We start from the raw sequence: 72,089 nt of genomic DNA, 5'->3' as shown, positions 1-72,089 counted from the left end.
TTACCATAAAATATGGATGGTGATTGCAATTAGTGAAGCCAGTAGAAGGACCACTCTATGAAAGGCTAAAAGTTCTCCTTTGGACATAACAAAATTGCACAAAAACGTTGTTTTTAAAAAGTGAAAGCTGCAGGGGAACTTCACCCCATAATTCTGAAAAAGGGGGGGGGGGGTTTGTAGCAATCATGCCACAGAGATGGACGCGATTCAACCATTTTGGCTGCAACCTCCATCTTGGCAAAGAATCATCCATCTTGTACAAACATATCTCCCCTCATTCTCCTTCCCCCCCTCTCTGAGAATCACAGTGACATTTGGTCGGTGTCTGTGTGTTGGAAGTGTCACAGGCTGGCCAGGGCACAGCAGGAAGCTCCGAGCTATAAACCATCTTTGAGCTGGGTGCCAGGCAGGCTGGGAAGCTGAGCAATCTGGCACCTCATAAAAAGATAACCCAAGCCTTCCCCTGAGATCAAAGACATTCAAGAGGAGTAAGAAGCTAGTTACCACGTTTAAAATCCATTTTCCCCCTATGTCTCATATCTTGGAATATGAGAGACTTATCTTCAGATTGCCTACGATCAGACAAATCATTTGATAGGTCACACTCCCTGACTGGAATACCTACGAAAGCAGAAAATTACATCTCTTGAACCCTTCAAGTATGTATTTCATATTTCATATGCAACCGTTCCTCAGATGCGTCTGCATATTAATCTACCCGCGGTTGGAATGTTGCTTGTGCCTAGGAAAAGTTATGAGCCAAAATATGAGCTAGGAGAGATTTTGGTTCTAGTTTGGGTCTCCGCCCAGACAATCCCTCCCCAAATGAGGCATTGGTCCTTGGCTTCAGAGACACCCCCTGCTGGGGGACTACAAAATAGGCTGTCAGGCCTAAGAGAAAAAGTTGAAGAATTTTCCCTTTTAACATCAAAACCACCGTGGGAGACCGTGCCCTTTCGCTCTGAAAATTGATCTGCTTAACCTAAGGCTGATTGGCAAGTACTTTAACCCTTTAACCTCCTTTCTGTTACCTCTTTGCTGTGCTATTGTTCTCAGTATATTTATATATATATTGGTTACATCTTTTTTCTATAAATATTTTTATTGCACCCTTTTGACCTTTTAGTAATAAATCTTTCTTTCTGAAAGTGTTGAACTGTTTCTATAGCTCGTTAATGAAACTTACGAATTCCTGCCTCTAAAAGAGCGCCACTGTGTTTGTATAACCCTCTGTATAACCTGTCTGCGGTGACAGTGCTATACAGATGATTATCTCAACCATCCTAGTATTATTGCTGATATTGCCGAGTTTCCTCTGTCTCTGTACAAAAAGGAGGTGGTGGCAGTCTAAAGAATTAATTGCGTAATTAACCTGACCCAGTAACAATCGCATTCAGGCTGCTGGTACATCGATTTGTGGTCCATTAGCTGGAAAATCGTTGTACAGGGTGCAGCTGGGCACCCTTTACAACCAAAAATTTGGTAGAACATAACATCTTCACAATGTAGATCATGCATGAAAGCTGAAAAACACAATTTACATTGATAAGTTCAAAGAGGATAGCTTTGCAGTGTGGATTATGTAGCACCTATTGCTTATTTCCTTCATTAGCTCACATATTGTAACACCAGACATGTAAATTGAAAACAGAGTATACCCAAAAGCCCGATAAAAAAGGCTGTAAAAACATTTGAACATGTAATCAACAACAAGAACGTGAAACGAAAACATGTTGAAAACTCACTTGTCTAGAATTTGCCAATGAGGTCTATGAAGTCCTCCAGTCTGTGCAGAAGTGAACTAGCAGAATCTCGTATTTTATGCAGTTCACCACAGCACTGGAATAAATCCATAGTCATGCGTGCAATTGTGGCACTGTCCACCACATGGCCTGTGAAAAAGTAAAGTTAATAATGAATACAACATTGATCAAAGAATTCCAATTATACAAGTAGATACATACTGACACTTACGTGCAAAGGACCCATGATGACTTTCTTGTGTGGGTGAAGCAGGCTTTTCTTCATCCCCTCCAACTGAGCTGACATCAATCATTTCAAGATCCACAATGCTTTCACGAGGGGGATTCTCCCATACATCTAATTCTGAATCTTCATTGTGAGACTGCTGGTCCTTGTCTTGTATTTCACCTTGTTTGATGGATTATTTTTCTGAAATGTGAAAAATTTTAAAAAATTAATTAATTTGTAAAATATATATTTAGAAATATACAATCTCCTTACATTTTTAATAACTCTTGCATTGCCAACCTACATTTACATCCTGTATCCTTTGGGGTGGATTTTTCAATGCTTTCCTTGTCTTGCACCGTTTTCATAGATGGTTTCTCCTCTATAAGATGCCTTGATAATCCTGCAGAGAAGTCAAAATGTTACCAAAACATGTTCCCATTTTATTTGCAAAGGTTGCATTTGTTTTGCCTTTTTCTACTTCAGCCAGTCAATGCATAAGGTACACTTCCCAAACTGGAAGGGAGTGGGGCTGAGATGCGCTATGTGTGTATACATAGGAACACAGAGCTGGCTCTGCAGCGAGCACATGCAAATCAGTTTGCTAGGGGGCACTAGGGGGAGTATCCAGCAGCGCCTGAGGGTTAAGTGGTGGAACAGGCCTGCTGTTTGCAAAATCTAGGAAAAAATAATTTTTTTTTTTATTGTTTACCATGTAACCTACAAGAACCAAATAGTAAATCCACTTAAATGAAAAATATTTATACTCACCTACACTACACGCATTCCTCCTCAAGTACAGTTGCTGTTCCCTGACATGTTGAATGCCCACTAAAATGTGCAGTTTGAAATACACAATATATGTTCTAAACAAGTACAAATATTATTTGCACATACCTGTGGATTGCTCCGCCATATAGAATCCTAGTGGTTGTTCATGTTCCTGGTCTTCATTTCCAGCCGCCATGGTCTTAACAGATTTAAACTTGCGTAGTTTTTTCTTTGCAAGCTGCTTCTTTATCTTTCCTTAAAAAAAGTTTATTTTTAGTATATGCACAAAAAAAAAAAAAAAATATAAAAATAAAAAAACGTACTTTTTTGGATGAGTTGGTGAATGCGGCCTAGTTGGTCCAGTTCCCTGTGTTTCATATCTGACCATCTTTTCCTGAGTTGATCTTTTGAACGTAGGATGCCATATTTATTCTTGAGAGCTTCTATCACTTCATCTAGAATCTTATCTTTTCTTGTATTTGGCTTTCTGTAGTTTTTAAGCTTGCCATCATAGTCATTTCTTTAAAGCAGAAACACAAACTCCACCATTTCTCCTCTGCTCATGGCTGTAGCCTTTATCTTTCTTGCAACCTTCTTGCTGTGCTCTTTCCTGGAATGCTGTGTCTCCTCTGTGTCCTCCATGCTGCTTGCTGGCGAGAATTCGTAGGCCCAATGTCGCAGGCAGTGGAGCGCGGTACATGTACAGTGCAGGCAGGGTGTGACAGGGGTGGAGCTCACGACGCTCGCTCACTAGCTTTCATACCAAGTGATCATTCAGTCACAATGAATATTTTGTTACAAAACTCCGGAAATGTTATATTCTAAAGATATTTCGGGTCACGAACGAAGGTAAGCCTTGACATGTTCTCTTTAGGCCTTAATTCAATATAATAATAGGTTATGCAATATCATACTGATAATGCATTATATGTTGGATTTCTTTGACAGGAGCCATGGCAGACAAATTTACATTGCATGACTTCTTGCCACTGTTCATTGACCAATACAAGCAGATGCCTTGTTTGTGGAAAGTCAAGTCCAAGGACTACTCTGACAAAAATAAAAAGCATGAGGCCTACAACAAGCTGGCTGAAATGTGGAAAGCTGTCTGTCCACAAGCAAATGTCAATTATGTCAAACACAAAATTGCTAATCTGAGGACTGTATTTAAAAAAGAACTGAACAAAATCAGTGCATCTGAACGGTCAGGGGATGCAGCAGATGACATCTATGTACCAAGACTTTGGTACTCTAACAGCTTGCTCTTTCTAACTGCTCATTGTGACTTCAGAACCTCATTATTAAGTTTCCCATCAACTTCAAATGAGTTGTCACCTGAATTGTAAGGAGATGACCAGGAGGAGCTGCCACTGACACAGGCGCAATCAATGACACAGGAGCTATCAGTGAAACCGGTAAAATATTTTATTTTTTAACACCTTTTATTTCTGAAATGATCCATTCCTACTATTATGCACTATTTGTCTACATGTATGCATGTCATCTGAAGGTACTTTAGAATTTTGGGTGATTTGTTGAACACTACCTTACTACTGTCCATCCCTAGGAAATTTCAGATGGTACCACAATGCCACCACCCAGAACACCTATGGCTAGACTAAGAAAAAGCAAAAATATGGCTGATGCTACAACATCCTTCCTAATGCAAGCTTCAGCAGCCCTACAGAGGAGAGCCGATGAACAGGATGCATTTGGAATCTTGACCGCAAACAAACTGCGAAACATGTCAGTTCAACAGAGACAAATGGCTGAGTGCCTGCTGCTCCAAGTAATGAATAAAGGAGCAAGAGGAGAAATTACCCCTAACACCTCCACCAGCACCACCACCTCCATCATCACTGCAGCATCCACCACAATGGCATTATCCTGCACCTGATTGTCAATCCTCGTCATGGTGCCAGGATTATCATTATACCAATCTGTAGTTTAATGTTTAATGTCCTGTTTTCTTTGTTTTATCAACATGACATAAAGCACTATGTTGTACACTTTATTCATCTTGGTTATTGGTTATTTTTGGAACATGGTGTATTGTGAATATTGTGAATAATAAAGTTATTGTTGAAAACATATAATTTTTAATTGTGACTTTTTTTTTTAGAACAACATGCAAACACACACATTATTTTTGATGAAGTGACATATGTAGTTTTTTGGGTGTTGGGTGAAGAAAACTGTTTAATGACATCAATGGCTACGAATATTCCATGTTGTTTACTTTCTTCAGGTTCTTCCGGGTCATAAGCAGCTTCCGATCATGAGTGGTCTTTCGTATCCAATTCTTTTTGTACGATAACTGTACATATTAAACGAAAATCGTTCGTTCTGTTCACAAACGACAAAAATTTTGACGTTTGCACCATCGTTAATTTTCATTCGTAAGATCGGAATCGTCTGTATAAAATTATGTACACTGTCAGAATATTGCACGATTGTTCTTCAAATGAATACGTTCATCCAATTTTCGTATAGCGTGTACAGGGCATAAGGGTCCTAGAACAAGCTATCAATGCAGACGGAAGTGCAAGTGAGAAAGACAGCATTAACCTAAACATAACGAATATGGAAGATCCCCTCACACACACTACAGACCAGGGGCGGACTGACTATTTGGGCATTCGGGCATTGTCTTAGGGCCCGGGGTCAGTAGAGGGCCCGTGAGAAGATCACTGTCCAGTGACAGTGTGGGAAGAGGAGGAGCCAGTCTCAGATCCCAATCCAGAAGTAGCTCACCTGTCACTTCATGTGGTGGCAGAGTGAGTTGGGTGACGGGTCCGGACATTGTGCTGGTGATGAATCCAGTGGGGAGCGGGAAAGTGAGATGCACATCATCCATGGGTGCAGGGTGTTTACCGCACACACCCTGCACACCTCCCCCATGGATGATATGTATCAGGAACAAAGTCGGAGGTGATCCTTGCAGTGGAGGGACAGTGACAGCACCAATCTCCCTGCATGGATTTCAATGAAGCAGCTGAAAGCCCCCCCCTCTCTCTCTCTCTCTCTCCCGTGCTCTCTCTCCCTCTCCCCCTTCTCTCTCCCTCTCTCCCTCCCCCCTTCCCTCCCCCCTCTCTCCCTCTGCCTCCCCCCTCTCTCTCCCCCTCCCCCCTCCCTCCCCCCTCTCGCTCTACCCCCCCCCTCTCCCTCTCTCTCCCTCCCTCCCTCCCTCCCCCTCTCTCTATCCTCTCTCTCTCCCTCTCCCTTTTCTTCCTTTCCTTCCTCCATCCCCTCTTTTCATTCTTTCCTCCCTCCCCTCCTATAATTTTCTTCCTTCCTCTCTTCCTTCCTTCCTGCCCCCTCCTTCATTCCTTCCTTCCTCCATCCTTTTCCTCCCTTTTCTTCCTTCCTTCCCTCCCTTTTTTCCTTCCTTCCTTCCTTCATCCATTCCCTCCCTACCTTTTCTTCCTTCCTCTCTTCCTTCCCTCCCCATCCTTCATTCCTTCCTCCATCCATTTCCTTCCTTCCTCCATCCCCTCCCTCCCTTCCTTTTCTTCCTTCCACCATCCCCTCCCTTCATTCTTTCCTTCCTTCCTTCCTTCCTTCCTTCCTTCCCTCCCTCCGTCTCTCCCTTCCTTCCTTTTGTTTTCCCTCCCCTCCCCTTCTTTCCTTCCTTCATCCATTTCATCCCACCTTTTTCTTCCTTTCTTCCTCCCTCCCCTCCTTCCTTCCCTCCCCTTCATTCATTCCTTCCTCCATCCATTTTCTCCCTTTCTTCCTCCATTCCCTCCTTCCTTTTTCTTCTTTACCTTCTTTACTTCCTCTATCCCCTCCTTTCATTTTTTCTTCCCTCCCTCCTCATCCTTCAATCATTCCTTCCTTCTTTCTCCCTTCCTTCCCCTTTCATTCCTTCCTTCCTCCATCCTCTCCCTTCATTCTTTACTCCCTCCCCTTTTTTAATTTCCTTTCTTCCTTCCTGCCTCCCTCCCCTCCTTTCATTTCCTTCCTTCCTCCCTCCCCTCCTTCCTTCCCTCATTTTCCTTCATTCTTTCCTCCATCCATTTTCCTTCCTTTCTCCATCCATTCTCTCCCTCCCTTTTCTTCCTTCCATTTCCTCCTTTCTCTATCCATTCCATTTTCTTCCTTCCTTCCTCCCTCCCCCCCCTCCTTCCTCCCTCCCTTCTTCCCTTCCTTCCTTCCTTCCTTCCTTCCTTCCTAAGGCTGACATCCTCCTGTCCCAATGCCAGACCCTTTTCTGGGGTTGTTTCAGTGGAGACCGAAGTCCCATCCACGGACATCAGCTCAAGCTGCCGTTGTGAGGTGCCAATTGCATCCTCTTCCTGTAGCTCCTGAGGTGCTGATTGTTGTGGGCAGAGGTCAACAACGCCATGCCCTGATGTCAGCTCTTCTGCTGGAGGTGCACCGGCTGGTTCCTCCTCAGCAGAAAAGTCATCAAATCCTCAGTCTCTGGAACTGCTGTCTGAGAATAGGGGTTCACCATCTTCTGTCCGTGGAACCTAGAAGATGTTACCAGTGCTGAGCAGAGGCTAGCAGAGCTCTGCCCTTTTGTCAGCACTTCAGGTTTGGGGACGGTAATCTCTGGAATTTCCACTGCTGATTCTTGTGAATGCTGCTGAACATGTTTTAGCAGTTTCCTGTATTCCCTTTCCAGATGCTGTTCTTTCATCAGCAGGTATTCCAGATCTGGTTCAAGCTCTGAGACCCCTGTGAGAATGAACATAGCCTCTCTGTCTTCTCGCAGGTCCTCAAGGGTAGATTCTCCTTCATCGCCAAACACAAAATGATCTGTAAGGCTCTCCCACAGCAATCCAGGGACACCAGTCATATCCCTCCGGAGAGCATTCTGTTGTCACCCCTAAATATTTCTGCGCTGCTTGCCATTGCAGAGCCCAATATCAGTTGTCCAGCTCTATCTCCTGCTGGACCAGCCTGTCCAACTCAGTCGCCCATTGCTCCTGGGGTTGCTCTCCCAGGAATGGCATCCATAACTTCCATTGGTCCCTGGCCCGTTCCCCTGGGGTTGGATAGCACTTGTTTAGTAACAAGAGACACACAGGTATTCAAACTTCACACCGGCAGACAGTCCCATCAGGAGGGAGGGCTGCTGGAGACAACCCCCCCCACTAAGCTAATACACATAAACACATATATCCCATAATAGTTTGCTCCCAAACCCGACAGCAATAGAACAATGGGATACAGCCACATAAGAAAGCCCACACAATATTAGGACAGATCACCCTGTACCCCTAACAGGCACAGGGTGACTTACACATAATAGGGATATGGGGAGCTGAGACAAAGTGAGCTAAGTTCCATGGGCCCCCCACCCAAAGTGACTCCCGTCACAAGCATTAAAAGTGATTAAAAAATTAAAGGGACAGTGTAAAAATAATAAAAAAAAATCAAAATAACTAAAAATCAAAATAACCTCGGGTTGAGGTCAGGACTCTGACTGGGCTACTCCAGAAGGTGTATTCTGTGCTGTTGCAGCCTTTGTTTTGTTGAATTACTTGTATGCTTTCGGTTATTGTCCTGTTGCTTCACCCATCCTCTGCAGAGCTTCAGTTGGTGGACAGATGGTCGTACGTTTTCCTGCAAAATGTCTTGATAAACTCTGGAATTCATTTTCCCATCAATGACAACTGTAAGGGACCGCCCGGCGGTACCACTAGCACTCCACTGGTCGGATGTTCCCAGCGCACGGAGTCTAAGCCCCAGGGTACTTGTTCACCAGGGCCCCTGATGGTGGGGATGGACTTGGAGTACCCTAGGACCAGGTCGTGACTACTGAGGACACCCGTCAGTGGTAGGGGTATTCGTCAGGGGCTCCCACGGGAGAGAGCCAGGTATGAGGAGGTCTGGAGACCCCGTAGAGAGGGACGGATGGATGGATGGATGGATGGCTGAGCAGGAGCAGGGTCATACAAGCCGGGTCGGTAACTATGGGGACGGTGCGGTACAGAGCAGCGGGCAGAGAATAGTCGGGTCACACGCCAGGTCAGCAACAGCAGGTCAGATCCAATAGGGGGAATTCAGGAGAGAGGTCAGGCAAGCAAGGGTCAAAACAGGAGAAAACAGCAAGGTCAGGGCACAATCCGGGTCAGCAACTTACTTCAGACAGGTTCACAGGTTCACAGGATACAAAAGACCAAAAGGCACTGAATGACAGCTCAGGGCCGTTTAAATATCCCGCCCTGCGCTGTCATTGGTGCCAGGCGCGCGCCCGCGGTCACTACTGCGCATGCGCGAACCTGATTGCCGCGGTCGGCCAAGTCCCGGCGCTCGCGTACAGGGAGGTGTACTGCGCCTGCGCCGGGACCAGCGGCGCGACGATCTCCGACATTGCCCCCCCCCCCCTACGGGCAACCTCCGGATGCCCACCCGATCTCTCCACCACGGGTGATCACGAAGAAACTCCCGGACTAGTCTAGGTGCGTGGACATTATGAGCCGGTTCCCAGGAATTGTCCTCAGGACCATAGCCCTTCCACTTAATTAGGAATTGGGTCTGGCCCCCCCTTCTTCGGCACTTAAGGATCGTTTCCACCTCATATTCCTCTTGTCCTTCGACCGTTATGGCCTCAGGGGGTCTGGATTCTCGTTCTGGGAAGGCATCTGGGATCACTGGTTTCAGCAGAGATACATGGAAAACTGGGTGAATTCTGAATGTGGCCGGAAGGATCAGCTCATATGCCACTTCGTTGACCATCCGCTTTACCTGAAAAGGCCCCACAAATTTAGGTCCCAATTTTTTCGAGGGACAAAGCATCTTTAAGTTGGTTGTGGCCAACCACACCTTCTGCCCAGGCCGCAACGCCAAATCCCCTCTTCGTTTCTTGTTAAACTCCTTCTTATTGTCCTCTTGGGCCCGAGCGATGGCTTCCTGGAGTAATTTGTTATTGACGGAGAAGAAGGTCAACGCATCCTGCGTGGCTGGAACTGGGCATTCAGAGACCAAGTCAGGGAGAAAGACAGGGTGAAACCCATAATTCGAAAAGAATGGGGACTGCCCCGTTGCCGAATGGCTTGCGTTGTTATAAGCGAACTCCGCCAGGGGTAAAAGAGACAGCCAATCATCCTGCAGGAAAGACGTGTAGCAACGCAAGTATTGCTCCAGGGTCTGGTTCGTCCTCTCGGTCTGACCGTTGGTCTGAGGGTGGAACGCGGAGGAGAGGGACAACTTGATGTCCAGGGCCTTGCACAGAGCCCTCCAAAACTTAGATGTAAACTGGACCCCTCGATCAGAGACGATGTCCTCGGGTACTCCATGAAGTCTAACGATCTCCCGGATAAATATTCACGCCGTCTCAGTTGCTGACGGGGTCTTCCTTAGTGGAACGAAGTGAGCCATCTTGGATAGGCGATCAATAACCACCAGAATTGCTGTGTGGTCTTGTGACGGTGGGAGCTCGACTATGAAGTCCATCGCGATCTTCTGCCAAGGCCGTTCGGGAATCGGCAAAGGTCGCAACAGCCCCCAGGCTTTTCTCCTTGACGGTTTGCTCTTCTGGCAGATGGTACAGGATCTCACGTAGCGCTTGCAATCCTTAGCCATGTCTGGCCACCAAAACGAGCGCCGGAGAAGCTCCAGAGTCTTGACTGGGCCAAAGTGACCCGCCAGCGGGTGATCGTGGCAATGCCCCAAAACCAGGGTCCGGACTTCCTCAGGTACCACGATAGAATCCTCCTTCCACAGGAGTCCCCCTTTGTTCTGGAGGGATACCCCAACTGGGGTTGGTGTGGCCGTAGATGCTTCTATTAACTTGGAGCGAAGGTCCGTCTGGAGCGCCAAGAAGTTCCCTGAGGACAAGATAGTGTCGGGTACCAGTTCTTCTTCGGAGTCCTCAAACATACGAGATAGCGCGTCAGGCTTCGTATTTTTAGATCCGGGCCTGTAAGTAATATGAAAATTGAATCTGGAAAAGAACAGGGCCCATCTTGCCTGCCGTGGGCGTAGACGCTTGGCAGTCCTCAGATATTCCAGATTCTTGTGGTCTGTGAAAATCAATATAGGGTGTGAGGCACCTTCCAGCAGGTATCTCCATTCTTCTAGCGCTGCTTTGATAGCCAGCAGCTCTCGATCCCCGATATCGTAATTCTTCTCTGCTGGGGTGAGTTTCCTCGAGAAGAATGCTACGGGATGGAGTAACTCTTTGGTGCCTTTCCGCTGAGACAGGATGGATCCTACCGCATTCTCCGATGCATCTACCTCCAAGATGTAGGGCAGGGCCGCGTCCGGGTGGCCCAGGATGGGTGCCGAGGTAAACAGCTTTTTCAGAGCTTCGAAAGCTTTTTGAGCCTCTGGTGTCCATTTGAACCGGGTTCCAAGTTTGGTTAGTTGGGTAATGGGGGAGACCAGACCCGAGAAGTTTTTGATGAACTTCCGATAAAAGTTCGCGAACCCTATAAACCGTTGGACACCTTTTTTGTCCGTGGGTTCGGGCCAATCTAAAATTGCAGAGACCTTCTGGGGGTCCATCGCGACCCCCGCAGTGGAGATAATCAGGCCTAGAAACGTGATGCTAGTTTGCTCAAAGCAACATTTCTCCGCCTTAGCATATAACCCATGCTGCCGCAATCGCCCCAAAACTTTTGCCACATGTATCCTATGATCCTCTAGAGAGGGTGAAAAAATTAGTATGTCGTCCAAGTAGACGATAACGAAGACATCCAAAAAATCCCTGAAGATGTCTTCACAAAGTGTTGGAAGGTGGCTGGTGCATTGCACAGCCCAAATGGCATGACCAAGTATTCAAAGTGGCCAAACCGGGTACGGAAAGCAGTTTTCCACTCGTCCCCCTCTCTTATGCGTACCAGGTTATAGGCCCCCCTTAAATCAAGCTTTGTGAAAATAGCCGCAGCCTTTAGGCTCTGAAACAGTTCTGGTACCAATGGCAATGGGTAACGATTTTTTATTGTGACCCTGTTCAGCTCCCGGTAGTCAATACAAGGTCTCAGGGTTTTGTCTTTTTTCTCCACAAAGAAGATTCCCGCTCCTGCTGGAGAAGTGGAGGGGCGGATGAATCCCTTCTGGAGGCTGTCCTCGATATATTCCTTCAGGGCCCCCAATTCAAGCTCAGATAGGGGGAAAATACGCCCAAAAGGGATTTCAGAGCCTGGTAACAGGTCGATTGGACAGTCATACGGGCGGTGGGGGGGCAGAGTGTCGGCTCCCCGCTTACTGAACACATCCAGGAACCCATGATAGGCTGCGGGAATAACCTGTTTCAAGTCGGAGTCTCCTTCGGAGCAAAGGAGAACTCGGGGCCCCGCGGGGCCCGAAGTGCGACAATGTTCCCGACAGTATGGGGAAGGGAACGAGATTGACCCGGTCTCCCAGTCAATCTGGGGGTTATGGGCCCGTAACCATGGGAGCCCCAGAATGACTGGGAAAAGAGGTGATGCAATAGCGTCCAGGCGGAGGAACTCCTGGTGCTGGTTGGCAATGATAGTGGCAATGGGGGGAGTTTCCTGATTAACTACCCCCGATTTTATCTGGGAACCATCAGCCAAAAAGATGTTGAAGCCCTTCTGTCTGTGTTGGAGAGGGATACCCTGTTGGTGAGCAAACTCTAGATCCAGGAAACAGCTGCATGCCCCCGAATCAACTATGGCTGTCACCTCCACGATCTTTCCTGGAAGCTGAAAGGAGAGGGGCACTACTAAGTATTGCGAAGGACAGGTATTGCTAATAGACAAGGAAGAAAAACGGGTGCACTTACTCATTTTTTGAGGGCAGGATCGCACCATATGACCAGCTTCACCGCAGTAAAGGCAGAGGTTCTGGGCTCGTCTGCGCTGGCGTTCCTCCGGTGATAATTTAGGCCGTGCCAGACCTAGCTGCATAGGTTCCGGAACATCTCCTGGTGGTGGGTTCTGGATGCTTTGTCGGGTTGGTGGGCTGGGGCCTAGGAATGGACCCCAGGTATTTCCGCGACCCTGGCCGGACCTCTCAAGCCTGCGTTCCCGCAGTCTTCGGTCAATCTTAATTGTCAGGGCAATAAGGTCTTCTAGAGACTCGGGAACCTCCACCCGGGCTAGCTCATCTTTCAAGGGATCGGAGAGTCCCATACGGAACTGGTGCAATAGAGCGAACTCATTCCAGCGTGTGTCCCCCATCCACCACCTGAAATCAGAGGCGTATTCCTCTGCCGCCCGCCGGCCCTGTCGGAGCGCATATAAGGTCGCTTCGGCAGAGGCTGCCCGCTGTGGGTCATCATACAAGATGGCCATTGCTTCAAAGAAACTATTGACCGATCCCAGGTGAGGATCATTGTTTCCCCTTAGCCGGTGGGCCCAATCCTGGGGTTCACCCTGTAGTAGTGAAATAATGAATCCTACCTTCACGTTTTCGGTCAGGAAGGTACGGGGTTGTAGCTCAAAGAACAAGAGACAGGAGTCGCGGAATGACCGGAAGCGTGTGCGGTCCCCGTGAAAATGCTCCGGTAGGGGTACTCGGGGTTCTACCATAGGGAGCGGGGCGGAAGCCCCTGAGACTGGCTCCTGAGCTACCAGGGCCGGGGGTGCAGAAACCGGGGCCTGTGGGGCAGGATCAGAAATAGAGCCAGTCTGGATGCGATTCTCCAGCTGCATGCATCTGTCCTGCAGGACCGTTACGGCCTGCGTCAAATTAGCTAGGTGCCTGCAAATTTCCTCTAACAGGGAGGGCCCTCCTCTAGGCTCAGTCATGGCCTTTTGGTACTGTAAGGGACCGCCCGGCGGTACCACTAGCACTCCACTGGTCGGATGTTCCCAGCGCACGGAGTCTAAGCCCCAGGGTACTTGTTCACCAGGGCCCCTGATGGTGGGGATGGACTTGGAGTACCCTAGGACCAGGTCGTGACTACTGAGGACACCCGTCAGTGGTAGGGGTATTCGCCAGGGGCTCCCACGGGAGAGAGCCAGGTATGAGGAGGTCTGGAGACCCCGTAGAGAGGGACGGATGGATGGATGGATGGATGGCTGAGCAGGAGCAGGGTCATACAAGCCGGGTCGGTAACTATGGGGACGGTGCGGTACAGAGCAGCGGGCAGAGAATAGTCGGGTCACACGCCAGGTCAGCAACAGCAGGTCAGATCCAATAGGGGGCATTCAGGAGAGAGGTCAGGCAAGCAAGGGTCAAAACAGGAGAAAACAGCAAGGTCAGGGCACAATCCGGGTCAGCAACTTACTTCAGACAGGTTCACAGGTTCACAGGATACAAAAGACCAAAAGGCACTGAATGACAGCTCAGGGCCGTTTAAATATCCCGCCCTGCGCTGTCATTGGTGCCAGGCGCGCGCCCGCGGTCACTACTGCGCATGCGCGAACCTGATTGCCGCGGTCGGCCAAGTCCCGGCGCTCGCGTACAGGGAGGTGTACTGCGCCTGCGCCGGGACCAGCGGCGCGACGATCTCCGACAACAACAATCCATCCAGGCCCTGAGGTAGCAAAGCAGCCCCAAACCATGATGCTCCCTCCGCCATGTTTTACAGTGGGGATGAGGTTTTGATGTTGGTGTGCTGTGCCTTTTTTTCTCCACACATAGTGTTGTGTGTTCTTCCCAAACAACTCAATCTTGGTTTCATCTGTCCACAGTATATTTTGCCAGTAGTGCTGTGGAACATCCAGGTGCTCTTTTGCAAACTTCAAACGTGCTGCAATATTCTTTTTGGACAGCAATGGCTTCCTCCGTGGTGTCCTCCCATGTACTCCATTCTTGTTTAATGTTTTCCTTATTGTAGATGTGTCAACAAAAATGTTAGCATGTGCCAGAGATTTCTGAAGGTCTTTAGCTGACACTCTGGGATTCTTCTTTACCTCATGCAGCATTCTGCGCTGTGCTCTTGCAGTCATTTTTACAGGACGACCATGCCTAGGGAGAGTAGCAACAGTGCTAAACTTTCTCCATTTGTAGACAGTCTGTCTTACTGTGGACACATGAACATCAAGGCTTTTGGAGATACTTTTGTAACCCTTTCCAGCTTCATGCAAGTCAACAATTCTTGATCGTAGGTCTTCTGAGAGCTCTTTTGTGCGAGGCATGGTTCACATCAGACAGTGCTTCTTGAAACCAGTAAACCCAAAACAGGTGTGTGTTTTTTAAGGGCAGGACAGCTGTCAGCAACACATCCAATATCATCACACTGATTGGAGTCAAGGTTGGCTCACTCCTGGCTCCAATTAGCTCTGGGAGAAGTCATTAAGCTAGGGCCTCAAATACTTTTTCCTCCCTGCACTGTGAATGTTTACATGTTATCTGCAATTAAACCATGGCAACATCTAATGTTTGTGTAGTATTATGTTCAGCAGACTGTGTTCATCTATTGTTGTGACTTAGATGACGTTCAGAGCACATTTTATGCTCAATTCATGCAAAACTTCACGCAATCCCAAGGTGTTCACATACTTTTTCTTGCAACTGTATTGTGTTTTTGTGCATTAAAATTCTAAAAAGTGCATTTTTCCCAAAATGGTTGTATTTGAAAAATACTGTGTGACCTAAAAAATTTCAACACCCACCGCTTGATTCTCTAGGGCCTCTGCTTTAAAAAAAATATATAATGTATTGGGGTTCAAAGTAATTTTCTAGCAAAAAAAGTTTTTTCATGTGAACAAAAAGTGTCAGAAAAGGCTTGATCTTCAAAAGTGGATTATGTGTGGCATAAGCTTAGTGAGGAAGTGATATGAGAAAATATACACTTTAAAGCCTGAATGTGATCATTGGATTTTGGGGTCCTGTATGTGGATAGGCTGCCAAAAAAGTTACATAGTTAGTCTGGCTGAAAAAAGACAAAAGTCCATCCAGTTCAACCACAGAAAAAAAAATAAAGTTATAATCCTACACCCACAGTTGATCCAGAGGAAGTTTACTTTTTGGAAAGTAGACACTCCAAGGTATTTGCTAAGAGGCATGGTGAGTATTTTGTAGCTATACAGTAATTTCTTGCCACATGTTTTTGGAAAATGAAGAAAGAAAACAAAAAAATAATTATTTTTTCTTTTCTTTTTCAAAACCCTGTAACAAAAATAATACCTGTAAAATACTCAACATGCCTCTTATCAAATTCCTTGGAGTGTCTACTTTCTAAAAAGGGGTCATTTGAGGGGGGGGAGTGTTTGTACTATCATGTCATTTTGGAGCCTCCGAAACTGTGATAGGTAGTGGGGAAATTATATGAGGAAATATGCCCTTGTAAAGCCTGGAGGTGGTCATTGGATTTTGGGCGTTTGTATGTAGCTAGGCTGCCAAAAAGTCTCTCACATGTGGTATCCCCATACTCTGGAGAAGTAGAAGAATGTGTTTTGGTGTGTTATTCCACATATACCTATGGCATGCATGAGCAATATATCATTAAAGTGACAACTTTGTGTAAAACAAAATTAAAATTGCCATATTCAAAAAATGTGAGGCAAAAAATAAAATGTTCCATGGAGTCAACATGGAGTCTCTCTGCAAAATACTTGGGGTGTCTATTTTCCAAAAAGGGGTCATTTGGCGGGAGGGTTGTACTGCCCTGGCATTGTAGCACCTCAAGAAATGTGATAGGCAGTCAGAAAGTAAAAGCTACGTAAATTTCATATATATATACGTATATACCATAGTTTGTAGATGCTATAACTTTCACATAAACCAATTAATATATATGTATTGTGATTTTTTTTACCAAATACATTTAGCAGAATACATTTTAGCCTAAATGTATGACTAACTGAGTTTATTGGATATATTTTATATTTATATTATATTTTTTGTGTATAGCGCAAAAAATAAAACCCGGAGAGGTGATCAAATACCATCAAAAGAAAGCTCTATTTGTGCGAAAAAAGGACATAAATTTAGTTTGGCTACAGCACTGCACAACTGAGCAGTTACCACTTGAAATAGTGCAGTGCCGAACAGAAAAAAATTACCTGATCTGGAAGGAGGGTAAATCCTCAGGAGGGCAAGTGGTTAAACTTATTCTTGAGAATAGAACTCTGTTCAATATAGTCTTGTTTAAGAGTGCATGTGCATTTTAATATGCAAAATTACCTGTAGGGAACGCTTTTTGTCCACTGGGGATGATGATTACTGTTCACATGTAGATAGGAATTCCCAGCTGTGGGTTTGAAATGAGTTTTTGAGCAAATAATGCCCTCAGTATTGGACCTCAATTCCAGGTCTAGAAAGACTATATAATTCCCATCTATTTCATGGGTAAAGGAAATTCCATATGGATTTTCACAACAATCCGATTGAGATGTCTGGGTTTGGCGGTTGCCAGGAGAACAGTACTTGCATGACTACATTGTGCCAAGAGTAAAGTGTGGTGGAGGGAGGATTATGGTGTGGGGTTGTTTTTCAGGGATTGGGCTTGGCCCCTTAGTTTCAGTGAAGGGAACACTTAAGGCACCAGCATACGAAGGCATTTTGGACAATTTCATGCTCCCAACTTTGTGGTAACAGTTTGGGGATGGACCCTTCCTGTTCCAATATGACTGCTCACCAGTGCACAAAGCAAGGTCCATAAAGACATGGATGAGTGACTTTGGGGTGGAGGAACTTGATTGGCTTGACAGCAACCCAATAGAACACCTTTGGGATGAATTAGAGCAGAGACTGCGAGCCAGGCCTTCTCATCCAACATCAGTGCCTGACCTCACAAATGAGCTTCTGGAAGAATGGCCAAACATTCCCATAGACACACTCCTAAACCTTGTGGACAGCCTTCCTAGAAGAGTTGAAGCTGTTATAGCTGCAAAGGATGGGCCAACTCAATATTTAACTCTACGGACTAAAACTAGGATTCCATTATAATTCATGTGCGTGTAAAGGCAGGCGTCCCAATACTATTGGCAATATAGTTTATGTGTTGCAACATACCAATCCTCAGATGAGGTGGCTGTATTAGTTTCTTTTTTTTAGACTTGTTTCACCTGGCAATTCTGCAGATAAAATGTTTCCTGTCCATTTGTGGTTAAAATAGTTTCTCCACAGTATCTCTGGTGGTGGTTGTCACACAGGCTGGACTTCAAACATCCACCTTTGTTCAGTTCCAGTACATAGGGGATTGATGAGACTAGTAGTTTACACAAGAAATATAAAGATGTTTGTGCTGTCCTTTCAGATAACAGAAAGTTACACACCACGAGATCAACAGGTATCTGCTGTACTTGCTGAATATGTTCTTAGAAAAACAGAGACGTGGCTTGGCCCTCTCTCTCCGCATTGGCTGACCAGCTGTGATTGACAGCAGCGGTAGCCAATGGTTCCTGCTCACTTTTTCAGCCAATGAGGAGGCAGAGATTTGGGACAGCCAAGGTTGTTGTGCACATTCCTGGATCTCAATGGGGCTCACGTAAGTATTGAGGGGGCTGGGGGCATTGCTGCATATAGAAGGTTTTTTACCATCATGCATTCTTCATGCAAAACCTTGAGCCTTTACCACCACTTTAAAAAAGGCCTTCTAGTGTTATATGCACCTAAATATGATTTAAAAATGTAAAATACAGGTATTTGTTTATAAGACTTTTCCAGAAAATTGCCAGAGATGCACAATGTTGTAAAACGTGTGGGTTATGCTAGCAGTGTGACCTGGGGGTAAGGTAGTTCTCTCTGACCTGTGAACAGTGACACTAGATCAGTAACATTCCTATGTTAAAATTTGTATGCCTTGTACATTCCCATGAACTGAAGACTGTTGCGAAATTTACACTTGACTGACATGAACTGGGTACCAAACAAGTTAAAAATGTAAGTCAGTCCTGGCCAATTAGAATAGCCCTGGAGTTTTTGCATCATATTACTGTTTGCAGTCGCTGATCATTTGGCCTACTTTGCCATTTGCTCCCACCCCTCATCTATAAAACCAGCTGTAAGTGAAGATTTCTGCATTTTTGGGTTTTGGTCTGATAAGGTATTCATCTCATATTCAGGAGCACACCCGATACTTGCACAAATGAAGATATACTTTATCATTGCGTTGGCTGTTCTTATCGAGTATGCAGGTAAGTTGCTGCAAATTACAATTAATAAGTCAATACTAAACAATTTCTACACTAGTACTGTATTTTTGAATATTACAGCTTGACTTTCCGTATCTGTACAGATAATTTAGTTTCAGTATATCCCTCACCCATACAGAATCATTTTAATATTTAATATAAACTTGTGTATTTCCAGCTTTGCTGAAACTGTGCAGAATGTATTGAATTTCACCCTATTAAAGCACCACTACAGCTATAGAATCTAGAACTAATTGGCACTCTTTTGTTCCCATGATCCAATTCAGTAGTTACAGCAGCGGGTCTCTTCTTTATGTAAATTGGGTGCAAGCGGTGGATGCAATGGGCACACTAGGCCTGTGCTATAGGTGGCAAAGTAAAGAGGGGCCTTTCCCTGTATAATTATCAAGCAGAATGTTTCCATTATCAGAGGAAAATGGATCCTCTACCTAAAGGTAATTTTACATGGATTTATACTATTACACATTGTCACAATATTCTAAGACAGGGATCAGTCATTTGCTAGAAAATATTGTGTGTAAAAGAGGTGATATTAGCAGAGGGATGTTGCTTTGGACACGTAAGGTTGTGTGCCTACAGACTGTAATGTAATGGTTATGTAGTGATGCAAATGACCAGCGATACTCTTACTCATTATTTGTATTGCCAACATTTCCTCAGTTCCTTTATGTTCGAAATTCCAGCAGATGGGATGTTTTACTAAAAGAGCACCTGGCAAAGTAAATGTTCCCTTATCATAGCGAATAAATGGAAACCGCATTCACCCCAACCATCCTACTCTGTGTAAGGAAAACCTGGTATTTTCCTTCCTTTACACATGATTGGGTATTCAGTTTGCTTTATTCACTAAGCTAAATGAACATCACTTCTCTAAGCAGACATTCTCTATAAATGGCCACAAAAGAACTAATTTTGATGGGGTGGGGGGGTTAGTCCTCTAGTGGGCAAGCACTAGTCTGGATCTTTCAGGTTTATTAAGGTTTTCTTATTATTCTGTTAACTTTTACCTTTCAGAATAAGGCCAGCACTGAATACTTTAGGCATTTTTGAGCTCTATTACTTAACTTATCAGGAAACGCTTAATGTTCAGGCAAAAAATAACTACACTTAAATCTGCTCCCACCCCTATTGTAAGCTTAATATATTCAAAGGAAAGATGTGCATTTATTTATTTATTACAGGTACTTATACACCATCAATTTACACAGCACTTTACATATCTATTATACATTCACATTGGTCCCTGACCTCAAGGAGCTTACAATCTAAGGTCCCTAACTCACATTCATATACATACTAAGGGCAATTTTAGACAGGAGCCAATTAACCTACCAGCATGTTTTTGGAGTGTGAGAGGAAACTAGAATACACAGAGGAAACCCACGCAGGCATGAGGAGAACATGCAAACTCCAGGCAGGCACTTACCTATTCTGAGGGCACTCCGGTCCAGTCACATGATCGGGCCCTAGTGCTGGTTTCAGTGTAGAGGAGGGCCAACTGACAACAAATGCCTCATAGTAAACCTATGGGTGACATTAACGCCCAGGCTCTGCAGCTGTTGTGTGCAATCTCTCTTCTTCACTGAGGTCGACACTGAGACACTGAGACTCGACACTGAGACTCGATCATGTGATGGGCCCGGAGTAACTTCAGCATAAGTAGTATACAGATCTATCCTTTACAGGGTACATAGAATAGGCTTAGAATGAGAGTGGGAGTAGATTTAAGTATAGCTAGTGTGTGACTGAGCTTCCACTTTAAGCTGACCATACACTGATTTCAGCTGGTTCCTGATGAAGCATCAAAATTCAATCAGTGGATGGCCCTTTGAGCCACCTCCTGTCTGACATCCATTGATTGAAAAATTGAAGAAGCTGGGCAGAGCAACTGCATCCACCCAAATTCTTCTGCTGCCCAGATATTTTGACAGCTACTATAGCTACTATATCGGCAGCAGGAGTTTCATTCATGTGTGGATGGAGAGATCTGTTAGATGTTTTTTGTTTAGCCTGCAGGTCGGCTTTAGAGTATGGAAGAAAGTGTGGGAGATATTTTGTGCACACAAAAGGCCTGAAAGGCAGATTGTACACAGATCACATTCCAATTTTAAATAAACTGCGACTGACTATAGTTTTGACATAAATACAAGATAACATGAGAAAAAAAACAATGCCAGTTGTTTCTTTATGTTATTTGCATATACAGCCACAAATATACAAAGTGTGTGTGTGTCAGTGTATATATGTACTTATATATGTATAGTTTATTGTATACATCACTTTACAAAACAGCCTTTGACTCTTCCTCCTTTTATTCCCTTTTCTAGGTGCTCAGTGCATAGATCCTGCAGACCGTAAGTGTACTACATGTTTTACAAAGACAGGAGAACTGCATGATAAGTAGAGATGAGCGAATCGAACTAGGCGAACCGGAATTCGAGTCGAATTTCAGGAAATATTCGATTCGTGTCGAAACCGAAATTTTGCCTACTTCGGGTGCGCGAATCGAACATTTCCCGATCAGCCGGCAAAAGTGTCCCTGCAGTGAGCTCCGCTATTTCTGACAGTTCTCTGACAGAAGGAACACATGTTTAGCGGTTGAAACATTGTATCTATTAGTTTACATTTAGGATACAGATGTTTCAACCACTGTACATGTGAAGAAGTTGTGAGAGAACTGTCAGAAATAGAGGAACTCTGCACATACACTTTTTGCCGGCTTGGAATTATTCTTCTTTTCATCCTACTTCTTCTTCTTCTTCATCCTCATCCTCAGAAGAAGAGGATGAGGATGAGGATGAGGAAGAAGAAGAAGAAGAAGAAGAAGAAGAAGAAGTAGGATGAAAAGAAGAATAATTCCAAGCCGGCAAAAAGTGTATGTGCAGAGTTCCTCTATTTCTGACAGTTCTCTCACAGCTTGTTCACATGTACAGCGGTTGAAACATCTGTATCCTAAATGGAAACTAATAGATACAATTTGTATCTATTAGTTTCCATTTAGGATACAGATGTTTCAACCGCTGTACATGTGAAGAAGCTGTGAGAGAACTGTCAGAAATAGAGGAACTCTGCACATACACTTTTTTCCGGCATGGAATTCTTCTTCTTCTTCCTCTTCTTCCTCTTCTTCCTCTTCTTCCTCTTCTTCCTCTTCTTCCTCTTCTTCCTCCTCATCCTCTTCTTCCTCCTCATCCTCTTCTTCCTCCTCATCCTCATCCTCTTCTTCTGAGGATGAGGATGAAGAAGAAGAAGAAGAAGTAGGATGAAAAGAAGAATAATTCCAAGCCGGCAAAAAGTGTATGTGCAGAGTTCCTCTATTCTGCAGATACACTTAGAGGAGCTCTGCACATACACTTTTTGCCGGCTTGGAATTAATCTTATTTTCATCCTACTTCTTCTTCTTCTTCTTCTTCTTCTTCTTCTTCATCCTCATCCTCATCCTCAGAAGAAGAAGAGGATGAGGATGAAGAAGAAGAAGAAGAAGTAGGATGAAAATAAGAATAATTCCAAACCGGAAAAAAGTGTATGTGCAGAGCTCCTCTAAGTGTATCTGCAGAGCTCCTCTAAGTGTATCTGCAGAATAGAGGAACTCTGCACATACACTTTTTGCCGGAAACCGCTGTATGGAGTGAATGTCCCAGAACTGTCAGAAATAGACTATTTATGACAGTTCTGGGACATTCACTGCATACAGCTGTTTTAACCGCTGTATGGAGGGAATGTCATGGAACTGTCAGAAATAGACTATTAATGACAGTTCTGGGACTGTCCTTCAATGCAGCGGTTGAAACATTGTATGTATTTGTTTCCATAAATGGATCCATTTATGGAAACAAATACATACAATGTTTCAACCGCTGTATGGAAGGACAGTCCCAGAACTGTCATTAATAGTCTATTTCTGACAGTTCCATGACATTCCCTCCATACAGCGGTTAAAACAGCTGTATGGAGTGAATGTCCCAGATCTATCAGAAATAGACTATTTATGACAGTTCTGGGACATTCACTCCATACAGCTGTTTTAACCGCTGTATGGAGGGAATGTCATGGAACTGTCAGAAATAGACTATTAATGACAGTTCAGGGACTGTCCTTCCATACAGCGGTTGAAACATTGTATGTATTTGTTTCCATAAATGGATCCATTTATGGAAACAAATACATACAATGTTTCAACCGCTGTATGGAAGGACAGTCCCAGAACTGTCATTAATAGTCTATTTCTGACAGTTCCATGACATTCCCTCCATACAGCGGTTAAAACAGCTGTATGGAGTGAATGTCCCAGAACTGTCATAAATAGTCTATTTATGACAGTTGTGGGACATTCACTCCATACAGCTGTTTTAACCGCTGTATGGAGGGAATGTCATGGAACTGTCAGAAATAGACTATTAATGACAGTTCAGGGACTGTCCTTCCATACAGCGGTTGAAACATTGTATGTATTTGTTTCCATAAATGGATCCATTTATGGAAACAAATACATACAATGTTTCAACCGCTGTATGGAAGGACAGTCCCAGAACTGTCATTAATAGTCTATTTCTGACAGTTCCATGACATTCCCTCCATACAGCGGTTAAAACAGCTGTATGGAGTGAATGTCCCAGATCTATCAGAAATAGACTATTTATGACAGTTGTGGGACATTCACTCCATACAGCTGTTTTAACCGCTGTATGGAGGGAATGTCATGGAACTGTCAGAAATAGACTATTAATGACAGTTCAGGGACTGTCCTTCCATACAGCGGTTGAAACATTGTATGTATTTGTTTCCATAAATGGATCCATTTATGGAAACAAATACATACAATGTTTCAACCGCTGTATGGAAGGACAGTCCCAGAACTGTCATTAATAGTCTATTTCTGACAGTTCCATGACATTCCCTCCATACAGCGGTTAAAACAGCTGTATGGAGTGAATGTCCCAGATCTATCAGAAATAGACTATTTATGACAGTTCTGGGACATTCACTCCATACAGCTGTTTTAACCGCTGTATGGAGGGAATGTCATGGAACTGTCAGAAATAGACTATTAATGACAGTTCTGGGACTGTCCTTCCATGCAGCGGTTGAAACATTGTATGTATTTGTTTCCATAAATGGATCCATTTATGGAAACAAATACATACAATGTTTCAACCGCTGCATGGAAGGACAGTCCCTGAACTGTCATTAATAGTCTATTTCTGACAGTTCTATGACATTCCCTCCATACAGCGGTTGAAACCGCTGTATGGAGTGAATGTCCCAGAACTGTCAGAAATAGACAGAAACTGTCACAGAACTGTCCTTCTTCTCATCCTTCTCCTTCTTCTCATCCTTCTTCTCATCCTTCTTCTCATCCTTCTCCTTCTTCTCATCCTTCTCCTTCTTCTCATCCTTCTCCTTCTGCTCATCCTTCTTCTCATCCTTCTCCTTCTTCTCATCCTTCTCCTTCTCCTTCTTCTCATCCTTCTCCTTCTCCTTCTTCTCATCCTTCTTCTTCTGCTTCTCCTTCTCCTTCTTCTCATCCTTCTCCTTCTTCTCATCCTTCTCCTTCTTCTCATCCTTCTCCTTCTTCTCATCCTTCTCCTTCTCCTTCTCATCCTTCTCCTTCTTCTCATCCTTCTCCTTCTCCTTCTTCTCATCCTTTTTCTTCTCATCCTTCTCCTTCTCCTTCTTCTCATCCTTCTCCTTCTTCTCATCCTTCTCCTTCTTCTCATCCTTCTCCTTCTCCTTCTTCTCATCCTTCTCCTTCTTCTCATCCTTCTCCTTCTTCTCATCCTTCTCCTTCTCCTTCTTCTCATCCTTCTCCTTCTTCTCATCCTTCTCCTTCTTCTCATCCTTCTCCTTCTCCTTCTTCTCATCCTTCTTCTTCTCATCCTTCTCCTTCTTCTCATCCTTCTTCTTCTCATCCTTCTCCTTCTTCTCATCCTTCTCCTTCTTCTCATCCTTCTCCTTCTTCTCATTCTTCTCCTTCTTCTCATCCTTCTCCTTCTTCTCATCCTTCTCCTTCTCCTTCTTCTCATTCTTCTTCTTCTCATCCTTCTCCTTCTCCTTCTTCTCATCCTTCTTCTTCTCATCCTTCTCCTTCTTCTCATCCTTCTCCTTCTTCTCATCCTTCTCCTTCTTCTCATCCTTCTCCTTCTTCTCATCCTTCTTCTTCTCATCCTTCTCCTTCTCCTTTTTCTCATCCTTCTTCTTCTCATCCTTCTTCTTCTCATCCTTCTCCTTCTTCTCATCCTTCTCCTTCTCCTTCTTCTCATCCTTCTCCTTCTTCTCATCCTTCTCCTTCTTCTCATCCTTCTCCTTCTCCTTCTTCTTTTCCTTCTCCTTCTTATCATCCTTCTCCTTCTTCTCATCCTTCTCCTTCTTCTCATCCTTCTCCTTCTTCTCATCCTTCTCCTTCTCCTTCTTCTCATCCTTCTCCTTCTCCTTCTTCTCATCCTTCTCCTTCTTCTCATCCTTCTCCTTCTTCTCATCCTTCTCCTTCTTCTCCTTCTTCTCATCCTTCTTCTTCTCATCCTTCTCCTTCTTCTCATCCTTCTCCTTCTCCTTCTTCTCATCCTTCTCCTTCTCCTTCTCCTTCCTCATCTCCAAGGGCATTTAAATTAAAGGTACAGTGTTCTGCACTAATTTAAAGGCTCTCTGAAGCCTAGAAACCCTTTAAATAAGTCATCTTCGTAGCGGAGAAATTCGCATCGAATCGAATTTCACACTGGAATTCGCCGAATCAGCCGAATCGAATTTTTCATTTCTTCGCTCATCTCTAATGATAAGCTGTAACATTAAATGAATCAATATTACATACAGTATTACACAGATTTATAGATGATGAAATCTGACTGCTGTTCATAGCCAGACTGTGAAGAATCAGCATCATCACTTATTCATCAACTCAGTCACTTAAGGGTTAAAGTACAAATACTCAACACAAACACAATAATATTTCTGCTGAAAAAGCACACCTCCTCCACTCTGGAGATCACTAGATTGCTACACCTTCTCTCCAGATGTTTCAAATATACATAGGAAAAAAACAGTATTTTCACATCAGCATTCATTGTTTATCACAATTCCAATTTCAGTTCCAATGATTAGCGATCCTGAAGGTCTAAGGCCTGGCTCACACCTATGCTTTTTTTGGTGCTTTTTGCAGGAACACACTACAGTCCATTTAACATGGTTTCTTATGGAACTCGTTCACTTCTATGCATTTTTCAGCTACTGCGTTTTGGAAAGGGTCAGGTTCAATAGACTTCAATGGAGACACTGCAGAAAAGTATATAGTGCATTTTTGATGCATTTTGTGTTCTTTAGTCTGCCCAACAACAAATGGACAAAAAAAAGCATTAAAATGCATGAAAAACACATCCAAACAAAAACGCAAAACACTCCCCAAAAAGTACTGCAGAAACGGATCAAAAGCAAACTGCATAGGTGTGAAACAGGCCTTACACAACCAAATCAAGCAGTTTCATAACCCAGAAAGGGAACAACATAAATCAATGCTAAAGCCTAAGTCACCGGTCACACCGCTGCGATTTAAAATCGTGCGATTTGTGTGTAATTTCAGCATGATTTCGGGTGCAATTTTTGAAGACTTTATTGCTACTTGTGAAGATTTTCAACGATTTCTTGCAATTTGCAATGCGATTTCCATTATATTCTATGTATGTGAAATCACAACAAAACTGCAGAAAAAGTTATGTAAGAACTACTTTAGAAATCGAGCTGCAGCAAATCGCACATGTTAAGACACTGACATTCACATTCATCAGATGCAATTTCAGGTGTGATTTCCATTTGCACCTGTGTGACCGAGCACTTAACTGTGCCCTACACTGTTCAAAATTTGGCCTGTTCAGCATAACTGGCCAAGTATTGATCAGTGTGTGGCTGTCTCTACTCAACAAAATTCCAAGGGACATGTAAAACATTTTATTGATCAGCAGTTACAGCCAATCAGCTGCAGGTCTGTGTATTCTGACAGTGGTGGGTGCTGCTGTCACAACACAATGGCACAGCAAAGAGGATTGCTCCGTCCATCCATTTGTGTACATGGAGGAATATGTTAGGGTTTTTTTTTACATTCAGTCCATTAGCTGACCGAAAAAAAAAAAAAATTTAAGGCCAGCTTTTAAAACATTTGACACGTTTCCCTTGCATTACAGATATGCACACATAAATCTATTTTGCTTCTTTTCACCCAAAGGGATACAGTGTGTAATCTCTTTAACATATGCACCAATCCTGTCACAAGTGCACTGTCTATAAGAGTGCATTCAGACAGCTGAAGAGCAGTGGTCAGGGTCAGCGGCCAGCATGAATCAGTAGATTTTCAGTGGTTGTAAACACTGCCTGCACACACTGGATGCGAACAGCAGAAGCTGTCAGATTTTGACTCTGTACAAATCAATGGCTGGTGCCTCTGCTGTTCATATGTTACCTCTCATTTGAGGGGGCGGGAAGGGGTTAAAGCACAAATAGTAGTAGGATCAGTGTCCATGGGCTTAAAGTGATGGTGTCAGAACACAATGTCCCAGCAGGGAGAATTGCTCCGTCCATCCATTTGTGTAAATGGAGGAATATGTTAGATTTTTTTTTCATTCAGTCCATTAGCTGACCGAAAACAAAAATGCATGGCCAGCTTTTAAAACATTTGACACAACGTCTCCTTTGCATTACAAATATGTACACATAAATCTCTTTTGCTTCTTTTCACCCAAAGGGATACAGTGTATCATTTCTTTAACATATGCACCAATCCTGCATGTCACAAGTGGACTGTCTATAAGAGTACATTCAGACAGCTGAAGAGCAGTGGTCAGGGTCAGCCGCCAACAAGAATCAGTAGATTTTCCAGTGGTTGTAAACACTGCCTGCACACACTGGATGCGAACAGCTGCAGCTGTCAGATTCTGACTGTACAAATCAATGGCTGGTGCCTCTGCTGTTCACATGTTACCACTCATCTGAGATGGCGGGAACGGGTAAAGCCAAAATAGGATTAGGATCAGTGGCCAGGGGCTTAAAGTGATGCTGTCAGAACATGATCCCGAGTAAAGAATTAGATGCCTGTAATAAAGTTGGCTCTGCCTTTCTGGCAGCCCATTTTTTAAAGAAAGAAGTAAAACTTCTGTCAGTTCATTTTGGGGGATAGGTTATGTATTAAGTTGAGGGTGAGGGTCATGTTAAGTGTGAATCCAAGTGTTAGGGATATGTGAAAGGGGATATCAGTGAAATGAAAGTGTATGTACATCCAAACTTTAAAAAAAAAAAGTTGTCTATGTGAAATAGACAGTGTTATAAATTTAAAGAGGTTCTCTAGTCTGAAAAAAATGAAAAGTCAGCAGCTACAAATTGTGTAGTTGCTGACTTTTCATAAAAGGACACTTACCTGTCCAGGGATCCAGCATCATCCTCACCTGGGCTGGTTCTTTGATGGTCCTCAATGCCGGCTTGTTTACTGTGGGAAGCCAGCTGTAAATCCCTGCGGCTTCACAGCCAGCTCCCCACTGTGCGTGTGCAAATCGTGCTGTGCTTTGTGAATGGTCCCACAGCCTCCTTGGATCTGTGATGTGTCCCAGGAGGTTGCGGATGGTGTGGGGGAGGTGAACTTCTGTTGGGATTCTCTAGGCAATTCCAGCAGAAGTAAGAGCAGGTACCTGACAAAACTTGGCACCGCTCCCAAAAAAACCCCCAAAAACCCTGGAAGAGGTGGGAGGACATAAAGTGGACCTTCTCTTTTTAAGTCAAGTTCAGCTTTAAGGTTCATTCTCAGCTCTCTGATCTCCACAACAAAGTTTTGGGTGCCTAAAAGTGATGGAATATAGTGTGTGTGTGTATAGTATGTGATTACTTTTTGACACCCAGACCAAGTCTGGCAGCATTGGTGTGGTCAGTTTCCTGGACAATAACTCTAGGACTCATTTTTCTTATTGACAGCGGGTCTGACAGCCAGGAACACACACAATTGCACATTCCTAGTTCTCAGTTGGGAGCGTTCTCGTGGTAAAGGGACATTTTACATTATAAAGTCATTGCAGTCACCAAATAAATTAATATGATTGTTGAACAAAAGTTTTTTCTACTGTTTGTAAAACTTTATGGGCAGTTTTATAAATACTGTTGCTGGTTGTAGTGATATTGCAGATGTTTTTGTGCCATGTGATTTGATCTTAAAATTGGCTAATTACAAAAGCTCCTGGTTTCTAACATCTTTTTGTTCTCTTCTCAGCCAAATACGAGAATATGACTTTTTGTGACTCATGTCTTGGGATCTGTTATCTTGATAATGAATGTGCATGTACTGATAATACGCTCTGTGTTCCAAATGTAAATACAGAATGCCCTAATCCTCTCCTCTGCTGTCCAGAGGGCCTATACTACAGCACTAATCTATCCTGTTGCACATGTAAGTATTTTCATATCAGTTTAAAGTGTACTTTCTGAGTCTGATCATTGTAGGATGTCATTTTAAACAGATATTTTTCTGCTGTGTCTTCTGCAGCTACTCCTATCTGTGTGTTAGGATGTGCCACAGATGAAGAATGCTCGCCATCAGGAGAGTGTCAATGTAATAACACCGCATACCCTGATCTGAGTAAGACTTTATTCATTTTCTTTACTTTGCAATGTCATGACTAGTGTATAAGAGATATGCTAGTTAAGACCCCCTATACCACCATCTCTCTCTCTCTCTCTCTCTCTCTCACATACCCCCTTAACATACCAATAAAGTAAAACCAAAGCACCATTGAAATAAAATGGCCAACATGGCCTTTTGTTAACAATTCAATTTTAATACACAAAAAACATTCCTTAAAACAGAAACATATAGAAGAAGTTGTTGGTCTTTGAAGGAACCAAACAAAACCGATATCTCCCTGTGGAATCTATAATATAACTAGGCCTCCAGCCGCAACGTACTGGCTCCGAGACAAAACATACCATCCGCAGTGCAGAACCCACCTTCCAGTTAAACCTCGGTTAACCGGATGCACCCAGGCACACCATACCACAGATGGGTCCCAACCATTAGCTTTAGCTTAAAAGTATGTGCCGGCTCCGAAGACCAACAACCACCCCCGGAACCAGAACAAACCTAGAATCGAAAAACACCCAAACAAACCCCAAGGGAGGGGAGCTCGCTCCACTGCTGCCAACTCCTGGACTGAATTGGACGACCCCCACAACCACACCAAAAGGTGTTGAAGACCCCACCCTGCACACTCATCACCAATCAGTTAACCTGGCCATTTTCTAACTCCCACCTTTTTTTCTCTTAACCCTTTCCTGTCTTTCCTACCCCTTATTAACCTAGTCATGTCTGCCCTGCGCTATTTTCTTTTTTCTTTCTCCTCGCTACGGGCATCTCTTTCCAGTCATTTACCCATAAAGAGATTGCACAGTATGTGTTTGGTGGGCATATGATTTTTTTTTTCTTGCAGTGTATACTTTGGGAGTCACATTCCCTAAGACATTGCAATATTACATGCTTTGCTCTGTCATATGTTTGGTATTTTATTATATATAATAAAATAACAAACACATGGGAGCTCAGCAATGGCAACCCACATAACCCTTAACAATTGTGAATTTAGATATCAGACACACAGGGAGAGCATTGTTTTCAACAATGTGAGAAGGATCCGTAAAGAACTACCATTTTGTAGCACTGCAAATATTAAAGAGTCAGTAATGTAATGAGAAAATATGTCTGGGCATACAACTTGTAGATTAGTCATTAGATGGAGCACTTAGTGGCTTAGTACTATTGTTTGCTACTTAAAGTACACATTCCATGACAATATTATGGGGACTGACATTGGTGACCACTTTCACAATGCTAGTTTCTTAATCACTGACCTGGAACAAGAATGCAGCAAATTACAATTTGGAGAAAAGTCGGAGATCCTGATACCTATACAGTATTGGTTCCTGGTTGGTGACTGAAGCCAAAGCATCAGTGTGACAGCCAGAAACCAGCATGTTTAGGCAGAGGAGCTCAGCAATGGAACCCACATAACCCTTAACAATTGTGAATTAGGATATCAGACACACAGGGAGAGCATTGGTTTCAACAATGTGAGAAGGATCCGTAAAGAACAACCATTTTGTAGCACTGCAAATATTAAAGAAGAGTCAGTGATGTAATGAGAATATATGTCTGGGCATACATTACAGTATCAGCATATACTGGTAGGATTAGTTACATCAGGCTGCTCACTTTTACATTGAAAAATTAGAACATCCCTTTAAAGTCGATGACATTATGCCTAAATGATTAGTTTGCTAAAGAAAAATGTAACCTAAATAATTAACATTAAAAAAACCTTTTGAAATCCTTTGGCATCTCAGTGATGCTGATCTCCTGCAACCTCTTAGCAGCAATTTTATTCTGTATGCATGTACTTCAGTGATGACTGCATTTCACAAGGTGGCTCTCCGTATGGTGACAACAGTGGTCTGTGCCTGCATAATGTGTGTTGAAATGCTTCTTGTAATTTCCATCAGAAGCCCATATGGCAGGGTGAAAATGCAGCATCACAACTGTTGTCACCCTAAAATCGGCAGAATAGGAGTATAAGATGAAAAGCCGGAAACTCGTTCTCCCGATAAAAGTACTTTATTCATAAAGGGTACAGTGTGCAAGTTACAGCAACTTACGTGTTTCGGTAAAACACCTTATTCATAGCCATCATCGGCAGTGCCTGAACCAGGACTTTTATGGCAGGAACACCAAATGTTATGTTAATGAAAGCGGAAAATATGAGAGTATTACAAATTACTTTTGAAATCACATGGCATTTTAGTAATTGGGTTTGTATCCAGTTTAAAGCCAAACTCCATGCAGATGTAAAATACACAAATTAACAAGCCATTTGTGTTCGGGACCGGCATGTTTCACCTTCTTTATTACCAGACAATTTTTCCACATTGAGCACTGTGATACTTTGACTGACAATTATTAAGTCATGAAACACTGTGTCCAAATTAGTTTTATATGATATTTTTGAGACAGATATTGAGGAAATCAAAATAGTCCTAATGACACATTTCTGGCTGTAGTTCCCTTAAGAATTTGGATTATATTCGGATATTACATTGCTTGTTTAATCATTTTTTCTATACTAAAAAAGGTAAACGATCTCTGTATTTATTACTGCTTTTACAGCTTGACTGAATTACAGTAATAAATAACAAGGGATCAGCTCTCAATATCTCTCTTCCAGACTCCACCGTCGACTCTTTAAAGTGTTACTAAACTCACAACAGTAAAATTAATCTATATATGCAGTAAAGCATGCTTGTTATACTCACTGTGGAACCTAAGGGGTTAATCCCCCATATTGTGTAAATTGGTTGTTTGATCCTGTCTTCCCTGATCGTCCCCTTCTTCTATGGTCCCCAATACTTTTGCTGATAGTACTGAGCTCTAGGAAACACTCCACATGCTCAGTTTGGTGTGTATTGCTAGATAGTTTTTTTTCTTGGGAGAGTGCATGTGATCAGCACAGGGCCAATCAGTACTGTCCAGACAGAGGGTCAGGGGTTGTGCACACTTATAGGACAGTCAGAGGAGAATGTAACCTCCTTCTACAAGCTTTAACCAGTGCTGCTATATTGCTGATGAGAAAAGGTACAGTATTTAAGTTTATATTTACTAAAATAATTGCATTTCCATGTTCTGTGTACTGTGGGAGACCAGATATAGTGAATGCAGGGTCCTAGGTTTAGTAACACTTTAAAATGTTGAGCTTTAGGAATTCTTTCTGTTTCTTGTTTGTTAGGGAACTGGGCCATATGGCTAAAAGTGTCTGTAAGCAGTAACAAATAGTAAGAGGAGTGGATCAATGTACATGTGTAAAAGAACAGTTCTTGTATGCATTGTCCACTGATTTATTTATATGTACTCATTTGTTGAATTTTCCCAGCACGTAATGATTTTCACCCTACGGTTCTCTGTGAAAACAATGCAATAACAGTCACAATGAAGCAATGTGAGCTAGAAACACTTGGTTACGACCCTTCCACAGTTCATGTGAGGGATCCATCAGAGGACTGCAATTACTATATTAATGACAAGGTCAATGGCATCAAAGTGACATCTTTTATGGCCCAAGCATCATCCACTTGGTGTGGAAACACATTGACGGTAACATACTATTGATTGATTCATTCATTCATTTTAGCAGCTCTTTCGGCTTGTGTGTATTGTTTACAACAGGAAATATATGGAAAACGTCACTCTTGGGCTTTTTGCTATCTTTTCAGGAAAATCTGAAGCAAAATGCTAACTCCAGCTAAAACGTTTCATTTCATTTAGGGCCAGTTCACACCTGATTCACACAGGGCCTCGGTCTGTGTTCCTGTGCCATTCCTCTGTGACTCAGTGTGGTGTGATTTTCAGCTCATTCATTTGAATGGACTGAACTTACACTGGATCACACCAAAAGTAATGCATGTACCACTTTTCAAAAACGCACTGCACTGAATCACATAACACTGCAACACCATCCCATTTGGTGCAGGTAAGCGCACTGCGTTTGGGATGTCATTAGGATTATGCTGACACTCACAGCAGAATGCATTTTGAATGTGGCGTGGGAAACAAACATGAAACATGGGTTTCCCTATGGCATTTCAGTGTGAACGTTCCTTTAGGCCGGCATTTTTCAGTGTTTTCAGTTTTGCAGAAATGCACTATAGTCCACTTAACATGGTTTCCTATGGGTTACGTTCACATCTGTACATTTTCTACTGGTGTGTTTTTTGGAAAGGATCAGGGACTTTTTTTTTCTGCAGCTGTTGCATTTTTGATTCCATAGACTTCAGTGGAAATGCAGCAAAAATGCAGCAAAAACGCAGTTCTTGCATTTTTGATGCATTTCTGCTGGTTTCTCCTGCAAGACAACAGACACCTCCCAAAATCGCAAAACGCATCTAAAACACACTAAAGACACATCAAGAATGCGTGTGAAAAAAATCTGCATAGGTGTGAACCACGTCTCAAAATAAAACAGGGAACAGTTAGGGACCCTGTAAGTTTTTTTTTTTGCTGCCTATGTCCTTGTTGGAGAGATTTCTTTTGTGGGCATCACAGTGCTAAGAAGTGAGAAAAGATATTTCAATGGGGTCACTGAGAGAAATCTTACCTCTTCCTCATTCTATAAAGGGAATTGGGCTAGTGGTAAGATTTAAGGGATATCTCTACTTTTAGTACATTTATCCCTAAAATGCGGATCCCCTCTCCCCCAGAAAGCTCCTTGAGACCTGGTTCACTCCAATGCGTTTTTTAGTGCTTTTTGCAGTAACACACCATAGTCACATTTATGCTTTTTTGAGCCGCTGCATTTTTGGAAAGTGTCAGGGACTTTTTTAAATGCAAAATGTAGCATTTTTGGTTCAATAGACTTCAATGGAGACGCTGCAAAAAACGCATGTAGTGTGTATTTTGACGCGTTTTGCACTTTTAATCTGCTCAGCAACAAGTTGTCCCCCCAAAAAATGCAAAACGCATCAAAACCACAGCAAAAAGCACTGCAAAATGGACAAAACACAAACTGCATTGGTGTGAACCAGGTCTAATCTTTTCACTTACCAATCTATGATTCATGAAGATCTTATCTTTGAGGCCACTGGGTGCTACATAGACTCATCACAAACCTCCTCCCCCCCCCCCCCCCCCAACAGGTCCATGCAAGGCAGAAGACTTTCCAGTTTTTGCTAGGGGAAGTCTTTTGATTGTTGGACTCAACGATTGACAGGCTTCATTTCCATTAGGCAGAGTGAAGTGACCCCTCTATATTTCAAAGCTGTTTTTCATTGCTAATTATTTGACAGAACAAATGTATGAAGTTAAAGGTCTAACTTGTTTCTGTTTGCTTACAACACATTGATGGTATTCCCTTCTTTCCACAGTACGATGAATCCTATGTCAATATTTCCAACACCATTTACATTGGAGTCCTGGATACAGAAATCATCAGATTCAATAATCTCAGTTTTAACTTTACCTGTGTATATAATCGGGATATGATAACAAGTCTGAAACTGCCTGGAAATATAACCTATCAGTAAGAAATAATATCACACTAACTATATAAGTATTTTGCTTATGTAAAGACACTAACATAATGTTTCGTTTTCCTTCATTAACCTCTCATTTCCATTAATGGGTTTATGATATTTATAACATTTTAACATGAATACTATTTATACTGTATATGGCTTAGATTTTTGTGGATCCAGGAGCATGATATTTTGTACTATATGGTGTTAGTACAGGCCTAGCCTTAGATTTTTTTTTTATTATGTTCAAGTGCATGCTAAGTAATCAGTAAATGCATAGCTCCCAACTGTCCTTGATTTTGAGGGACTGTCTCTGATTTGGAAGAAGTTCTTTTACCCCTCCTTCCTCCTCATTTGTCCCTCATTTTGGCCTGATCTATATAGTTGTATATAAAATTCACTATCTATCTATCAAAGAGTGTTGTACAGTGTAAAACCATTCATCCAATTTCTAAGTTGGTGAATTTGTATATTTCAAAATCCAATATAATGGAATAGTAGTGGTAAAAAAAAATGACCTGTGGGTTTAACCAATCATTCTCCTTTAATGGGGGCATAGCAGGGGGTGTATCCTATGTCTACAAACTTTTGCTAATAGGTGTCCCTCGTTCCCATCTCAGAAAGTTGGGAGGTATGGTAAATATAATACACTAAGGGATTTACACTCACCCGCCACTTTATTAGGTACACCTGTTCAATTGCTTGGTAACACAAATTGCTAATCAGCCAATCACATGGCAGCAACTCCATGCATTTAGGTATCTAGATGTGGTGAATACGACTTGCTGAAGTTCAAACCAAGCTTTAGAATGGGGAAGAAAGGGGATTTAAGTGACTTTGAACGTGGCATGGTTGTTGGTGCCAGATGGGCTTGTCTGAGTATTTCGAAAACTGCTGATCTACTGGGATTTTAATGCACAACCATCTCTAGGGTTTACAGAGAATGGTCAAAAAAAGGGAAAATATCCTGTGAGCGGCAGTTGTGTGGATGAAAATGCCTTGTTGATGTCAGAGGTCAGAGGAGCATGGGCAGACTGGTTGCTGTGACAGTCAGATGGTAGGGTCAGAATTTGGCATAAACAACATGAAAGCATGGATCCATCCTGCCTTGTATCAACAGTTCAGGCTGGTGGTGGTGGTGTAATGGTGTGGGGGGAGAATTTCTTGGCAGTAGCTAATAAAGTGGCCGGTGAGTGTATTATCCATCACAGGGATCACAGTTCTCTCCCTGACAATGCTTTCATCTGCTTTTCTCTCCAGAATGTCATCTTTGTTCATGCATCACCCAGGGTCAGCACTTACTCCCTGGCTTGGGATAATACAATCAGAAAATGATGTGTCATAATCAGCAGAAGACTGTTGGCTGGGTTAGGGGGCTTGGACACTCGTAGTGTAGGATCAAAGGAAAGCATAGACATGACCATAACTGAAAGCCAAAAGATAATCAAAGCAGATGCTGAAAGTCAAACACCCAGCCCAGTGCAGCATTCCTGGGATTTGAAATTGTGCCGTTCCTCTTTTTTCCCTAGAGATGCTGGGACGGATCAGAGAGGTTTTGATTGGTCAGCACTGTCATGTGACTGCATTGGCCATTCAGGACCCCTTTGATGCGTCTCTAGGTAAGAAGAGGAAGAACAGCGCATTTTTCCAACCCCCAGATCGCTGCAGCGGCCTCCATTGATGGTGAAACTGAATCACCCACAGAGGTCAGTGCAGCGTGAACCAGGGAAGGGGGGAGGGTGTAGGGTGTTAGTTTACCTTTTAATTTTTTCTGTAAATGTGAACTTACATTTTAAGGCTGTTTTTTGGGAGGACACACATCTGGTTATGTGCATAAATACCAGTTTTTACACCTAAACTTGAAATATACTGTGTAATACACCTACTACACATGATATATATATATATATATATATATATATATACATATATACATATATATATATTTTTAATATATATATAATATATTTACAGTACATAGTATATATAAGTGGTCTTTATACATATCTAAAGTGTGTATATATATATTTATATATATATATATATATATAAAAAAGCACAAAACACACTACATACTTTTAAACCAGATCATTTACTACAGCTGCACACTTCCGCACTGTGGTTTGGCCACAGCGCAGTGTACCCGTGGTTTTCGTGTAATTAACAGTGCAGTTGCTTTTTTTTAAAGTGTTATTAAACCCACAACAGTAAAATCAGTCTGTATATACATTAAAGCATGCTGTTTATACTCACTGTGGAATCTAAGGGAGTTAATCCTCCACAATGTGTAAAAAGGCTGTTTGATCCTGTCTTCTCTGATCTTCCCCTGCTTCTACTGTCCCCAATCCATCTGATGATAGTACAGAGCTCTAGGAAACACTCTGCACTTGCTCAGTTTGGTGTGTATTGCTAGAGAGTTTTTTTGCATGTGATCAGCACAGGGCCAATCAGTACTGTCCAGACAGAGGGTGAGGGGGCATGCAACCTCATAGGACAGAGCACAATGAAAATTCCCCCTCAAGATTTAACTAGTGCTCTGCTGAACACTGATAGAAGTTACAAGACTGCTGATGATAAAAGGTATTTAGCTTTTTATATTTACTAAAATAATTGCATTTCCATGTTCTGTGTACTGTGGGAGACCAGATATAGTGAATGCAGGGTCCTGGGTTTAGTTACACTTTAATGCATTAAAATGTAATGATTTTTTAGGCAGACATGGTGTTTGAAGGCTATTGCTTCTTCTCAGGAAATAAATAGTGATTTATCTTGTTACTTGTTTTGTTACCTAAAAATGTGTTTTGTTTTCTCAGAACGGTATACCTGTCTGGAGTCAATGAAACTGGAATGTATCCCGTTACCATGGCTGCTTATAAAGATTCAACATTTACAATATCATATCAAAATGCAGATGAAGTGACTATTGGAACAATGATCTATGTGGGAATATTTGTGACAGGAGCTGATGGAAAGATATATGTTCTCCGGATAGAGACGTGTGTTGCAAGTCCAACAGATAATCGTAGTGATGTAAATAGTGTTTATCTTATAAAAAATGGGTAAGTCTGCATTTCTTATACAGCCTTAGAGATGAAAGAAAATGTAAAGACCTAGAACTTCACATAGCACAGAGTGCGAAATACAAAAGAAGGGCAGTTATAACTTAGGAATGAAATAACCTTGCAAACATCTTCCTGATTTAGCTGGAATCAGTATAAGTGTCCTTAGTGTCCTTAGTGTCCTAGACCAGTGTTATCTCCTCTACCCTGATGGCCCGTACACACGATAAGAAAACTGTATGAACATTCCCGTATGAGGAACAATTGGCTGACTATCTGATCGTTAGACTTTTCAGGAGACAAGCTAGAATATTTTTATCGGCTACTTTTTGTGTACAGTAATTTGAGGGAAATAATTAAATAGAAAAAAATGCGCATGATCAGAAGCATGGAACAACCACACTTCCTATTCTACTATGCTAGTACATAGCTATGTTTGCCTACATTCACTTTTATTGGCCGAGAATTTTCTTTCATGTCAACACCATTCCAGCTACATAATGATATGCACTTTCATGGAAAATTGGAGGATCTTTGGTCTGATTTTCTCATTGTATGTACTAGGCTTTAGAGGAAACATTTTACAGAAAATCTTTGGTGAACCTCAATGTGCCATATTCTACATAGCAGCTTCAGAAAGACAGCTATTCATAAAATCAGTAATTTTTGGTCAACCCGGGTGGTCCTGTTCTATCTCCAGTGAAAATGGAACTTTGTATGTGTCAGCCACCAGGAGGATAAATCTGTAATATCACAAACAGTATTAGAAAATATATAAACTTTTATTGGTTCATCATTAAAAAACAAAGTCACACTTCACATTTTAAAACCAAATGATCTTTGAAGATGATATCAGCATGTGGTTACATTCACATAGCAGTAAGATGCACAATAAGTGTATAGGATCAACGCGTTTCACTGCATTTTCTTCCTCAGGATCCACTCTTTAGATGAACCACTATAACAATAAAATTGTTATATATCATCTTCAAAGATCATTTGGTTTAAAAATGTGAAGTGTGACTTTTTTAATGATGAACTAAGAAAAGTATATATATTTTTTATTACTTATTACTGCTGTTCAATGTGATATTACAGATTTATCCTCATGGTAGCTGACATACACAAAGTCCCATTTGGACTGGAGATAGAACAGGACCACCCAGTTTGACCGGATACAACTGTACACTCCAGTTTTCTGTCTTCTGTTCCAGACATATGCAGGAATGGTGTCACGCCGGGGGTACATATATTAAATTCCAGACCATCTTCTATCTCATAGATACAATCGTTTTTGGCCTTCACTGCAGAACCGTTTTAGCATGTCCCCATTATTGTGTTGTGGTGTCATCCATTCTAAATTAATTCTGCACTTGCAGAGGCAATTGCATTTCAGCATACTGCATGCACAGTAACACAATTGTGCATTGTGTTGCCAAAAAAAGGCCAGGCCTAATTTTATGTGTACTTGTGAGATGGGGAAACAGCTTTCATTGTTTGAACACTGAAGTAAATTAAAAATGTTCTGACTGACATTCTGCAGTTTAGCCACAAGATGTCACTGTTTTTTCTAACACAGCCTCAGACTGCATAGAGATTTCTATATTCAATAAGGGGTGGGGTTTTACACTTGGAGAGTGAACAGGAAAAGGAGAGGAGAGCAGCCATGTTCTGGAGAATGCTGATTGAAGGGGCCGTGTGAGCTGAGAATCTGATGACATCCAGGTGTGGGAGCATCCCTCCGTCGCCAGAGCTGCAGCTGGGTAAAGCTGTTGAGATTGCTGCCAGGAAGCTGATGATATTTCTGCCAGGAAGCTGATGAGAGCAGAGGAACAACGCACAATACACTGCAATATCGCAGGCCTGTTGGAGAGACATTGTTCTGTTCAGAATCACCAGCGGATGCAAAGCAGACCCGGGTTGGTAAGATCGTGCACGCACCTCATTTCAGTGTTGGCGCCTATAGGACTGAGACAGGCCTATAGTTAGTTAGGGTCTCTGTTTGTCAGGCCACAAGTGTTGTTACTGATCATTGGAAGGAGTCCACAACTTAAAGTGACATTTCACATTGGAGAGCTGATAAAATCCTACAAACTCAAGCCAGACTGGCATTTTGCTCAGAATGAATACTCAGGCACGTGCTACAGGACCAGTTATGGAAGGGGGAATACTGTAGATTTGTGTAAAATTGTAAGCTGTAGTGCTGCACCGCAGGCCAGCCCATACCATACACCCATACACTGATTTTTGTTCTTTTAGGGTAATAACAGGTAAGGTGTGGCAGCTTAGTTGTGCCCGCCAGTAGGTAAATTACTACACTTTCTACCTTCATCCATCAGAAGGTGCCGTGCTGTGCAGCACAGGGGTCTCAGCCTTTGGGCTGGGTTATGTAAATTTATTGTATATTCCAGCATTTGTGGTTTTGTTTATTTGCCACATCTAAGTAAAATTCTGTTGTGACAAAAGCTGGTGTTGGGGTTGCTTTCCTCGTTCACAACTTTACTGTATCCTGGGGAGCCCACCCCGGTACATGGCTTACAACTTGGCGTAGTCGGCAGGATACAGCGACCGTTATGGATGGGAATGTGGCTGAAGATCTTCCCTCGCCAATGGCACCGGTCCAGGACCCAGCTCAGGGTACGCTGGTGCAGGACCAAGTTGTCCCAACACCGCTGATACAGCTTGCCCCCGCCCTGCCCGTATCAGTAGGGTACATTCCCGTGGGTGCAATGTTGAGTCACCTGCCAAAATTTGACGGTAAAAATATGACGTTGCAGGACTGGACTGAAAGAGTGCGAAGTGCGGTTAGGATGTGTAACCTGACGTCCGAGCAGCGGGCAGAGGTTGCATTGGGGGCTCTAGAGGGTGACGTCAGACGGACACTAATGGTAAGGCCCGAATCTGAGAGAGACACCCTAGAGAAAATATTCTCCCTGCTGGAGAGAGCCCAAAGGGGGCGTGCTAAAGTAGTGCAACTGCGGAGCCACTTCTTCAACCGAACACAGCAAGAGGGCGAGAACGTGATGCAGTACTCCAATGCCCTACAGGAGACGCTAAATGAAATACAGCAGCGAGATCCAGAGGCCATGGGAGCTTTGTGAGAGGTGGACCAGTTACTACAAGATCAGTTCATAGTGGGGCTCTCCAACAAGTTCTTATAGGACAAATTGCAAGAGATGACCCAGATGGCGCCCAACATGACATTCTACAGCATCTACTTAGCCGCCATGGAGAGAGAGGAGGAGTGCATACCTGTGGCGGCGAGAATAGTGAGTAGTACCCATGCTACAAGAGGTCAGTCTGCATCTGAAGACTCAGAATCCTTAAAGGATGTGGTCCAGGCCCTGCGGACAGAATTAGGAGGACTTTGACTGGAAGTGTCCCAGATGAAGGCAGAATCTCCCCGGTCTCCGGAAATTACCTCATCACCTCGCGCCACTCCACTCAGGATAACTCAGCTGCGGGGGCACGTCAAAAGGGGACCCCTCTGTTGTGCTTGTCGACAGTACGGCCATATGGTCAGAGAGTGCCCAGAACAGATGAAATCCGAGCCGACGTTAAACTTCTGACCGCCACAGTAGCTGGGCGTCCTGCAGCGGTACACCAGAAGCTAAGCCCTAAGCATGAGGAACACGACCTGTATGCCAGCAGCCCCATTATGGAAGCCGAGTTGGAAGGCCAGAAGGTACGCTGCCTAGTTGATACAGGGTCAGAATGCACCCTTATGCCTCTAGAGTTCTTCGAAAGACACTTTGGACATATGATGGAGCCGGAAGACGGGAGTGTCATCAAGCTGACGGCTGCCAATAACTCAGAGATGGACGTCCGAGGAATAGTCTGGATGTGGGTCCGGCTGTGTGGGCAAGACGTCGGCAAGAAGGGGGTCGTGCTGGTGGATCATACATCCAGGAGAGGGATGGACGTGACACTAGGTATGAACGTGCTGAGGGACCTAGACCACCAACTTTATGCCAAAGAAGGGCCGAGGTATTGTCAAAGGGCCACCACACACCGGCCAACCCAGAAGGTTCTACAGCAAATGGTGAGGAGCTGTAGTCTGCGAAAGGGCGACATGTCCGGTCGGCCCATTGGACACATGAGGGTGTCGCGGAGGACCCCGACGAAGATCCCGCCTCGACATGAGCGAATATTGATGCTGCCGGTTGGGGCTGGATGACGACTGAATGGACTGGAGGTCCTGATCGAGCCCACTTACCAAGAAGAAACGCAGACTCATCCACTGGTAGCCCGGGCCCTTGCTATTGTGAAGGATGGATGTGTGCCTGTACGCTGCCTCAACGTTGAAGACTGTGAGTTAAGTGTCCCTGGGAATACCTTGCTGGCCGAAGTTTATGTGTCCGCAGGGGATATTCCTCGATGAAGGAGCTTCACACTACAGGCAGATAGGAGATCAGTCTGGACCTATGCTGTAGAGGTCCATCAAAGGGAGACCCCGACAGCAGAGTGGAACGGTTGAGTGATCATGGCCCGGATGGGGGTGGACTGCAAGATCCTGACTCCAGGGCAACAGAAGTTGCTGGAAGACACCCTTTGGGAGTTTCAGGAGGCCTTCTCGAGACATGATAAGGACTTCGGGTGTGCCTCCACCATCGAACACGAAATCCCCACCGGCAATGCTGCAACGATCAGGGAACGTTACCAGCAAATCCCACCTAAAATGTACGAGGAGGTGAAGGATATGGTGGCCAGCATGTTGGAAAACCAGGTGATCTAGAAGAGTCAAAGTCCTTGGGCTGCTCCAGTAGTCTTGGTGTGGAAGAAAGATGGGAGTCTCTGTTTCTGCGTGGATTATCGGAAGCTGAATGCCCAGACTGTCCGGGATGCCTACCCTCTTCCGTGGATTGAGGAGTCGTTGTCCGCCCTGAGTCAGGCGAAGTTCTTCTCGACTCTTGACCTGGCCAGTGGGTATTGGCAGGTAATGATGGCCAAGAAGGACAAAGCGAAGACGGCCTTCATCCTACCTATGGGTCTCTATGAGTTCAACAGGATGCCATTCGGCCTGTCCAATGCACCGGGAACATTCCAGCGGTTGATGGAGCACTGTCTGGGAGATCTTAACTTCGAGTCGGTATTGATATACCTGGACGACGTAGTAGTGTTTGGGGCCTCTTTTGAGGATCACCTCCAGAAACTGTGACAGGTCTTAGGACGGCTGCGAGACCATGGGCTCAAAATCAAGCCCAAGAAGTGCCAACTGTTTCGACAGCAGATAGAGTATTTGGAACATTTGGTCACCCAAGAGGGGGTAAAGCCAACCCCCGACAAGGTGGAGGCCGTCCAGAAGTGGCCCCAGCCGAGTACACTACGAGAGGTGCGGGTGTTCATTGGACTGGCCGGCTACTACAGGAGGTTTATACCCAAGTTTGCTCGTTTGGTGGGCCCGTTAAATGAGTTATTAAGGGGCACTGCAGGGGGCCCAAAGAATCATCCCATGTAGTGGGGACCCTGGCAACAAGGGGCCTTTGAAGCAGTGAAGGGGGCGCTGATTAGTGCCCCGATTCTGGCTTATGCGCGGTTCGACACCCCATTCCTGTTGTACACTGACGGAAGTCTACATGGTCTGGGGGCTGTGTTATCCCAAGTCCAGGATGGACGTGAGAGAGTCATTGCCTATGGCAGCCGGGCTCTGAGGGAGTCAGAGTGCAACCCTGACAACTATAGCTCCTTTAAATTGGAACTACTGGTGTGGGCCATGACCGAAAATTTCATGGAGTACCTGACCGGTGCAGAGGTGACCATTATGACTGACAACAACCCGTTAGCGCATCTGAAAAATGCCAAACTTGGTGCGCTTGAGCAGAGGTGGTTGGCTCGCCTCTCTAAGTACCAATACCGCATCAAGTTCCGGTCAGGTAGGGAGAACGGCAACGCTGACGCACTCTCCCGCATCCCTGTAGGGTTGTTGGCTCAGAGTGCCGATGAGGAGCTAGAGGATACTGAAACTCCTGAGCTTGGTCGATTACTCATGTTCCAGGATGTGGCACATTCAAGTGGGGTGGCGTCCGGGATGCCAGTGGTGCTGGGAAAGACGATGGCTGATTGGGAGAGGGTCCAGGATAGCTGCCCGGACCTGTGGAAAGTGAAAGAATGGGTCCGGACCAAGATCTGGCCTCTGTCAGAAGAGCGGACTTGTCTGACTCCAGAGGGCCAAAAGTTGTTGAGGCAGTGGGATAAGCTAACTGTTACCCAGGGCCTCCTGTATCGGACCATATACTTGCAGTCAGAGTTGCAGTACCGGAGACAGATTGTCATCCCCATGTCATTGGGACCGGAGGCTGCCCGGGAAGCCCATGAGAGGGGTGCCCATTTTGGGAGCGATAAAACGTTCAAGTGGCTCCCATGGCTCGTATACTGTCCAGATTTTGCAGACATGGTGGCCGAGGCATGCCTTAAGTGTTGGCCCTGCGGGCTGAGTAAGAGTACTGAACAGCGAGCTCCTGTCCAGGCCATCCGGACATCAGCACCCCTAGAGCTCCTTATGATCGATTATGTACAGATTGGGTACTCTACCTCTGACAATCGTACTGTCTAGTCATGACAGATCATTTCACAAAGTATGCGGTGGTTGTACCCACCAGAGACCAGACGGCAGAGTCGGCCGCTGAAGCAGTCTGCAAACACTTTATACAGATGTTCGGGTGTCCACAGAGAATACATTCAGACCAGGGGGCATGTTTTCAGGGTACTCTAATGAATGAGTTGTACCAACTGTATGGGATCAAACGTTCCCGCACCACCCCATATCACCCCCAGGGAAACGGGGCCGTGCGAGCGGTTCAACTGCACCATGCTCCAGATGCTGCGGACTCTGGAGGACCGACAAAAGGCTTGGTGGCCCGAATACCTACCTGAACTGATGTGGGCCTATAATAACAGGGTACACAGAACCACCGGATATTCCCCACATATGCTCATGTTTGGGAGGGCCGGACAGGAGATTGAAGATCTCCACATGCCCGATCCGATGGAGCCACCACCAAGAAATACTACTGCATGGGTGTAACGCCGCCGGCTGAGAGCGATCCACAAGGTTGTGGGGGAGTGCCTTAGACAAGTGGTACACCCCAGTCCAAGACCTGTGCAGAAGGAGGGATATGCCCGGGGTGATCGAGTGATAGTCAAAGCCAAGCGGCCGTCTGGAAAGTTGGATGGGCGGTGGGAGGCAGTCCCATACACGGTGAAGAGGAGGGTAGACGCTGCCATCCTGGTCTATAAGGTAGAGCCAATAAGGACTGGGGGACCCTCATGAAACTTGCATCGTAACATGTTGAGGCGTTGTAATTGTGATGAACCAGTGTGCGTGGAGGGGATGGCTCCTCCTGCTCAGAGTACAGAGCAAATCCTCTTAGAGGAGGGGGAGGAATGGTGGATTGTCCCTGCCCCGGTACCCACAGAGGCTCCAGCCATAGCAAGTTTGCCACCAAGGGAAACTGTTGATCAGTCAGCAGCTCCTCTCCCATTAAATGTGCCTGACGTCCCCTGTGCTTCTGAGTCTGTCACTCTATGAAGGTCAACAAGGCCCAATGCTGGTGTGCCCCCATGGCGTTATTCCCAGAATGAGTTTGTATGGGGAGGGTTGCCAAGGACGACAACCTCTAGTGGGGTGGCATGTGAGATGGGGAAACAGCTTTCATTGTTTGAACACTGAAGTAAATTAAAAACGTTCTGACTGACATTCTGTAGTTTAGCCACAAGATGTCACTGTTTTTTCTAACACAGCCTCAGACTGCATAGAGATTTCTATATTCATGAAGGGTGGGGTTTTACACTTGGGAGAGTGAACAGGAAAAGGAGAGCAGCCATGTTCTGGAGAATGCTGATTGAAGGGGCCGTGTGAGCTGAGAATCTGATGACATCCAGATGTGGGAGCATCCCTCCGTCGCCAGAGCTGCAGCTGGGTGAAGCTGATGAGATTTCTGCCAGGAAGCTGATGAGAGCAGAGGAACAACGCAGCATACACTGCAATATCGCAGGCCTGTTGGAGAGACATTTGTTCTGTTCAGAATCACCAGCGTATGCAAAGCAGACCCGGGTTGGTAAGATTGTGCATGCCCCTTATTTCAGTGTTGGCGCCTATAGGACTGAGACAGGCCTATAGTTAGTTAGTTAGTGTCTCTGTTTGTGTCAGGCCACAAGTGTTGTTACTGATCATTGGAAGGAGTCCACAACTTAAAGTGACATTTCACATTGGAGAGCTGATAAAATCCTACAAACTCAAGCCAGACTGGCGTTCTGCTCAGAAGGAATACTCAGGCACGTGCTACAGGACCAGTTATGGGAGGGGGAATACTGTAGATTTGTGTAAGATTGTAAGCTGTTGTGCTGCACCGCAGGCTAGCCCATACCATACACCCATACACTGATTCTTGTTCTTTTAGGGTAATAACAGGTAAGGTGTGGCAGCTTAGTAGGTAAATTACTACACTTTCTACTTTCATCCATCAGAAGGCGCCGTGCTGTGCAGCACAGGGGTCTCAGCCTTTGGGCTGGGTGTATGTAAATTTATTGTATATTCCAGCATTTGTGGTTTTGTTTATTTGCCACATCTAAGTAAAATTCTGTTGTGACAAAAGCTGGTGTTGGGGTTGCTTTTCTCATTTATGACTTCACTGTATCCTGGGGAGCCCACCCCAGTACACGGCTTACATACTGAGGTGCGTTGGCAGCCCAGTGAAAAAAAATGGACTTCCTTAACACAACATGTGCTAGTATACCGGTAGTAACGTTGGGACAAAGTCATGCAGGGCCAATATGGCAAACTGTGACCAATCCCCTCCTGATGTGCGCACTTCATCGTTTTCTTCAGCTAGGAACCCACTCTTAGCTGCTGCAGCGCCTATCTTAGCATCCATTTGCAGTTCCCCAGTCTGCTAATGAGATTTCACGTGGGCCTGGAAGTGCGCTGTCATGTTGTGGGACCTGTTGTGTGTTCTCCTTCGGTCTCCTTATGATGATTGTGAATAGTGTCAGATCAGTCAGAGGCAAAACGCAAACCAGGGCTCCAAAGGCATTGCTAGGATTGTGAAAGACTTGAGGTACTGGACAGTCCTGCTAGAGGCAAGGTGTGGTGCACCTATGCAAGCAACTGATGGTGGGGCCACCTTGTACTAACAGAGGGAAGGGTTTAAAGAGGCATAGTTAAATAGGACCTCCACCTGTATGCTATACTATATATATAGTACCCTAACAAAGCGCCCCATGATTGCATATTTCCTTTAAGTCAAATGTGGCAAACTCTATCAAAGGAAATTAAATGAAATGGTTCAATAAGATCATTGCTGGTTTCCTTGAGGTGATTGTAGCTGTATTAGTTCAATTGCGACAGAAACAATTGAGTACTGTCCATGATACTTTTTTATTTCACTAACAAACAATTTTCAGGACAAGCTGCTTGGACCCTGAAGTAGGGGACATACCCCGAAAGGTTGTCCTGAAAGTTGTATGTTAGTGCAAATAAAAAAAGTATCACGGACAGTACTCAATTGTGTCATTGCTGATTTACAATCAAGGCAAAAATCAAAGCCTAATTATGAAAAGTAATATTTCATTTTCCTAAGTCTTGCTAAAACCTGTTTGGTCAGCAGTGTAACCAAAAACTTCTTGTATGTTTTTTCTTCTTTATAGCTGCCCCCAGGGACCTGTTTCCACAACTGTGTTACAAAATAGAAATGCATTGGAAGCAGCTTTCAGCATAAGCTCATTTCAGTTTCAAAATCAGGCCAATGTATACCTTTTCTGTGATGTACGTTTGTGTGACAACACCACTGAAAAATGTTCTGGGGTAAGTGATAAATGCCTTTTCTCTGACAAGAGGCTGAGATTGTTTGGCAGCAATGAAGCATTTCTCAAGGTGTCCATAGGCATTACATGACAGTTTAGATTGTCTACTGGCTAGGAGCAACATGCCATACACTGTGGTTGATTTGCCTTCCCATTGAGGTACCATTCATGTTAAGAAATCCAGCAGTTGCCACCTATGACGGTGGGTTGTCAGATCGTCACTAGCTGTAAAGATGCCTATTACTGTCCATGGCCACCTGAAAGTGATTTTTTTCATGTCAGAAGTACAGGGTTGCCATTGCTGGCCTCCTTCTGAAATCTGTAGCTGCCTGGCTATATCTGATCAAAGTAGTATTGAACCTAAACCAAAAATTTAATATATTGCAGCTTACCAATGATTAGATGTGTTGGCTGCATTCGTTTTCCTTTTTAGGTTTTTTCCTCCTCTGTTTTCACCTCCTGTATTAGAGTGCCCCCACTCTGGATGAAGGAGCACAAGGGGCAACTTTGGACAACAGCATTCTTGGTCTCGGGGAAGGGGAGTGTTAGATTTACTAGCAGTTTTAAATACACTAGCAAATTGAAGCCATACTCCGGTTAATACTTTATAAGCAGTTACAGCACACAGTTTTCTTCGTTTTGGGATAAACGATTTACATGAATAAATTAAATCTGATTATTGTAAGCACCCTTGCCAGTGGAAGATGTTTTGTCTCATCCCTGTAACTGATACTTCTGTGGGAGTGCTTTTTCTTTTGAAAAACAACAGACTTACTGGCCAGCTCACAAGATGAAAATAAAAAGCCTAAAAAAGAAAACAAATGCAGACATCACATCTAAGAATTGGTAAGCTGCAATTTAATAAATGTTTGCTTTTGGGCTTATTACTGCTTTAAGCACTTTTAAATAAACATACATGCTGTAAATGAGTGTCAGAAAAGTGTCAAAACTTGTTGCAGGTTAGCGACTCAGGGAGCATTGCAGCCAAAGCATCAGGATGACAGCCAGGGAGCTAGCATTCTCAAACAGAGTTTTGCAATGGCAACAGTATTCTCGTATAACTTAAAACCCCACTCTGGACTGCTGTTACATTTCCCATGTAGTGGGGTCCCCCATGCAGTGAAAGATGGACATGGGTTAAATGCTCATGTGACTAGGGGGGCAGGAATAGGTCATGCTTACCTCATTTTTCACTCCTACAGGCTTCTTTCTCCTCATTCAATGCTGCTTCACTTCACTGCCCGGCCAGTTGCAGCTCTATGACCTGATCATGCAGGGAGAATTGAATATTTGTACTTTCCCCCCTTGCTAAACAAGCATTTATCCATGTAGTGCATGGGGGACCCTGCATGGGTACATTTAACAGCAGCCTGGAGTTGGGCTTTAACTCTGAAAGCCCCTTTCTTTCCCTTTATGCTACTAGACATCCTTTACATACCTCAGATTAGCAGATCACCTGGACTTGGAGTCATGGTCTATGTTGTCCTCCTTCAAGCCGGTTAGGAAATGTACAGCTGTATCTTCATAGGCTGCTTTAGTTGTCAAGCATTTTCATGCAGATGACAGCCAGAATTTCATTTCATTTTGTTCACGAGACAGGAATCTTATTCTTCATGTCCTAGTTTGTATAGCCATACAGTATTATATGAGGGTTCTTCAAAAATGTTTCAGCACTTTTTAAACTCTATTACATATACAAAAGTGCGGAAACCTTTTGAAGACCTCTCGTATGACCTATATAATGACCTATGGAGTGTGTAAATATATATGAATGGAAGCCCTGAAACAATATGCAGAATGTGGATCCTGTAATTGCAGAAAGGGAAAGGGACCTATCTGGATTCAATAAGCAGGGGTCTGCTTGTAGTCAGCAAAATGTAACTTATAGAATCTATACAGTAAGCCAACAAAACACTGCTTTTAAGGTCTCTTGCACACAGCAATTAAAGAGTACGAAAACCCAACATTTCATATTCCTGATATGTGCCTGTTGTACCATGTACTTGTATGAACAATTATCCAGTCCCTCTGCTTTCCTATTAAAAACTGACCAAACTAGGCATGAGAGCACAACGTGGTCAGTTCATTAGCTGTGCTGGGAACTCAGCCTGCTCTCCTCCAATGATCAAACTTATACTGACACGCTGCCCCCTGCACAGCCACTCACTGGGAAGATCAGTGTAATGCTGTTTCTCCTTCCCAAGATCTTGTGCAGCTGAGCACAGAGGGAATGTGATCGCTTATTTAAATAAAAGGGGGAAAATATATTTATAATTTGTTTTTTTATCTATACACAAATGTTTTGCCTTTCATTTCTATGTTAACCCCTTCACGCCTAACGGTAAAACAACTCTAAATGCCTAAGCACAATTCTGCAACTTTGACATGTGATAGTAAAACCATACATATGACAACTACTTTGTACATCCAGGTGGATTATACCTTGATTTTTTTCAGGACAAATTGGGCTTTCATTTGGTGGTAAATGGTAATGGATAGTTTCTAATTTTTTTTTACTATCAACGGAAAATTGGCCCAAAATAGTAAAAAAAAAATCCTTTTTGTTTTTATTTAGCTGTGTTTCTTGTTACAACCATAACCTACCACCAAAAAACAACCTAAAATAAATTCTCCAGCTCTTGACGATCGCAGTGATACCATATATGTGTATGTTATTTGTTGTTTGTACCTGTAGTACAGCCCAGAAACAATAGTGTGCATTTTGTTTTTGTCTTTTTTTTTTTTACCTAAATTTTTTTTATAAATCCTGACCTTTGACCTCGACCTCTGACCGTGGCCTTGACCCAAACACTAACCCTGGCATTGAACTAGATCAAACCTTGATCTAGGTATTTTTCTTTATTTTTTATTTTATTTTTTAATTTTTAATTATTTATCTTTTTTTTTTTTTTTTTTACAAACATTTTTTTTTCTCTCTATGCCAGGAGTTAGAGAGATACAATGTATCTCTCTTCTCCATTCATAGAGAGAAAAAACAAGGCGGCCAGGCTGCACAGTGACTGATCACTGTGATAGCCAATCAGAGGCTATCACAGCGATCACGTGACCCGGAATCGGGAATCCCGACTCCCGATCATTAGAACGGGACCTGGGGCTCTCAGTGACACCATGATCTCTGTGCTGGGAGCACGCCAAGCGGCGCACTCCCAGCACAAAGACAGGTATGCAAATATGCGGCCCCACGGAAAAAAAGTCCAGTTCCATGAGGCTGCATATTTGTGTGTCATTGGCGTCAAGGGGTTAAAGAATAGGTTCACCTTCGGGAGCATGTTACATGTTCCATAGGGTGGGACATGTAGCATGTTCCCACTGCTGCATCTTCTCCCCTATTTGCCGCCCCTAGTGACAGCAAACCAGGGATCTTCTCCCTAAACTTGCTGTCACAGGTTTTAACCACTTCCATACCGGCCACTTTTAACCCCTTCCTGCCCAGGCCAATTTTCAGGTTTCAGCGCTCTCAGATTTTGAATGACAATTGAAATACAACATTGTACCCAAACTAAAATTTTATAATTTTCTTCACAGAACTAGAGCTTTCTGTTGGTGGTATTTAATCACTGCTGGGGTTTTTATTTTGTGCTAAATTAACAAAAAACACGTTTTTCTTTGTTTCTGTTATAAAAGTTTGTAAATAAATAATTGTTCTTCATAAATTTAGGCCAAAATGTATTCTATTACATGTCTGGTGAAAATAACCCGTATTAGTATTTTTTATTTAGTCTGTAGGAAAGTTATAGAGTTCACAAACTATGGTATAGATCTGAATATTGATCAATCCTGAAGTATTGACAGCCAATCTATTTTCTTGAGGTCCAAGAATGTCAGAACAGTACAGATATCCCTCAAATGACCAATTTTTGCAAAGTAGACAGTCCCACGTATTTCATAACAGACATGGCGAGTTTTTTGAAGTTGTAATTTTTTTGTCATAATTTTTCAGAAATGAAGAAATAAAAAAAATGATTTTCACTATTTTTTTTTTTACATATTGTCACCAGTGCAGTACAGCGTCATCATATAACTGGCATGGTGGTGATCAGGGACACTGACTGGTGACAGTACGAAAAAAAAATTGATAATATTTTTTTAATTTTTTTTTATTAAATTTGTTTTCTCTTTTTTTAAGATTTGTTTTCACAGCTATTCTTTGGCCACAGCTAATCACATGGAACAGCTGGGATGTGATTGGCCCAGCTGATGCATGTGATTGCTGTGACCATTCACAGCTAGCCACATTTGTATACAATGGATGGCATGAAAGGAAGCCATCCATTGTATACAACTGTCATGTGACCTGCTGTGATTGGTCACAGCAGGTCACATGGCACTGGCAATGCGGCAGGTACACAGATCTGTCATCAGCCGTGTCTGAGGTACATGGCCAGTGACAGATCGCGCCGCTGCGTGGCTCTGCAGGCATGCAAACTGCGCATGGAAGGACGCATATGGCGTCCACCCGGAGGGACGAGGTGCTCGCCCGACCGCCATCTGGCCATAGGCCGGGCAGGAACCGGTTAAAAAAAACACGGCCGTGTGTGGATCTGTTCTGTGAATGGGGTGATGGAATTTTATGAATGGGAGAACTACAAGTACTGACAGTTTTTGTGGCTGTCGGCTTGTAGTTCTCAATGAATTACCAGGGTGCTGTTGAGTGCATTAGGCAGTTCATTGTTTCATCCTGTCATTGTGTTAATGCCTGTATGTATGAAGTAAGAGCAGACAGTTTACACTGACAGCCTGCAGCAGTCCTGCATTGCATCCATGATCTACTGGTCGCTGGTGAAATGCTTTGCAGGCTCCTAGTAAAAACACAATAAATGCACTTTTTTTTACAAAGGTATTCTTATCCTTTAAACTGAATGAGTTGTTTTACAAGGTGAGGGTTTACAATCACTTTACGTACATCATATGGGCATACAGTGTAAAATACATCTTTTGTTGTGGTGCTCAAGAGCCACAGCTGCAGCATATTTTTGCCTACAGGAATGCATTACAAAACCTGCCATGTGCGTAGCTGCCGGCACAAGCATGTACTCACACACACGTATGGATGTATTTTTTTATCCAATCTTAAAATTTAATGTTTTGAAAATCATGCCTATATGCATGTGTGAATAGATGCTGGTGCTAGCAGTTACTTGTGCCATGCTATTTTTATATAATAAAAATCTAGAATCTCTGTGTGATTTCCTATGATCAGACATGTCAGCCAGTCTAACAGCTAATGTTTTTTTTTGCTTTCCACAGTGCGGTGCTTCTAGATCCTACAACACAGCTACTAATGAAGTCAAGATAGGCCTAAACTTGGCAGGTATGGCACAATAATTATCATATACATATGTACAGAAATGTTTTCTATTTGTTATGATATTATCATAAGACATAGTCTGTTAGTGCCCGATCACACCGGTGCGATTCCAGGTGCGATTTGCAAATTGAAATTGCACCTGAAATCACATCTAATGAATGTTAATGTCAGTGTCTTAACATGCGCGTTTTGCTGCAGCGTGATTTCTAAAGTAGTACTTACATTACTTTTTCTGCAGTTCTGTCGTGATTGCACATACTTAGAATATAATGGAAATCACACTGCAAATTGCAAGAAATCGTTGAAAAGTAGCAATAAAGACTTCAGAAATCGCACTAAAATTGCACACAAATTGCGCAATTTAAATTGCAGCGGTGTGACCGGTGACTTAATTTATTAATCCTATTTTTATATTCTCTGCACATAATTGGGTGGTTGTCAGCAAGAGTGAAAATAGCATCTATAGTAAATTGACCCCACAGTGTCTTCACAAATGTCCATCTTTCAGCACTCAATAGGTGTTGGTATCAATGAGTTCTTATTAAGAATTTTAGTTACTTTGCTTCAACTACCTACCAGAATCAGACTTGCCTTACAGGTTTGAATCAGTTTGGGGCTGTAGAAAAATAATTCCACTTCTTATGTTACATTCACACATCTGTGTGTTTGATGCGGTATGTTTTAAGCACAATTTACTTGCGCTTTGATGCATTTGATATGTGTTACCATTCATTCCAATGGAAGGTACATTTTTCTCAGGAAACCGCAACATGCAGCAAAAAGGACTGTAGAATAATTAATTCAGCTAAAACAGACGTCTGTATTTTTCTTATGTTTGTCTCGCCTAAGTAACATTGGAAAGTCACTTAGCTAGTGTAATTTACATCTTTCGTGCTTGTCGGCTTTGAAAACAGGTGTTCAAGATGAACCATGGTATTCTTGACTATGAGGTCAGTAGGTCATAGGCTTCTAACTCAAGAATAGATCACTGGTATGCAGTAAGAGCAAAAAGAAAGAATGTCTTTTATAAAGAAATTCATGTCTAATCCATAATATAGTTAGTTAGATAATTATTTCATATAGTTAACTAATTAGTTAACAATAGTGTGTGATAAGTATAGTTGGTGATTATTGTCTTTATGTTGAAAGTTGTAAAAGAATAAGTTATGTGAAGCTCATGTATGTGTAGCTCACATAACAGTCCATTGTAACAGTATCATGTATTTCTGTCCACTAAGAGGTTTGAAGATAACGTCACACTAAGAATTACAAGTATAGAAGATTTACAAAAAAGGCTCTTACATATTTAGATCACACTGAATTAGGAAATAACTCTTTAGTGGGTTGGCTCTTTTTTGGTCTTTTAAAAAATATATAAGATGTGCCTTAGACATATAGACAGACAGACATATAGACAGACACACACATATCGATACATTCTGCAGCTGACACATATTGACACTTTTGTTTTCTTAAGGCCTACAAAGCCTTGATACACCTGTTGTATTCCCTGCCAAGACTGAAACACTTTTCTTAGAACAGGCAAGAAGCTAGATATTTTTCAAAGCTTATTTATTTTCCATAAGCTACAACTTTTGTTATATTTTACTCTGTACTTTATTTTATCTTTTGTATTCATTTTATGTTGATGCCAAGTGTGAATTAAATAAAAATCACACTGTTTTAAATCAGCCTTGCGCTTGAACACTTTACCTCAAACGCCTAAGAAAGACACTTAAATAATATAAGTGTCTCGATATTTAACAAGGACTTTTCTTTGCACTTCCTACCCACACAGTTGTAGAAAGCATAGGCACGAATGTGTCCCTTATAAGAAGACATTGATACACAAAGCCAAGAGAAGTTTCCACTGTTCATGCTTGTACAAGCTAACGCATTGGTCTTAGTATTTGGCGTTCTTCAACTTTGTCTTTCTTTATGTGTGATTCATCACCATTGTCTGTCTCATTTCTTCATGTGGTGGACATAATACACATCCTGACTATGGGCTCATTTACACTGGAATGCAGTGCAGGAAACCCCATTCCTGGCACACATTGTGAGTGTGTGATCTGCTGCGGGTGTCAGTATAACCCTAATGACATCCCAAATGTGGAACGTTTGCCTGCACCAGATTGCATGGTACCGCAGTACCATATGATATGGTACAGTGTGTTTTTGAAAAGTAGTGTATGCACTAATTTTGGTTTGATCCAGTGCAATCACAACAGACTGAATCTCACAAGAATCACACAGGAACGAGGACTGTGGTCCTGTGCGATTCAGGTGTGAACCAACCCTAAATAAGACATTTTTGCTCTTGATGGTATGAACCTGTGTTTTGTTCAAACACCCAATTATGCTGCAAGGGTGGTATCCAAAAATATTGAGGACTTTTCTACAGTGTTGTAGGCCAATTGCAAAAGTATTCACACCCTAAACAGAGTAATACAAGTTCCCTGTTTATGAGAATAATACAGTTGTTATTCTGTTGCCCTTAAAGTGGTTCTAACGGCTAATAGTTTTGTCCTTAATGCATTCCCTACTTTAAAAAAACTTCCCACTAACTGTCCCCCCACCCTCCGTTCATGAACACTTACCTGCCTCCTCTCACGATCCAGCACTGTCCTGTCTGTAGATCTTTTTCCTTCACTTTCTGTTCTCACAGGAGACTCAGGCAGCAGAGGGAACTATTGGCTCCTGCTGTTGCCAGCCAAATCCTAGGAGGAGGGAGTGTGTGGGGGGGAGGGGGGGAGCCATGCTGTGTGTTTCTATTTAACTCCATCGACTTTGTCTGGTTTAGTATACCACTTATTGGGTTTGACATTGAATAATATTAATAATTTCTTTAGCATTCCATTAATTACTGATTTGTATTTGATGCAGGTAATTTTGATTTTGTGGGAAGCGCTGGAAAACATACAGGTAAGATTTACAGATGATGAAGATATATACTATAATATACTGTAGAAGAATTAGCTGATAGTTTAGAAGTCTGGAAAAGCTGTCCCTGCAGCTCCTCTTCAGCAAAGAATCCTTTAGTAAATATGGTGATGTTGCCCAATTTAATTAAGTATCATCTAAATTCTCAGATAAAATGATAGAAGGGGTATTGCTGGGCAGTGGATCTACTTTTATTTCATGAATTCTTTTTCAGTCCTTGCATTGTGGTTATCATTTTAATATGAAATATCTTGCTATTCCATGCATATAAAACCAACTTAAAGATCAATAGTTGCTGTCATTATGCATTGGCTAGGTCATGGCTTCTCAACTAGGGTTCCTCAGGAGGTTGCTAGGGGTTCCTTCAGCAATTAGCAATTTCTGTCTCCCAGATAAGTTCCCACTGACACCATTGATCTTTTTAGCTATCTGTAAGCGGGTAATTCATCCCAGTGACCACAAGTGTAAGGAGCATTCTTCTCACTGACCATCACACTAATGTATCATGGATTATAGATATAGTATTTTGTAGCTGAGGTTCCCTGAGACTGGGAAATCCTTTTAAGGTTTCCTCTGCATTGAAAAGGTTGAGAAAGGCTGATATGGAGTCTGTATTTACTAAAGCAAATGAAAAACAGCAGGGGAAAGGTTAAGAAAGGCTGGGCTAGGTGTATGCTTTTCCTTGATGTCAGGAAGGACCAGCAAAATCATTTCATGCAATTATATTGGCTGAGGAGGCCAAACTGTTCCACATATTAGCCCAATTGCAATATTCCCAATGCACACATTCCTGAAGATGGCTGTTCGTTGTTGGTGGGTTTCAGTGACCACCGGCTAGGAACCGTAGACACTCAATGTGAAGAAATTTAAAATACTTTCCAATTCATCCAATTAAAAAAAAACTTTGAACAAATCCAAAGAGAAATGTTGTAGTCTAGTAGTTGTAGTCTACAAAACTTCAAAGAAAACCAGAGAAAAATGTTGTAATCTAGATGTTGTAGTCTGTTGGTGACCTCCTAAAAATTCTATTTTTTTTGCTACCATGCTGATCCTCTGTCTTCACAGAGCCAGTCAGTGAGGCACAACAAGTATGTTTCAACTCAATATTAAAGCCAGAGGATCGGCAGGGCTGCCAAAAACTAGCATTTTCAGATGGAAGGCAGCATTGTTAGCTCCTATTTTTCTGTCATTGTCAATGTCATTCCATAGAGGTATAAGTAATTGTTAATAGCCCAAGCAGTGTGTGTACCCTCCTAGTCTGCTGTTTTGAATCCTGTTTGGGGAATGGTGGACACTGAGAAATCATTGGATTTTACTTTGATAGAGATCTGTTCTTGGAAACACGTTGATTTTGTTATGGCTGTAACCAAACAAGGACATGAGGGGAAATGTTTCAATGGGGACATCTGTTCTGGTGGCACCTTCTAGGGGACTTTCAATCACTTTTTCTCACTGCTCTAAATAATGATTAAGTTGAAGAACCCCTACCAATAGGTCTAAAGTACAATTATATATTTATCCAGAAATTCCCCCAGCCCCCTCTATATTCCCCTTATAAATACAATCTGATATGTTACACACAAGCTACCCAAGGAGGTTTGTATTTACCTCTTCCAGTTGCCCCTGTGCCATCTGCTTCCTGGCCAGTGAAATCTAGTGGTGGGCTGCCTGTGCTTGCCCACTAATGTCCCTTAGACTTTGATGCTCCTGCAGCATGGGTACATCCTATTCAAGTCTATGGGACCTAGTGTACATAGTGTTTTCTACAGTCTTCCCAAAATTAGATAAAGATTATAGTATGGTTGTCTTGTATTCCCTCCAATAAAGAAGCCATGTATGAATACTAAAGAGACATACAGTTTTAAATATAAAAACATTTTCCATGTTTTTAGTACCTTAAAACTATTTTTTTTTCTCTAGCTGCATCCTGGGCTCTGCTGGCTGGAATTCAACTAGCTTTTGTGTTTATGAAGTTCTAAGAAGATCTGAAATCACCTATTTGTGGTCAGCCATGGCATATATACTGGATCAAATGTTAAGGCAAATCAGCTTGATTATATATTTTCCGTATTGGACTGAGATATCAGACTCTGCGTTCTATTTAAGCTCCTTGTATGGTGTCTTTCTTTAAAGTGGAACTTCACTCTCTCATTTGATTATTTGTAATCCTTATGATGCTAGCATTAGCAAATAAATGAAGGTATACTATATTTACTTGGTGTAAACTTTTTTTTTTTAAATTTTTTCAGTTAGTTCCTGGTTTTCATGCCTAGGCAAATGATGTCATATATCCCAGGTGTCCTCAGGGGAAGAGGGGAGGAGATGTTTTCTCAGCTAAGCACAGCCTCCTACCTACATGAGTTAGGGGCAGATGGATTCCAGGAAATAACTGCTACATGAATCATCTGCCCTCACTCAAAATAGCCACAGTCAGAAATTCTACGGGGTGATTTTGCAGCAAAATAAAGCATGAAGACATGGATGGATGGGGGGGTGAGGTTGCTTTGAATATAAAAAATTAATTAAATAGCGTTTTCATTTTGTGGTGTTCAGATGCAGTGTAGTTCCACTTTAATGAGGTGTCTGTCCATTCTACTGTCTGAGCCAGCAGCTAAATATGTTGTCTTTAAACAAAAATAAAAATCTTCAATCAGTATTAGAATGCGTTAAGTGTACATAAATTCAGTAGATCTGTAAAGGTATCATAAAAAGCAGTGCAGCAGTACAGATACTACATAGCAACATTAATTCTAGACCTAAACATCAATGTAGGATGTTGCCTGTAGGCTGGGAGGTTCTTACAAATTCAGTTCCTAAAATTCCAACACCATCATGTGTTGTTATGATATGCAGTTGAATCAGGTGTCTACAGACAGAGACAGTATAAAAAAGTATATGTATATATTTTCACTAAATATTTTCATTACACAGAGTCAATGACATCACCCCCTTCCTTCGGTTTCTAATATAGAGCAGGGTTTCTCAACTAGGGCTCCATGGATTGAACCCTAGGGTTCCTCCAAAGGTTGCTAGGGGTTCCTTGAGCAATGAGCAATTTCTGTCTCCCAGATAAGTTCCCACTGACACAATTGATCTTTTTAGCTATCTGTATGGGGTAATTCTTCCCAATGACCACAAGTGTAAGGAACATTCTTCCCACTGACCATCACACTAATGTCCCATGAGTTGTAGATATAGTCATTTTTAGCAGGGGTTTCATGAGACCAGACAATTATTTCAAGTGTTCCTCTGTGTTGACAAGGTTGGGAAAAGCTGACATAGAGTCTGATTTACTAAAGCAAATGAAAAACAGCAGGGGTACATCCTAAAGTATGTTGGCATCACAGATACTAATGCACACAGATTCATATTTATGATTGTACAGTCAGGTCCATAAATATTGGGACATCGACACAATTCTAACATTTTTGGCTCTATACACCACCACAATGGATTTGAAATGAAACAGACAAGATGTGCTTTAACTACAGACTGTCATCTTTAATTTGAGGGTATTTACATCCAAATCAGGTGAACGGTGTAGGAATTACAACAGTTTGCATATGTGCCTCCCACTTGTTAAGGGACCAAAAGTAATGGAACAGAATAATAATCATAAATCAAACTTTCACTTTTTAATACTTGGTTGCAAATCCTTTGCAGTCAATTACAGCCTGAAGTCTGGAACGCATAGACATCACCAGACGCTGGGTTTCATCACTGGTGATGCTCTGCCAGGCCTCTACTGCAACTGTCTTGTTCTTGGGACATTTTCCCTTCAGTTTTGTCTTCAGCAAATGAAATGCATGCTCAATCGGATTCAGGTCAGGTGATTGACTTAGCCATTGCAATACTCAATACTTTCATGCCGGGCATTTCTCGTCTTTTAGAATAGGGAGGACGGAGCTGCTGGAGCTCTCAGTGTGCCCCTGCCTCTATCCACTACTCCAGCCCCAGGAAAAGGAGTTCAACAGCTGGGCACAGTGTCCCGGGATGGTGGAGGTAGGAGGGGGCTGTTGTCTTTGAGGGGCACAACTGGAATCTGGGGGGTGTAGCTCACCCCAGTACCCCCTAGATCCGGCCATGTTGATTACCCGATTACCCTCCAGAACAAACCCAGCACTAATCGAGAAGCATACATTCCCCATGTAGGCCAATATTATTCTCCCTAAATAACCCCCCCTCTTCCAAGTCCAAATCCCCCCCCCCCAGGCACATATTTTTGCCTTCAGGCAAACCCCCTTCCCCAATTCCCCACAAATCTCCCCCACCCAAAAAAAAAAAAATCACCCCTCCTAGCACATATCCTGTTTCCCTTCAAATACCCCCTCGAAGCACAAATCCTCCCCCCAATCCCCTCTCCCAGCATAAAACCCCAATCCCTCCTTCTCCTTCAATCCTGTCTCCTAACGCATACCCCCATTCTTTCTTCCTAGCACAAATTTCCCTCTCCTCCATTACCCTTCCCAGCACACAAAGCCCCCCTATCCCCTCTCCTCCACAAACCTCTCTTCCCAAGCAAAAATGATTGTTACCCCCCCCCCGCCAGTGTTCTCAGTACAATTCCCCCCCCCTTAACTACAGGAGTAGTGAGAGGGTGTGAGCTGTGCTGTGCTCTCCCCCTCCTGTCATAACAGCGCTCCTTCCTCCACAGAGCAGATGACACAGGATCGCTCTTACATTGAACTGTACACACAGGTTTGATTACCTGCCCCACAATTTAGACAGAAGGTGATGAGCAAACCAGCATGTCTTTGGAGCATATTCTGAATGTTTTCCTAACTCCTTGGTGCCGGTCACACATATATGCGGCTTCTCGGAAGGTGGGCCTTACTGCCGAGAGGCCACATTTACGCGTACCTAAAGGTAAACAGACATGTCCTAAGAGCGCACGGCCTGCAAGCTCCTGACACAGTTACTGGCAGCTAATAGAAAGCTTCTGATCTCTACTTTTGATCAGGAGCTTTACGATCATGTGACTACTGTGACAGCCAATCACAGTGGTCACATGATCAGAAACCCCATCCTGCATCTAAAACCCCTTAGGCACCGGCATAAAGGGGTTAATTAAAAGCTAAGGTTTACTAAAAAAAAATCTTTGAGGGACACACCATTACACATAACTAATGTGTATAGTGCTGTGTATGCCATTACCTGCAGAAGGCTACTTCTGCTCCAAATCTTCTGTAGCGATACCCCCGAAGGGGCTGCTTAACCTCTTCACACCGGCCGAATGCAAATGTGTGGCCTCCCAGTCTCTGGGCCTAGACGTCGAGCAGCCACACATTTACTGTAAAATATCGTATTGTCTCGATATTTTATTAACTTGTGTTGATGAGAAATATTCAGATAGAAAGTCCTTCCACTTCTTGCATAAACTCAAAAAAAATGATTTAATAATAATGTTGCATAAAATTAGAAATACAATATTGGAATACAAAATGTTTAAATAAAGTCCAAAAAGTATAGTTAAGTTCTTAATAATAAAATTGTATGTAATTGTGTGTGTATAATATGAATCTGTGTGTGTAAGAGCAAGCAGCTCCCTTCGCCTTGCTCTGAAAAGAAAGTGTGCTTAAAAAGTCTTTGTTCTGCTCTTAAAAGAGCAATCCAGCCCCCACCTTTTCCTAAAAATGGGCTGGTATACTTGTAGTCCCACAAAGATAATTGGAAACAGATGTGTATATATAACAAACGTCCAGTCTACTTCTCCTAAAGTCTGAGCGTAACCTAAGAAGGCCTAGACATTCCATCAATCAGAGTAAATTAGATGTATTACACATACATATATATATATATATATATATTCTCCAAAAGTAATCTTCCTAAGAGTTATCTTATATATAAATATCGTAATCTAGAAATATTACAGTATAAACCTAACATGTATGAAATATATTTTTACAATTCTCTAGTTAGTGAAACAATCTCTTACATAGATGGGGGAGGATGGATAGACCAATTGCTACCACATGTGTGGCTAGAATGTAAAGAAAACCCAAGATATATGTTCATATGTATATTCACAGACTATGAAGTCTAATTACTTACTTTTCCCAATCTAGAACAAATATAAATATAATAACTCAATTATTCTATTAAGATCCAACTCATTCATACTTATGTTAGTACTGTTAATAAGAAGATATTAGATATTAGGTTAAGGAAAGCTTCTAACATTTCCCTCTCAAAATGATCGATTTTATTGAATCTTAATCATTTTCCTTATCTTAATCCATTTATACACATTCTCGTCACTTTCGTATCCATTCATGCGTTTTTGGATCTTAAGATAATTGATCTGAACTTATCTTCAATTTGATTCTATAATGGGAAAACAAATTCTTTGATAAACCTTTTGTTATGTATCACATAAAAATATTTTTACCCTTATTATTTTCCTTTCCTTTCACCAAATAATTCATCCCCTTAATAAATGTATAAATGTAACATTATAGTACAATACTTTAAAATATGTCACTTAAAAAATAGATGTTTCATATTTTCCCTCCAAAATGTGTGTAGCACACAGTTCTATAATCCATACATTTTTCAAATTACTTTATTAACATTTAACCATAACATATGTTCCCTAGCTTCAATCCATACATGTATATCAAATGATTTACAACAGATGTTCTAACTAAGTAGAGTGACTCTGTTGTAACAAAAGTTTAACCCTTTCACTTCTGAAAATACATAGTGTGTGATTGCAAATGTTGATGTGAAAACTGATCTCATCTTGATATGGTAAACATATCATGTCAAAATAAAATGTACACACAAAAAAACCAATATATCTGATGAATGAATTATTTCATCAGTAGTCAAAAGTCAATTGTTTTATAAGTTCTTCCTCTATGAGATGCCTTGAGATGTCTTGTCTTCTTCTAGCACTCTGTAAAGTTAAAATAACTTTATTGAACATAAAAAGAACAACAAAAACTATGATGAATGAAATTCTTGTTGCAAAGCTTCTTCCAGAATAAATTTCCTTCTTGGAAAATGTATTATCATCTGAAAGGTTTAGAAATATTTGAGTTTTCTTCCTTTAACAGTTACTCTTAGGTCATTTCCTGTAACAGAAATGCAGTATCATTATTTTGGCATTGATAATTTTACATGGATTAATCCTCTTACATTTATCTGTTAACATTACATATCACAATCACAAATATTTCTAGTCATGACATGGAAGACATATTTTGATTATAACACTTCTTATTGACTTGTAGTGTTCTATTTTAGAATGCGGGCACTTCCGCCTAACAGTACTCGGGTCGCTGATTCAAATCCCAACCACGGCACCACCTGCCTGGAGTTTGTATGTTCTCCCTGTGCTTGCGTGGGTTTCCTCTAGGTACTCCGGTTTCCTCCCATGCTCCAAAGTCATGTTGGTAGGAGAATTGCTCCTATCTAAATTGGCCCTAGTATGTGTATGTATGACTGTGAGTTAGGGACCTTAGATTGTACACCCCTTGAGGGTTAGGGACTTATGTGAATGTACTATATATGTAAAAATCACTACGTAAATTGACGACGCTAAATAAGTACCTGAAATAAACAAAAATAAATATAACAGGACGCTACATCTCCATTATTGGTCATGAATCAAAACCTTGGTTTCAAAACCAAAGAAAGGTTTTGTATCAACCCAGAGATGACAAAGGATCATGCCTTTGATCTTATCTCTATAAAATTGGAAAAATGCGTAACTGTTTTCTGTATTGGCTCACTTCTTGTAGTGTAAGACTGATCTGCAGTAATACATACTGGTTTCAAACTTTTCTCAGTTCCTATGTTGAAAACATGAGGTACAAACTTCTCACCTACAGCTGTACAAACATGTGCTGGTATGTTTTCCTGAAAATGTCTTTTTGTTACATCTATCTGAATATGTTTGGAAGACAGTGTTTTGTACCATATAGGATAATTTTCACGATAATTTTCTGTTGAACCATCTTCCTGTAGGAGTTTCAGTGATGAATCAGGTGTCTGTAATATGATATTACTAGACCTCACAATGTTTTCAGTTACCTTGACTGCAAAGAAAACACTTAACAATTTTTTCATATGTGCATCAAAGTTTTTCTCCATATTTGTCAAAGTTCTTGAGAAGAAACCTATTTTCTGATTACCTTCTTTTAATTGTGACAAAGTTGCTGAGATTGCATTATTGGAAACATTGGTTTCTAAAGCAAAAGGAATTTTACTACAAAACTCAACAGTATTTAATGTAGTAGCATTCTGCAAATCCCATTTCAATAGTTCAAAAGCTTCTTTCTCAGTTTAATCCCATTGATCGAACACACCATCTTTTTGTTTCAAACGATCAAATAATGATCTAGACTTCTCTGCAAAATTGGGTATAAAATCTTTACAATGATTTACTTCACTCAAAAACTGATGCAAAGCCTTGCGATTTGTTGGAATTGGATAAGCAGAAATAGTTCTAACTTTTTCTTGCAACAACTGTCTCTGTCCATGACTAATTTGCATATGAAAGAATTCCACCTGTCTTTTCATCAACTGAACTTTCTCTGTATTCAATTTCAATTCTGCTGTTTGTAACAACATAAATATTTCAGACAAAAGAGTGATATGTTCAGTTATATTTTGTGTAGACAAGAAAAGCTTGTCTACATGCTGGACAATACATTCTGGCCTAGAGAATTTAGATAATATTTTTCCCAAATACTCATGAACAATTCCATCACTGATATCCAAGCCTGGGGCTAATCTTGTGAATGTATATGTTTCTTTGTTGACGCTAAAGGCAAGTTTATATTGACAACTCTTAGCTAAGGGTACTGACAAATGGCTATTGGCAATTTCAAGTACAGAGAATATTTTGGCCTTGGCATCCAGATGTGACATTATGTTACAATCAGGAACAATAGATTTGTTATTTGTGATGCATTTGTTCAATGTCCTGAAATCAACTGATAAAGAATATGAATTATCAGCTTTGATAGGCCAAATACAATTATTCACCACTGATTGTACTTTCTTTAAAATTCCTTGCTGTAAAAACTCATCTACAATGGAAGAAATTGGATTAATTGATTCTAATGGCAATTTGTATTGAGGTTGAGGCTTAGGGTGTAAGGGACCGCCTGGCGGTACTACTAGCACTCCACTGAATAGGCGTCCCCAGCGCACGGAGTCTAAGTCCCAGGGTGCTTGTTCACCAGGGCCCCTGATGGTGGGGATGGACTTGGAGCTCCCTGAGACCAGGTTGTGACTACCGGGTGCGTCCGTCAGTGGTAGTAGTATGCGCAAGGGGCTCCCACGGGGAAGAGTCTGATGTGAGGAGGTCAGAAGACCCCACTGCACGGGATGGATGGATGGATGAGCAGGGTCAGACGGGCCGGGTCGGTAACAGAGAGGGCGGCAAGGTACAAGGCAGCGGGCATAGAATGGTCGGGTCACACGCCAGGTCAGCAACAGCAGGTCAAATCCAATAGGGGGCATTCAGGAGAGAGGTCAGGCAAAGCAAGGGTCAGAAAAGGCGAAAACAGCAAGGTCAGGTACAATCCGGGTCAATAACTTACAGGGTACAGGTTCACAGGATTCAGAATGCAGGAAAGACCAGAAGGCACTGAATGACAGCTCAGGGTCGTTTAAATATCCCGCCCTGCGCTGCCATTGGTGCCCAGCGGGCGGCCGCGGCTTCTACTGCGCATGCGCGAACTCGAACGCCGCGGCCGGGCCAGAACCAGTGCTCGAGTCCCTGCGCCGGGCGGCATACTGCGCCTGCGCCGGGACCAACGCGGCGGGGATCGAGGGGATCCCTGACATTGCCCCCCCCTACGGGCAACCTCCGGATGCCCACCCGATCTCTCCACCACGGGTGATCGCGAAAGAACCTCCGGACAAGTCTGGGTGCATGGACATTATGGGCTGGTTCCCAAGAATTGTCCTCAGGACCATAGCCCTTCCATTTGATAAGGAATTGGGTCTGGCCTCCCCTCCTTCGACACTTCAGGATTGTTTCAACCTCGAACTCTTCTTCTCCTTCGACCGTTACCGCTTCCGGGGGTCTAGATTCCCGGTCAGGGAAGGCATCTGGGACCACAGGCTTCAGAAGGGACACATGAAAGACCGGGTGGATCTTGAGCGTGTCAGGGAGGGCGAGTTCATAGGCTACTTCGTTAACCATCCGTTTAATGCAGAAGGGGCCTATAAATTTGGGTCCCAATTTCTTTGACGGGCAAAGCATCTTTAGATTGGACGTCGCCAGCCAAACCTTCTCCCCAGGCCGCAATACCAGATCTCCTCTCCGTTTCCTGTTGAATGCTTTCCTGTAGTCTTCCTGGGCACGACTGATGGCCACTTGAAGCTTCTTATTGTTCGCAGCGAAGAACGTTACCACATCTTGTGTTGCTGGTACTGGGCATTCCGACACCAAATCCGGGAGGAAGACTGGGTGAAAGCCATAGTTGGCGAAGAACGGGGACTGCCCTGTTGCTGAGTGGCGGGCGTTGTTATACGCAAATTCCGCTAAAGGAAGAAGTGGCAGCCAGTCATCTTGAGTAAACGAGGTATAGCATCTTAAGTATTGCTCTAAGGTCTGATTGGTCCTTTCGGTTTGACCGTTAGTTTGAGGGTGGAACGCAGAAGAGAGAGATAATTTGATGTCCAGGGCTTTGCACAGTGCTCTCCAGAATCTGGACGTGAACTGGACCCCTCGGTCCGAGACAATGTCTTCGGGGACCCCATGCAACCTGACTACCTCACGAATGAAGACTCGCGCGGTCTCGGCCGCCGAGGGGGTCTTCTTCAACGGGATGAAGTGGGCCATCTTGGACAAGCGGTCCACGACTACCAGGATTGCCGTGTGGTCTCGGGATGGCGGAAGCTCGACTATAAAGTCTAGTGAGATCTTTTGCCAAGGCCATTCAGGAATAGGTAAGGGTCGCAGCAGACCCCAAACCTTGTTTCTTGAGGGCTTGTTCTTCTGGCAGGTGACACAGGACCTGACATAGCCCTTACAATCTTTAGCCATGTCTGGCCACCAGAATGAGCGTCGGAGAAGTTCCAGGGTCTTTTCTGGGCCAAAGTGCCCCGCCATTGGGTGGTCGTGGCAATGCCCCAAGACCAGGGTTCGAGCTTCTTCCGGCACCACAATTCGATCTTCCCTCCATAGGAGTCCCCCCTTGTTCTGGAGCGGCCCTCCGCCTGGGGTAGAGAAGTTTGTGGATGCCTCCATTAGCCTGGAACGAAGGTCCGACTGAAGGACCAAGAAGTTACCCGAGGACAGGATGGTGTCAGGTACTGGGGTCTCCTTGGCGTCTTCGTACATCCGTGATAACGCATCCGGCTTAGTGTTCTTTGATCCCGGCCGGTACGTAATATGGAAGTTGAATCTTGAAAAGAATAGTGCCCATCTCGCCTGTCGCGGGCGTAGACGCTTGGCAGTTCTCAGATACTCTAAGTTCTTATGGTCAGTAAATATTAGGATGGGGTGCACCGCACCTTCCAGCAGGTACCTCCATTCCTCTAACGCCGTTTTGATCGCTAGTAGCTCACGGTCACCGATATCATAGTTCCTCTCCGCTGGGGTCAGCTTCCGTGAGAAGAACGCTACCGGGTGGAGCAGTTCCTTGGTGCCTTTTCGTTGGGAGAGGATGGAGCCTACCGCATTCTCCGATGCATCTACCTCCAAGATGTAGGGCAGAGCGGCGTCTGGGTGACCCAAAATGGGTGCCGAGGTGAACAGCTTCTTTAAGACTTCGAAAGCTCCCTGCGCTTCTGGTGTCCATCTGAATCGGGTTCCCAGCTTGGTTAGCTGAGTAATGGGGGAGACCAGACCCGAGAAGTTCTTGATGAACTTCCGGTAAAAATTTGCAAAGCCGATGAATCGCTGGACGCCTTTCCTGTCTGTGGGTTCAGGCCAATCCAGTATTGCAGCGACCTTCTGGGGATCCATCGCGACCCCCGCGGTGGAGATAATCAGGCCCAAGAAGGCAATGCTGGATTGTTCAAAACAACATTTTTCTGCCTTGGCGTACAACCCATGCTGCTGCAACCGCCCCAATACTTTTGCTACATGTATTCTGTGTTCCCCCAGAGACGGGGAAAAAATCAGAATGTCGTCTAAATAAACGATCACAAAGACATCCAGAAAGTCCCTAAAAATATCATTTACAAAATGTTGAAACGTGGCCGGAGCATTACACAACCCGAACGGCATGACCAGATATTCAAAATGACCGAAGCGGGTGCGGAAGGCCGTCTTCCACTCGTCCCCCTCCCTTATGCGAATCAAGTTGTACGCCCCCCTCAGATCCAGCTTGGTAAAAACTACTGCTGACTTTAAACTTTGGAACAGCTCAGGTACTAACGGTAGTGGGTAACGGTTTTTTATCGTGACCCTGTTCAATTCCCTGTAATCGATACATGGCCTTAAGGTTTTGTCCTTCTTTTCAACAAAGAAGATTCCCGCCCCCGCCGGTGAAGTGGAGTGGCGGATGAACCCCTTCTGGAGGCTGTCCTCGATATATTCCTTTAGGGCCCCCAATTCGGGCTCTGAAAGGGGGAAGATTCGCCCAAAAGGAATTTCTGAGCCGGGTAACAGGTCAATGGGGCAGTCATAAGGGCGGTGGGGGGGTAGAGTATCAGCTCCCCGTTTGCTGAACACATCTAGAAACCCATGGTAGGCCGCAGGGATTACTTGTTTTAATTCAGCTTCCCCCTCAGAGCACAGGAGGATTTGGGGGGTCCCCGGGCCCGAAGTGCGGCAGTATATCCGACAGTATGGGGAAGGGAACGTGATTACTCCGGTCTCCCAGTCAATCTGGGGGTTATGGGCCCATAACCATGGGAGCCCCAGAATGACTGGGAAGAGGGGTGAAGCTATAGCATCCAGGCGGAGGAGTTCCTGGTGCTGGCCGGCAATGACAGTGGTGATGGAGGGGGTTTTCTGGTTCACTACCCCCGATTTTATTCGGGAACCGTCGGCCAAATAAATATTGAACCCCTTCTGTTTCAATTGAAGGGGAATACCCTGCTGGTGAGCAAAATTAATATCCACGAAGCAGCTGCATGCCCCAGAGTCAATTATGGCCGATACTTCCACGGTCCTTTCTGGAAGCTGAAAGGAAAGGGGTACCACTAAGTATTGGGATGGACCAACATTGCCAAGGGATAAGGAAGAAGAGGTGCACTTACTCAGTTTCTGCGGGCAGGAACGCGCCATATGACCAGCTTCTCCACAATAGAGGCACAGGTTCTGGGATCGTCTGCGCAGATGTTCCTCTGGGGATAGTTTAGGCCGTGCCAGGCCGAGCTGCATGGGTTCGGGGTTGTCTCCAGGTGGCCGGTTTTGGATGACTGGCCTAGGTGTTTGACTGGGACCCTGAAATGATCCCCAGGGATTTCCATGACCCTGGCCGGACCTCTCAAACCTGCGTTCCCGCAGTCTACGGTCAATTTTAATGGTCAGTGCTATTAGGTCCTCTAAAGTCTCAGGTACCTCCACCCGGGCGAGCTCGTCTTTCAGGCCGTCTGATAGGCCAACACGGAACTGATGCAGGAGTGCGAACTCGTTCCAGCGAGTATCCCCCATCCACCGCCTAAATTCAGATGCGTACTCCTCCGCCGCTCGGCGGCCTTGCCGGAGTGTGTACAGAGTAGCTTCAGCAGAAGCTGCCCGCTGCGGGTCATCATAAAGGATGGCCATAGCATCAAAAAAACTGTCAACCGAACCAAGGTGAGGGTCATTTTTTCCCCGTAATCGATGGGCCCAGTCTTGGGGTTCACCCTGCAGGAGGGATATGACGAACCCCACCTTCACGGATTCAGTCACGAAGGTTCGGGGTTGTAGCTCAAAATAGAGGAGGCAGGACTCGCGGAATGATCTGAACCGTGTGCGGTCCCCGTGGAAACGTTCTGGTAAGGGTACTCGGGGGTCGGCCACCGGGAGTGGTGCGGATGCCCCAGACACCAGCACAGGGGCTGCTACAGCTGGAGATGTGGGGACCGCGGCCTGTGGGGCAGGAACGGATATAGTGCAGGCCTGGAATTGAGTTTCAATCTGCTGACATCTATCCTGCAGGGCCGATACGGCCTGTGTCAAATTGGATAGGTGCCTGCAGATCTCCTCCAGCGGCGAGGGACCTCCTCTAGACTCAGTCATGGCCTTCTGGTACTGTAAGGGACCGCCCGGCGGTACTACTAGCACTCCACTGAATAGGCGTCCCCAGCGCACGGAGTCTAAGTCCCAGGGTGCTTGTTCACCAGGGCCCCTGATGGTGGGGATGGACTTGGAGCTCCCTGAGACCAGGTCGTGACTACCGGGTGCGTCCGTCAGTGGTAGTAGTATGCGCAAGGGGCTCCCACGGGGAAGAGTCTGATGTGAGGAGGTCAGAAGACCCCACTGCACGGGATAGATGGATGGATGAGCAGGGTCAGACGGGCCGGGTCGGTAACAGAGAGGGCGGCAAGGTACAAGGCAGCGGGCATAGAATGGTCGGGTCACACGCCAGGTCAGCAACAGCAGGTCAAATCCAATAGGGGGCATTCAGGAGAGAGGTCAGGCAAAGCAAGGGTCAGAAAAGGCGAAAACAGCAAGGTCAGGTACAATCCGGGTCAATAACTTACAGGGTACAGGTTCACAGGATTCAGAATGCAGGAAAGACCAGAAGGCACTGAATGACAGCTCAGGGTCGTTTAAATATCCCGCCCTGCGCTGCCATTTATGCCCAGCGGGCGGCCGCGGCTTCTACTGCGCATGCGCGAACTCGAACGCCGCGGCCGGCCCGGAACCAGTGCTCGAGTCCCTGCGCCGGGCGGCATACTGCGCCGGGACCAACGCGGCGGGGATCGAGGGGATCCCTGACATTGGGTCTCTACCTTCAATGTCAACTTCAAAATTTTTAAACAAACCTGTATCATTTTTGCTTTGACTCCAAAGATCTTTATGTGATCTAACCAATTGTTCCAATTCAAGATTGGTTCCTGTATGTGGCCATTTATGATCTGAAGACATGTCAGCAGTTGCTGTACAAATACTTCCAACATTACAGTACATGGAAGAATCAATTAATGTTGATTTGGGCCTTCCACATTCATCCAATAAAATTGGAGCAACATATTCCAACGGTAAAGAAGAAGAATCTCGATTTGATCCTGATTTAAATTTCGGCAATGGCAATAAACCATTCCTATTAATGACAACAGCGCTGTTTACTATATTGTTTAAGCTGTTGTTAACTCTCAGGGAACTGATCTTTTTAACTTCTGAGGCATAAGGCAACTCAGACAGACTATTGTTGGAACATGGAGGAGCAGATTGTTCAGAAATTATATTTTCATCTTCTAATTCCAATGTTTTTCTAATCTAATTTATAATGAATACTAGAGATGAGCGAAGTATTCAAAAATTCGATTCGACTGATTCGGCGAATTCGTGGACAATATTCGATTCCAGTCGAATATATTCGCTGTGAATTTAACTTAAAAAAGGGTGTTTCTAGGCTTCAGAGAGACTTAATATTACTGCAGAACACTGTACCTTTAATTTAAATGCCCTTGGAGTCTGCTGGGGAAGAGAAATAATACTGTCAGTCAGTATGACATGCAGATGAGTGCCGTCGATCTTAGAATCACCGCACACTTCACTCATTTGGCCAGTCACGGGGCCAAAACCAGTGTTTGGAGCCACAGTGTGGCGGTGGAGGCAGCAGCAATGGGAGGCCATACAGCAACCTATGACAAAATGGAAAACCGCAGGAGTGTGAGGAGACCTCAAAGTGGCACATGGCAGAGTGGGAGCAATGGGAGGCGGTACAGGGACCCAGGTCACACTGTGGGCTCAGCAGCAGCGTGACCAGGCGGTACGGGGGCCCATGGCCGATTTGGGACCTGGCGGCACCTATGGGAGGCCTGTAATCTGCCAGCAACCTATGACAAAATGGAAAAACGCAGGAGTGTGAGGAGACCTCAAAGTGGCACATGGCAGAGTGGGAGCAATGGGAGGCCGTACAGGGACCCAGGTCACACTGTGGGCTCAGCAGCAGCGTGACCAGGCGGTACGGGGGCCCATGGCCGATTTGGGGCCTGGCGGCACCTATGGGAGGCCTGTAATCTGCCAGCAACCTATGACAAAATGGAAAACCGCAGGAGTGTGAGGAGACCTCAAAGTGGCACATGGCAGAGTGGGAGCAATGGGAG

At 43.6% G+C, this 72,089-nt stretch overlaps 1 protein-coding gene across 1 annotated transcript; it reads left to right on the top strand.

Moving 5' to 3' along the window:
* Positions 1-18,556: 18,556 nt before the first annotated feature.
* Positions 18,557-58,123, top strand: LOC149439327 (uromodulin-like). Its single transcript, XM_089659208.1, has 11 exons — positions 18,557-18,692; positions 21,038-21,064; positions 28,945-29,121; positions 29,218-29,310; positions 32,645-32,865; positions 34,632-34,786; positions 37,595-37,840; positions 47,486-47,642; positions 52,910-52,973; positions 55,857-55,895; positions 57,834-58,123. The coding sequence occupies exons 1-11, from the start codon at positions 18,644-18,646 to the stop codon at positions 57,890-57,892; spliced, it is 1,287 nt and encodes a 428-aa protein (XP_089515334.1). The 5' UTR covers positions 18,557-18,643; the 3' UTR covers positions 57,893-58,123.
* Positions 58,124-72,089: the final 13,966 nt, after the last annotated feature.

Source organism: Staurois parvus, unplaced genomic scaffold, assembly GCF_062004578.1.
Source record: "Staurois parvus isolate SC_StPar_1 unplaced genomic scaffold, SC_StPar_1.0 ptg001134l, whole genome shotgun sequence".
NCBI lineage: Eukaryota > Metazoa > Chordata > Amphibia > Anura > Ranidae > Staurois > Staurois parvus.
The sequence above is the reverse complement of the archived record's forward strand: the minus strand, read 5'-3'. Positions and strand labels throughout refer to the sequence as shown.

Bases quoted from the DNA above. Each gene is read 5' to 3' on its own strand.
- LOC149439327 (XM_089659208.1), top strand. From the start codon at position 18,644: ATGAAGATATACTTTATCATTGCGTTGGCTGTTCTTATCGAGTATGCA. The intron at 18,693-21,037 runs GTAAGTTGCTGC...TCCCTTTTCTAG, and splicing joins TGTTCTTATCGAGTATGCAG to GTGCTCAGTGCATAGATCCT. The intron at 52,974-55,856 runs GTATGGCACAAT...TATTTGATGCAG, and splicing joins GATAGGCCTAAACTTGGCAG to GTAATTTTGATTTTGTGGGA.